This window comes from Panthera uncia, chromosome D4, assembly GCF_023721935.1.
Source record: "Panthera uncia isolate 11264 chromosome D4, Puncia_PCG_1.0, whole genome shotgun sequence".
NCBI classification, from domain to species: domain Eukaryota; kingdom Metazoa; phylum Chordata; class Mammalia; order Carnivora; family Felidae; genus Panthera; species Panthera uncia.
The window spans coordinates 52568776-52640864 of NC_064807.1; the positions used below are offsets into that span (position 1 = coordinate 52568776).

General features: G+C 35.8%; 1 long non-coding RNA gene across 2 annotated transcripts; it reads right to left on the reverse strand.

Moving 5' to 3' along the window:
- Positions 1 to 19788: 19788 nt before the first annotated feature.
- On the reverse strand, positions 19789 to 24498 carry LOC125918643 (uncharacterized). 2 transcript variants are annotated; one of them, XR_007456527.1, is made up of 5 exons: positions 24294 to 24498; positions 24068 to 24157; positions 22672 to 23174; positions 21216 to 21346; positions 19789 to 20001 (listed from the first exon to the last, which is right to left on the reverse strand). It is a non-coding gene; the product is annotated as an uncharacterized LOC125918643 (long non-coding RNA). The 2 variants fall into 2 exon arrangements; XR_007456528.1 differs by lacking the exon at positions 24068 to 24157.
- Between the last annotated feature and the right edge of the window lie 47591 nt (positions 24499 to 72089).

Genomic DNA, 72089 nt, shown 5'->3' on the forward strand with positions numbered 1-72089 from the left:
AGGCATTAGGTCCGGATTTAACAATGATACTGCTTTTATTTATAAAGTGTCTACCATGCATTGAACGCTCTGTGTCAAGACATTTCTAAGTTTACAAGTTAATACTTTAATCTTATAATTATTTAAGATAAAACATTATCATTTTCGTTATTTTAAGTAATATTTGACAGTGTGACTGTTTCATTAAAGTTATCTGACCAGTCATAATGGCATTAACAGTTCCTATTTAGCCCATATATCATATCGGTCACTTTTCTAAGCACTTTCTGTGAATTTGTCACTTAATCCACATAATGAATCTGTGAAGGAGGCATTTGAATTTTTTTTAAGTGTTTATTTATTTTTGAGAGAGAGAGAGAGAGTGTGAGTGGATGAGGGGCAGAGAGAGAGGGAGACACAGAATCCGAAGCAGCCTCCAGGCTGCGAGCTGTCTGCCACAGAGCTCGACCAGGGGCTGCGAACTCACGAACCGCGAGATCGTGACCTGAGCCGAAGTCAGATGCTTAACTGACTGAGCCACCCAAGTGTCCCAAGGAGGCATTTTAAAATACAGTTTATTAGGCCACTGAAGAAACTTTAAATTCTAAAGCTACAGTACTAAAGTTTTATCCTGTGTCCCTGTGACTGTAAAGTCCATGCTTTATACCACTCATCTAGGTGACTGTTCTTTGTTCCTATTTTAATAAAAATACTACAGTGTTTCTCCATTTAGTATGAGTGAAACATGGTGCTGAGTAACTCATAATATACTGTTCTCTTTGTGTTTCCCCTCAGCGATCACTTGAAAGTTTTGCTATTATTTTCTATTACTACTACTCCTACCACCACTATGGCTGCTACATTCACTAGATTGTGGATTGCCTAACAAGGATTAATAAGTAGAACTAATTGGTTACTGACGTGCCATTATCTCAACTGTCAAGGCTGCAAATTTGACTTCTCTTGCAAAGGCAAATGCTTGTGGAATATGGAATGACAGGTATCAAAAGGTTATTGTGAGTATTCAAAGCTTAAACTGCAGCCCTAAAAACATTATCTGGATTTTTACGATTGCTCTTTTGTTATCCTTCCCGTCCCTTTCATAGTCTTTCATTAGATGTGCCCCAGAGGTGATCCATACTGATTAAAAATTATGACACTTCATTTTCATAATAGAGGCTCATTTCAATTCTACGACCAAAAGGGTTTGAATGAATAGAAAAATTCTCAGTGAAGAGCATGTTATCAAAGAAGAATGCTCTACAAATCTGAGCTGACAGTTAAACCACAAACAAAGAAGTTTCTGAGAAGCTCATATTCTGACCACAGATTTGTATGTTTTGAAATTCAATTATCTATTGTATAGAAATACTGTTTTCAGATTTCTTCATGTCCTGAAGACCTTGGCTTGTACACTCTTTCATTTTCAAATGAGACAAAGTTGTCTCTGAAATGACCAGGACCGCTGCCTCATGTGTATGGCAAATAGGAGAATGAATTTTGGGGAGTCCATCCTCCTTAATTCAAATAGGAAAAGTCTTGAACTTTCCTCCTTGACGCAAATAGGGAACGTCTTAATCAGGGTATTGAGTAATCCTCTGTGCCTTCAAGCAGACTTCCTTTCTCTGACAACATACATAATTTCCTAATCACACTGCTCTCCATCTTGCCTCAGTACATTCCTGCCCGTGATATTACTGACCTCCTTCACCTTATATTTACAGTATCCTTTCCAGCCAAGTTATCCTTTTGATTCTCAACTTCATTAATTAGAGCCCCCTAACATGTGTCATCCCTGAACGATACATCTACTTCTTAATAAATAAGAAACTAATTTCTCTTTGATACGGTTCTCACAACTCTTACATCTATATGTGTATTGCAGTCATAGAGCAGAGTAGATGTAACGTGGTTTTTTGCACACTGTAATTTATGTGGCTGTCCACATTCCTGGTGGGTCATCCAGTATTCACACTAGAATATTCCCTCAGCTTTAGCGACCACGAGCCCCCAGTTATGCCCTAAGGTCCCAGTATGTCTAAGGGCACAATGCTGCATGTTAATAACACAAAGGCCTGAAACTCTTCTGACCCATTCACACCCAAGTAATTTTTCTGGCACTCGCTTGCTGGGAACATACTGAAGACAGTCCGACAGCCAATCTGTCACTTCATTCAGTAGTTGAAGATGCTGAACACAGTGATATAACAGGTTGGTCTGTGGCATGCTTCACAGATTATTAACTTTTTTTTAAATGATCTGTGTTTATTAGAAACAGCTTAACTGGTGAATTCTATCAAACTTTAAAAAAGAATTAACATCGATTCTTCAGAAACTATCCAAATAAATAAATAAAGTAGAAATAGTTCCCAATTCATGGTGTGAGGCCATTATTCTTCTGATACCTAAACAAGACATCACAAAAATGAAGCAAAACAAAACTGCGGACCAATATTCTTTATAAATATAGATGGGGGGGGGGGCGCCTGGGTGGCTCAGTCGGTTGAGCGTCCGACTTCAGCTCAGGTCATGATCTCACGATCTCGTGGTCCGTGAGTTCGAGCCCCGCGTCGGGCTCTGGGCTGATGGCTCAGAGCCTGGATCCTGCTTCCGATTCTGTGTCTCCCTCTCTCTCTGCCCCTCCCCCTTTCATGCTCTGTCTCTCTCTGTCTCAAAAATAAATAAACGTTAAAAAAAAACTTAAATATAGATTAGGAATTCTCAAAAAAACAAATAAAACTGCAAACTAGAAACCAAACCAGCACAGTATGAAAAGTCTTATACAACATTACACAGTGTGATTTATCTCCAGAATGAAAACTTGGTATAGACATCCTCAAATCAGTCAATATAATATACTATATAAGGAGAATAAGCACAAAAAACCCCACATGATCATCTCAAGAAATGAAGAAAAATCACTAGATGAAAGTAACACACTTTCAAGTAAACACACTGGAAAAAGCAGGAATAGGAAGGAACTCCCTCAGCCTGATAAAGAGCTTCTACAACAACAGACTAACACGCAAACTAACCCACAGCTAACATGATACTTAATTGTGTACAAGATCAGGAAGAAGACAAAGATGCAGGTCTTCTTGTCTTTTCTATTTGATATCGTATAAGAGGCTGTAGCAAAAGAATGATGCAAAAACAAGTAATAAAAAGCATCCAGATAAAAGCAAAGATTAAAACTATTTCTTTCATTGAGAATATCACCTTGTATATAGAAAAACAAAACAACTAAAAAATTTTACTAATTCTAATAAAGGGCTTCAAGGTTAAAACATGCAAGATCACTAAAGAAAAATCAGGGGCGCATGGGTGGCTTACTTAGTTGAGCGTCTGACTTCAACTCAGATTATGATCTCAGGGTTCATGAGTTTGAGCCCCATGTAGGGCTCTGGGCTGAGAGCTGAGCCTGGAGCCTGCTTCAGATTCTGTGTCTCCCTCTCTCTCTGCTCCTCCCCCGCTCATGCTCTTTCTGTCTCTCTCAAAAATAAACATAAAAAAAAAATGTCTTAAATGTCTTAATGTGACACCAAAAACACAAATGATAAAAGAAAATAAATTGTAATTCATAAAATTTAAAAACTTTTGCATCTCAAAAAACACCATCAAGACAGTTCAAAGTGAATATGTAACTGTGTTTACCAAACCCTATATATATTACGTTTTTTCCGACATGCACCTACCCATGGTAAAGTTTAATTTATAAATTAGGCACAGTATGAGATTAACAACAGTAACTAATAGTAAAATAGAACAATATATATACTATATACATAATATGTGAATATACTATAATAAAACTTAGTAAATGTGGTCTCTCTCAAAATATCCTATTGTGCTGTATTCACCCTTCCTTTTCTTGTGATGATGTAAGATGATAAAATGCCCATGTGATGAGATGAAGTGAGGTGAATAACACAGACATTATGATGTAGGGTTAGGCTTCTACTGACCTGCTAACAATGTGTCACAAGGAGGATCATTATCTGCTTCTGGAGGGTAACTGAGTCTGTGGAAAGCAAAATCATGGGTAAGAGGCGGGGTCGGAGGGAGGACTACTATACATAGACACAGAAATTGGATTATCCATTACCTGGACCCAGAAGTAAGAAGAAATAGATAATGAATGCTAATGGGTATGAGGTTTCTTTTGGGGGGGATGGTAATGTTCTGTAATTAGATTGTGATGATAGTATTTATAAACCTGAAAATATACTAAAAGCCACCGAGATTCACTTTATTTATGTTTGAATTTTGTGGCATGTGAATTATATCTTAACAAAGCTGTCAATTCAAGAAAAAAAAATTAAGGAATCCACTAATAATGCCCTAAAAGCTGGAAATACTGATACACATCTCAAAATTCCTATACTAAATAATCACAATTCCTACACTAAAATTGCTCACTTACTAATTGAAAGACAAACAGGTATTGGAAGTCTTCAGACAGTTTCACAGAGCTGTGACAGAGCTGTGAACAGGATGCATAGACACAACAAGTATTGGCCAGTAAGAGTGGCAGAGACGTAGAAAAGATGGCTTGTGGATTGAGTTTTGGAGGATGAGTTGTTATCAGCTAGTGAAGAAAGAAAGTAGTGGTGTCATAGCAGGGTTAAGAATGAGAAATGAACAATTTTGTAGAGAGGTAGAGAGGATCATAAAGGTGATAGAAATCTATCCTGAAAATTAAGAAAATACAGTGAGAAATATGGATGAAAGGGGGATTAACCAAACATTAAATGTTTGTTAAAAAAAAAAAATCCCTTGAAGGGGCACCTAGGTGGCTCTGTCAGTTAAGCGTCTAACTCTTGATAATTGGCTCAGCTCATGATCTCACAGTTCCTGGGATAGAGTCCCATATTGGGCTTTGCACCGAGCTTGGCGCCTTCTTGGGATTCTCTCTCTCCCTCTATCTCTGCCCATCACCTCCCAAAGTAAATAAATAAACTTAAAAAAAATCCCTTGAAGTATGATAACTGGTAAAAACAAAACCCAGCAAGCCAACAACAACAACAAAGTGATGGGAATCAGCAATAGGGATAGTTGAAGACCTAGAACTGAAATTTACTGCTTTGAAATCCTGTCTTTACATTTATGCTTTCTTTCAATGACTTTTAGTTAATGGTGATTTTTCTTAATGTTGATTCTTGTCCCCATTTTTTCCAACTTCAGACAAAAATTCAGAATGAACAATTCCAATAAATAATTCAAAATACATACAATGAATAATTTTACTATTTAGAGTCTACTAAGAAGTATTTTAGAAATACTACATACGATTTACATAACTCTCCCGCCCCCCCACACACCAAATTATTTCTGTATGGGTGAGTTTAATAATCCAATTTCATTAAACATAAACTGTTCCCTTGATTAAAATGACATTTAGTTAAACCTTCCTATCTTTGCCATAAATTTCTGTAGCAATATCTGACACCTTCCATCACTAAAGGGAAAATTTTTACCAGAGAACATAAATATAGTCAGTAAAGATGAAAATAAATCAATACATGCTAATGTGTCTGAAAAGGAATTTATGTCTGCTCCTTAATTGTTATCCTACTTCAAATTTTGTTCACTCATAATATTCAGATAATGCATTTCAGTTAATTTTTATGGTGACATACTATAATTTATACATTATTAAATTATATGTTTAAAAAAGAAATGAACAGGGGCTGGTTTAAATTTCTTGAGGATAATTATAGAGTAAATTTCCAAAATGATTTCAATTGCCTACTTATTCTATAGCTTGCTTATGATATAATCCTACTTGCCACAAAGAAAATATTTTTCAACAAAGATTGCTAACTGATGTTTTATATGAATTTATTTCAAGAAATGTTTCACATCTTTAACATATATTTTATATATCAACTCTTTCCTTCAGTTTTTTCACCTTTATCTTTCTTCATATCACTGCCAATCAAATGTAATTGAATTTAGAATTTATACTACATATACAAAAGTACATATATTAGAAAATGGGGATACAATTAAAAAAACAATTTCTTAAGTGTCGTAGACTCTGGGTCTGGAGTTCTCTCTTGTCCAGCAAGAGAGCAGATACAGGATTGACATGCAAGAAAGGCTAATGTCTGGGAGAAGACAAGAGCCCCAAGTAAAGGTTCCTGCTCCATTTTTATTAGGATCAGAAGGCTTACAAGCGTGATGGATGTGCACAAAGAGATAATGAAACCATGATCATTAACTCATGGGTGTGGGAGAAAGGGGGTTTTGAAGATCTGCGGTATGCGGTGTTAGGGTTTGGGGTCGATACAAAACAAAAGTCTAGTACTGGGCAGTAGGTTGAGAGGCACTACCTCTGTTTACCTAACATTGCCTAGGGGACAAGAAAGACAGAGCATGCTACCTCAGGGTCAACAAGGCACCTTTCTTTTGTTAATTAGCTCCACTCTGGGCAACTTTGCCCTGCTGTGATCTCAAGTCCTGTTTTCCTGTTTTTGTCCTTTCTTCCTGTGAAAGCAGCTTTCTGCTTTTGTGCTAAGTTGGGGGGGGGGGGCATTTCCACCCCGAATAGTTAATCTTGTTTACCTCATTTTTGATGCTTTCATCCTGAGGCTTTTCTATTCCTATACCTTTGTCCCATACTGGGGGCCTTTGCCCTGTTTACCTAATCTTGTTTACCCAAACTTGGGTGTGTTCATCTTATGGCTTTCTAATTCTTTATGCCTTGTTAACCCATCAATGCAAGGTCAAGGAATTCCTAAGCTTATTCCTCACACTTAAGTACTATATATACCATAATATAACACATTGAAAATACTAAGATTAAGGGAAATAACTTGCCAATGTATTACACATACTTGATGGAAATATTTCCTTTAAGCATGAAAGTGAACAAAAATATTCTCAAGAAAACAAAGTCAATAGGCACCTGGGTGGCTCAGTCAGTTAAGTGTTCAGACTCTTGATTTCGTCTCAGGTCATGATCTCATAGTTCATAAGTTCGAGTCCCATGTCAGTGTGGAGCCTGCTTGGCATTCTCTCTCTCTCCCTCTCTCTCTCTGCCCTCCCCCATTCATGTATACATGCTCTCTCTAAATAAATAAAAATAAGAAAACAAAGTCAAGAAAACTTGCAGTCAGTAAATTGAACTTCAAAACATTGAATGCAGTTCATTAGGTTGAGAAATGCTAATTCTGGATGAGAATTCATAGCTATGCAATAAGATAGTATTAGAATCTACACTTTAAGAAATGGCAGAGAAGTGAATAAAAAAGAATACATGCAGCAACCATAATGACAATATATTTGAAGGTTTCTACCACATTCAGTTGGGATTTTTAAAAGGGATAAATGAATTTCAATTGTTACAAACTTCTTTTATTGTTTGGGATGAGATAAAACTAGTAGTTTCGGATGTCAGCAATAAATTAACAAATTTTGAAATAATATGATAAACCACTAATAAATGATGAAGATGCTACCAAAATGCTAATAGAGATGGTCAAATAGAATACTAAAAGCAACTTGATTAATATAAAAGAATACATATGGTATTTGTCTTTCTCTGACTTATTTTGTGTAGCATAATACCTTCTAGCTCCATCCACACTGTTGCAAATGGCAAGATTTCATTCTTCTTTATGACTGATATGCTTCCACTATACACACACACACACACACACACACACACCACATCTTCTTTATCCATTCATCAGCAGATGGACATTTGGGCTCTTTCCATAACGTGGCTATTGTTTATGTTGTGGCTATAAACATCAAGGTGCATGTATCCCTTCTAATCCTTTGGGTAAATATCTTGGTGTATAATTACTAGATCACAAGGTAAAGACAAACACCGTATGATTTAACTCACATGTGGAATTTCAGAAATGAAAAAGATAAACATAGGGAAAAAATAGAGAGAGGCAAACCATAAAACAGACTCTTAAATAGAGAACTAAGGGTTGCTGGGGGAGGTGGGTGGGGGCTGGGCTAAAGGGGTGATGGACATTAAGAAGAGCACTTGTGATAAGCACTGCATGTTATATGAAATGGTGAATCACTAAATTCTACTCCTGAAACCAGTACTACACTATATGTTAACTAACTGGAATTTAAATAAAAACCTGAGTCTAGGAAATATATAAGAATATAAGAAAGAAGGAATCAAGGAATGAAGGACAGATGTGACAAATAGAAAACAAATAGCAAGATGATAGACTTAAACCCAACTGTATGAATAATAACATTACATATGAATGAGTTAAGTGACTAACTAAAAGACAGAGATAGGGTGGGATAAAGAGAAAGGGAGAGAGAAGGGAAACCTAACATCCTGTTTATAAGAAACAACTTTAAAAAGATAGGTTGAAAATTAAATAAATTTTTTTAAATACCATGCAAAAACTAAAGATAAGGTAATATAACTATGTTAACATTGCGTTAAGTAGGTTTTAATGGCCAAAATATGAATAGTCCTCAAAAACACATTTTAAATACAAAACCAAAATGATAAAGAAAAGTACAATGACAGAAAAATAGATACCAAAAGCAGATCAGGGTGTCTTTGTTAATGTCAGGTGAGGGAGACTTTAAGGTAAGAAATATTATGAATGATAAAGCAGAATATTTTACCACAATAGAATAGTTAATAGAACAATATGACTAAGTTTGGAGGCACACAGCATAGTTTTCAATTATGTAAAGTAAAAATTAACATCAAAAAATAAGACAAAATAAAAATCATGATGAAAGGGATTTAACATGCTTCTTACGGTAGGGGAGAAAAGTGTAAATTTAAAACATTTAACATTGTTAAGTAAGTGGATTTATTTGATATATATAGAATACCACAAACATAACTGTAAAATACACATTCTTTTCATATAGTCACAACACACTGAACAAAATAAAGTATATTGTATGTCACAAAGCAATTTTCAAGAAATTCCAGTTCAGGAATAATAATATATATAGTTTCCAACCTTTGTAGAAATAAATTAACACTCAATAATGATAGGTAATTAGAAAACACCCAAATATTTGTTAATTAAGCAACTGCTAAATAATCCATATGACAAAGTAAAATTCTAATGGATATTAAAAAATGTTTGGGGATGAAAATAATAAAATTATGACAATCCACAAAATTTGTGAAGATATTCTAGATAAATACATCTGAAAATGACTTGTATCCAGAGTATATGAAGAACTTTAGACATCAAGAAAAGAGATAGAAACCACAACTTAAAAAGGGGGCAAAATTTTATAAAACCACTTTACAAATAAATGTATCTAAATGATCAATAAGCATACTAAAAGGTATTCAACATCTTTACCAGCAGGGAAAAGAAAATTAAAATTACAATGAGATTATACAACACACCCATCAGAATGGCTAAGTGTAAAAAACTGACTATATGATGAGCTGATGAGAAACTTGTGCTACTAGAATGAAATCTTGCCATTTGGAACACTGTGGATGGATCTAGAGGGTATAACGGTAAATGCAATAAAATCAATCAGAGAAAGACAAATACCATATAATTTCATTCATAGGCAGAATTTAATAAACAAAACAAAGAAAAAAAGAGACAAGCCCCAGAACAGACTTTTGAATATAGGGAACAAACTGGTGGTCGCCAGAGAGGAGATGAGTACTGGGAATGGAGGAATTAGGTGAAGGAAATTAAGAGCACACTTGTCGCGATGGGCACTGAATAATGTATAGAATTGTTGAATTACTATATTAACATATAACACTGTATGTTAATTACATTGGAATTAAAAAAAAAAGTCTCCTGATGCATATTATAAAATGGATGAATCCCAAAAGGATCCTGTTGAACAAAAGAAGAAAAACAGAATAAACCACAGAGATTATTTATACTTTTATTTTAACTATAGAAAAGCTAATATATGATGATAATATGATGATAAAAATTAGTATTGTAGTTAGAGTAGGTGCCTCTGAGGTTTACTGATAGTCTGAAGAAAACTTCTGGGAAATTATTGTATTTTTTAAATAAAAATTAAAAATAATGTAAAACAAAATGTATTACTTTCAACATTGGAAAGTCTATTAATATCAAAATATAAAAGCAGATCAAATATCTGATTATATTAATTAATGTAAGCATTTTAAGTTATACTAGAAAAAAATTCCCTTTCCCAAAAGCAACAATAACTCTAAGGTACCTAGAAATGAAATTTTTTTAACATGTTTCTGAACTTCTGGAAAAAATTACAAAGCATTATTAAAAAACAAGGCAAAACAAAAACATAAAGAAGCCTTATGCATAAGCAGAAGTTACATGCTGATTGAGAAGATTCAGTATCTAAACAATAACAATTCTTTTAAAAATTAATCTAGGTAAAATCAACACAATTTCAGTTCAAATCTTGTCAGGGTTTTTCATGAAATTCAGAATGGATGGGGAGAATTCCTTATGAGATATCAAGATTTATAATAAAAATTGATGAATAAACACTGATCAACACTGCAGTTAAACTAATAGATAAAAGAATATAACAAAAACATAAACAGATGTGATACCATATAATTATATATATATATATATATATATATATATATATATATATATAACAGAAATTATCTCATCAGATGGTAAATAGACTATTCCACATCAAAATGGGAAAAGAAAATATAACTTTTAAAAGACATTATAAGAACATAATCTAATTACATTAAAATTACTAATTTGCTTTCTTATAACATGGACATAAATATGAACGAAAATAATGCCACAGTGCAAATGATAACAAAATCAAATATCCAAAATACTTATTTAAAAAAACAAAAGGTATTGATGAATCAGCCCAAGAACATGAATAGTAAATTACAAAAGAGAAAGCCTAAATAGTCAATAAGTGTAAGAAAATCTGTTCATTTTTAATAGTCATATGTGAAAGCAAATTAAAAGAGCACTGAAATAATATTATACACATAAGATTAATCAATGTTAAATATCTTTACAATATCCAATGCAGTTAAAGATGTGGAAAATAAGACATTTCATTCACTTGAGTAATGATTTTGATAATTAACAAATTTGGGAATGATCTGTTTCAAATGGAGAAACTATGGAAACTTGTCTGTGGGGTGTGCCATTGGAGATGTGCCAGATTTATACCAGACATCAAAGAATCAGGGGAATAACAGGTGAGAACTTTATGGAGAAAAAAAAAGAAAAAAACCAGAGAAACATTACAGGAGTGACTACTCCTCCACCAGGAATCCTTAATATTGATTCCCTTCTACTTTGTGGAGCCTCTTACGTGGAAAAGTACATATATTAAAATAATTCTTATAACCTTGGCCATGTAACTTCCTTTCATTGCAAAACGATGGTGAAACAGTGGTACCTGAGGTCCTTTCTAGAGAGAACATGTGCCGTAGACCACAGTCAATAGAGAAGAGGTTGTGGACATGGAGAACATAGAATTAAATATTAACTGGAGCTGTCAGACTGGAGGTGAATAAACAATCTGAGAAGCAGTTGGCTCGAAGGGTTTTCCATCTGTGTGTATCTGAGTTTTATGTATCCTGAGAAAGTGACTCAGAGTAATCCAGTGCAGAAGTGATACCCAAAGCTTATGACCTTCCCATGCTGCTTTGACCAGAGATGTTGAGCTTCATCTGTTTTACATATTAGATTGCAGTGTGTTATTTTATATTAACAAAGGACTGCAATGCAAACACCTTGGATAACCACCTGTTCATATTTGTATAATGTCAAAAAGAAGACACTTTGTCTCAAGGTCTCCAGCCAGGGGATTGGCTGGAATTAGAGATAGGGTCTCCTGATTTTCAGCCTTAAATTCATTATAGAAACAAAACAGAAAAATCAGTGAGCACTGTAGAGTGGAATGAGCCAATGGGCCTTATTTGTGCATCCCTGCTCTGTATGTATTTATTTGATTACGAAAATGTGGATGCAGGTGAAAAAGTACTGTAGAGGAAACACATGTGAACACACAGATATGGTTAAGGCTTGGGGACCGATCCTGTGTATTACCTGGACTAAACACTTCAGTTATAGAGGAAATTTTGAAAAACATTTGGCTGAAATGAAGCCAAACAAAATGCTTTCTATATTTTTGCTTCATGGATTTCAACCTGCAACTCTCATAGTGCTATGGAGTTTACAGTAACGCTCTCTTATCATTCACCCCTCTGTGCTTTGGTCAGAGGGCTGTATGTTCCAGTTCTCAAGCATGCCACTCTTGAGTCTTCCTTTCTTCAACAAGCGTTCTGTGCTGTCTCAGACCTTTTTGCTGGTTTTCTCTCTCCATAACATTACCTCCTATCTACTCTTCAAGCTATAGCTTGAAGCTATAGCTTAAGGTTTCCATATAGCTTATAGCTTTCTAGAAAACTTTACCTTGTCTTATTTAGACACTCATCTATTTTGCTTCAGTTGCACTATGTGCATTAATTTTTTATGTCACTTATCATACTGTAAAATAAATATTTATGAACATTTTTATTTCTTCCATTAGGCAGAGAGTTGATTAAGGGAAATTCCCAGCACCAGATGCTATCTTGTGTGCAAGTAGCAAAAAAATTTTTAATAAGTATATGAAAAGGAGGAGGTAAAAATACCACATGGATGATAACATGAGTGATAAATATAATTGCTATTTATATAGTGAGAAAACTATACAGGATATTGACTAATTTAAAAAAAAATGTAGGATCAATTTTAAGATCTTTTTATAAGGGTGATCAAATAATAGACTTAAAAACATAATATTTATATCAGACAACTTTGCTATTATTTCAAATACTCAGTATATACTATATCAAACTATCAATATCATATAAAGAAAGTATATACATATATGAATAATTCATATGAATATATGCATGAATTATGAAGACCTACTGAATCCAAATATGCGGAAATGAGCTCCTCCGGCTCAAATCAATCACTGACCATTTTGTTTCTACCTATGAATGGTATACAATTAACAACAGAACATTTAGTACAAATCAAGGAAGAGATTATACAAAGTTACCTTTATTATAACAATAGTAAGAGATGCTGTGGTCTCTACTGGAGTCTTAGACTGCCTCCCTACCTCCAGTGTTTCTCTACTCTAGACCCTTGTGAACATTTCTCTTGGATTAAACATACATGGCTAAAAGCAGCTATAGGCCCACTTCAACCCACTAAGAGAACTTTGTCTTTTTCCTTTCTCTTGGAATAAGTGTATTTCTTTTTGACCATTGTTTCCAAAGAGTAAGTACTTAAACAACATTACTGTCTAAGTGTATCTTGTCTTGAGCCTTTCTGTAGACTGGGTGAATTATTTCTCATGCAAGATTCAACTATTTATATTTCTCTCTCAAACACTGTGAAAAAGCCTTCCTGCGTATATTTGTGCATCTTGCTGTAGAGTAAACTTCACTATAGTTATGGTTTATTCTCAAGCCATGTTTAATAGGATGATGAGGACTTCACATTCAGACATATATAATTATTTTCTATGGGTGACCAGTCACAAATGCAATAGAATTTACATGAATGCTTCGCACAGATCTCCACAGAGAAGGGTCATGACCTGTCAATTGCTCAGAAGAAGTACATCTAGTTGGTCATGCCCTGCCGCACATATTCTCTCTTTTCATAGAAATCAATAATTCTCTTGGTGGAATCTTGGATTTGAGTTTGCATATATTTAGGCAATAATTGTTTGCGTAGGATTATGTAGAGATAAATAGTTTCTAAATCAATCAACACCTAGATTGCTGGTCTAGTTGTTTATTGATTTTTGAGTCATTTTTTTGCTATTGTCAAAAGAAAAATATAAAAAGATTATAATTATTTTGATAATGCTCCCAGGACAGATTACTCTTGTGTCAGAAATCAAATTATGTTTGAGAGAGATAACTGCCCCTTGTTCATTTTGTAATTTTTCATGTTTCCTGTGTAGCAACTTGAGCATAACATATGCATTTCAAAAATAACCCTCAATTTTCTACCCCTTCAGAAAACACACATTTAGGATCATGGAAGGGGCACCTGCATGGCTCATCTGACTCTTGGCCAATAGCCTGGAGCCTGCTTAAGATTGACTCACTCTCTCTCTCTGCCCCTGCCTCCACTTCTCTTTCTCGAAGTAAACTGAAAAAAATAAATAAATAAAGATAAAATAAATGGGAAAGCAACTTGAAGATCATTTGTGACATCTAAAATACTTGTATTAACTAGGCGAATAGGTTGTGAATGCATAGAAATCTAATGAATGTTAAATGTTTAATTTCCCATGGTTATACAGAAACTTTACAAGTTATGGCAATGCATGGAAAATATATACTCACACACATAAAAAAAGACATATGTCTTTCAGATAACTATTTCTAACCTTCTCCAACCCATGTAGTAATGTGAGCTCAATAAACTCTGAGCGTACCACCAAGGGGTACCAGTAAGGAGAGCAGAGAGAGAAATCTAGGAAACTTTTTTTTTTTTCAAATAAGCAACATTTCTCTATGATCAAAGTTTTCTTTAAGTTGGGTGAAATATTTTACTATATGATGTCTATAACAATCTAGTATGCCAATGTTTACTGGAGATAAACTGACATGAAGAAAGGTATATATAAAGCAGAATTTTTTAAACTTATTTAATTTTCACATCTCATTTTTAAGGAACACTTCATTGGAGTAGTAGTGGTCTATGTAACACATTTTGGGGATACATTTATTTAATGGCATATACGGTTCTATGACTATGTCTAGTTAGAGATGGGCAAAGAATCAGAGCAACAGTTTCATAAGTTACAATGAAAATCATGGCCAGCGCATGATTAAGTGTAGGAGACCTTCTCACGCCTATGTCCAGAAACAGAAAACAGTCAATGATGAAAATGAATAAGAGAATAAGAAAAGGCATGGACTTAAAGACATAAGCTTGATGGAAACAGAGTGGAAATCAAAGGAATTGTGTAATCCAAATTGAAAGTTAAAGGTATGATGAACAGTACAATGAAAGAAGACAAACCTAGCTTCAAATCTAGGCTGTATAACTAGTTTGACAAGTAAAATAAAGTCCCTGACCTCCATTTCCTTATGGAAAAAATGGCAGTATTACATCACAAAGTTAACAAAAATCATAATGCCACAAGTTGACTCATGGCAGTTGGTCAACAAAAAAAGTTTTTATCAGAGGTATTAAAGTATAGTCTTGAAAGGTAATGATGATTGGGTGTGCATGGCTCAGTTGGTTAAGGGTCTGACTTCAGCTCAGGTCATGATCTCATAGCTCGTGAGTTTGAGCCTGGTATCTGGCATTTGGGTCTCTGCTGTTAGCACATAGCCCACTTCTGATCCTCTTTCTCTCTCTGTGCCCCTCCGCCACTCATTCTCTCTCTCTCTCTCTCAAAATATTTTTTTTTAAAAAGATGATTATTTTTTAGAAGTGAAACAATACTTTTATTTTTTAAAGTTTATTCATTTTGAGATAGCGAGAGTGCAGGAATGGCAGAGAGAGAGAGAGAGAGAGAGAGAATCCCAAGCAGGCTTCATGCTGACAGGTCCAAGTGGGGCTCAAACTCACTAAGTGTGAGATCATGATCTAGGTCAAAATCAAGAATCGAACACTTAACCAACTAAGCCACCCAGGCGGCCCGTAATGATTATTTTCTGATTCCTTTATGTTATTAAAACTATAACCACATACCTAATGTAATTTTATAATCTTCCAAGCATGTATTTGAAATTTTAACTGAACTGTTTGAGAAAATGTGGCTAACCTGCGAAAATACATCCTTATACCTGGCAATGGATCTGGTGGTAGGGCAGAATATTGATGGGAAAAAGAAAGTAAGAGTAAAAGGGGAAGGTAGATAAGAAACTCCCCAAGTTCTGCAAACATGGCATTCTTCTCTGGCTACTAAGAGTACATATGTAATAGAAGGGAAATATGGTGACAAAGCACAGGTATAGTTAAATGTGATTTCGTTAAAGGCCTAAGATAGTTCAATTTTGTCTGCTCTCACATTTCCTAATAACAAACTTTCACTGTTTTAGTGATGCCCTTTAATTAGAAATGGATTAAACACATTATGATTGTAATATATGATATGGAAATTCAAAAGAAAGAAAATAATAGGAATGACAATATCATATGGACACAGATTAAGACTTTCAAGAATGTCTATTTTACATTATATTTTTTGGGATTTGCTCTATTGCTCTTTTCCTTAAGTTGAAACTCAGCTCAGTGATTATTATTAAACTTTTTTTTATACATTTAAAGTTAAAAGTTTCCCTATTTATTTGCTTTAGCTATATCCCACAATTGACAGTGTTTTTATTGTGAGTCAATTCAAAACATTTAAATTCCCCATTATATTTTGACTTAGGAATCATTTAGAAGTACTTAATGTTAAAAATGCTTCTATAATACATATTGCATATGATTTTAGTTGTCGCTCCCAAATTTTGTTGTGTTTTGATGATACCAATCCTTTGGTTTTGTTGAGGTTTACTTAATGGTCAAGTATGTGACTATTTTAAAGAAGGTTTTAATGTTTATTTTTGAGAGAGAGAGAGAGAGAGAGAGAGAGAGAGCGCGCAGTGGTAGGGACAGAGAGGGAGACAGAGAATCCAAAGTAGGTCAAGGCTCTGAACTGTCAGCACGGAGCCCCCCTCACGGGGCTCCAACTTACAAACTGCAAGATCATGATCTGAGCTGAAGTCGGACGCTCAACCGAGCCATCCTGGCGCCCCAATGACCAACTATCTTTAAATGTCCCTTGAGTGCTTGAAGCCTGAAAGCTACACTGGACAGCCCACTTGAGAGGGGGTTGTAGGACTGAGAGTCGCCTACTAGTTCTGTTGAGAAACATAGGTTTTCAAAGTCTTTTTTTTCTTCCTAATAATACTGTAATAAAATACCAATAACTGAACAAAATGAATGTCTATTTTATCTGGATAATTAATATTTCAAGACTGTAACTCTTGGAGATCTCCTGCTATGCTCTCCTACTCCCTGCAACGTTTATTTTCTGGGATGATTGTGCATCTCTAGTTTTACCTCTTACTATTCACTATAGAGGTTTAAATTCAATAGGCAGAAATGGACATATTCAGAAGCCAAAGTGTTTTTTTGTTTTTTTTTTAATTAGAGGTAATTTACAGATTATTCATTTTGCTTAGTGTCGTTTTCCTTTGTAAAATTCTTGAGCTTCAAATGAGACTTTTACCCTGTTTGTCTTAGTTTTTTTATGCATAAAGATTTTATTAAAACATGGTCAAAAAGTCAAAGCCCTGATTAAAACTCTGCCTGATTTATTATATAAAAAATAAAATCCTTTTCATGGCCTACAAGTGTGAGCCAAGATGGTCCCTAACAATCTCTTGCCTGTGCTCCAGCTATATTATCCATTTTTGTTGAGGTTCATTTTCTTAAAAAGAATTTTCCTGAAATCAGTAACACATTTATTCCCATTCTGTTGTCCACAGTGTTCTGTGTTTAACCTTCATGACATTGATCACAGTGCATAATTATTTTTGAGATTTGAATGATTACTCCATTCCACGAAAATATTAAGACCCAAAATGGTACACAATGACACATAATAGCCAATGACAAGCTTAGAGTGAATAATCATGCTGTAATAATTTCACATAGTTTAACCAAATCTAGTATACGTTCAAGGACTGTAGAAATTTTCCAATATCGACAATAGGTCGTCAAAGTAAAGACAAAGGTATTTAACGTATTTTAAAATTATCCATAATTTGAACCTAATGCTTAGCAGTTTTCAAACTTCTTGGTCTTTTTGCCTCTTCTATTTGAGATTCTGATTTCATTAAAACTGAGAGAAAATTTCAGAGTCACCCAATTTCATTTTGACACCTAGAAATGAAAAGAAACCATCAAGGAGGGCTTCTTAAAAGTACTAAGGATCTGACCTTTGATTCCAAAAAAAAAAAAAAAAAAGTTTCACTTTTATCTCAAGGTCTCCCCAGCTTGACAGAATTTTTTTCCACCTGTCATTTATCTCTCTCTCTTAAGTAAATTAAGTTATTGCTGTGACTGCTGAGGACTGTCATCCTTTCTTCTTTGTAGGCATATATCAGATCAAGATTTTTTAAAACTGGTTTTGTGTGACCTTATAGGTAGATAACAAATTTGAAGAAGTCCTTGGGCAGCGGACACGGCATTCTGCTCTCTACTGAGTTCTTAAGAGATATTCTCTCTTGCTTTAAAATATATTTTTTTCTAACCATTTTTTTTAGCTGGCTTTATTTTTTTAGCTGGCTTCACAAAATCTTTTAAAAGTGTAGAGATAGGTAAAACTTACATACTATCATATCAGAATATTATTGTATTTTATTTGATCATTTATAATGAATCGCAAAGCTTTCATTCAACAATAAAAAACTATTATTGTGAATAAAACAGTTAAGCTCTTAGAATGGGAAGTTAAATCTAAGGAAAATCTCTTATGTCTTCAACCAACCTAGATATGCACACCCACACAGCAAGTGAGTTGTATATAGTTTCATATATATGTTTAATGTATGTATAACTATATATACATATATACTTGTTTTCTAACTCATATATGCATATATGCAATGTTTAACATATATGCATATATATACACACACACAAGATCAACTTTTTGCTTGGGATATTTAGAAGTTACTAAAAAAGAGAGTAATGTATCAATTGTTTGTCAGAGTAGATTATGAAGGAAATAATAGGACAAAGGGAGGATGGGAAGTCAGCATACACTTGAGTAAGAAAAGGGACCACTGATGACCAAAGAGATTTTTATTTCCTTAATAACAAAGACTACTTCTTAACTAATTGTATAGTCAGTCTTCTACAACAGAATGTAAGCTCTTTGAGAACAGGGACCATGATTGTGTTGTTCTAGGAGGGTGACTGTATATAGAAGGCACTAAACAGTATGTGTATTATACAGGCATTAAAGTCATTCATATGAATAATAGTGAATTCCCTTAATATTATCTATGTTATATTCAGTGAATTAGGAGTATGTGCATAAACTACGAGCATGCTGATTTTATTTATAATTTGTAAAGTGCATATCTAAATTAAAATGTTAATGATTATGCTCATCCACATCACAAATTCTGTTGAATTCCTTTACAGGATACTAAAATTTGACTACTTGTAAGTTCCTCTGTTCCTGTACGTATCCTCCAAAATAGGATTCTGCAATCATAGAGCCTTCAGACTTGAATCTATTTCCTCAAGTCCCAGCATTACCAGATTCTTCAGTCAGGTTTCACCTGAGAGGTTGTTCCCTTATCTCTCACCATTCCCGTTTGCCACCTAAAATCTCATCTTACGTTATCAAAGAATTATGACATATAATAACCATTTCTGGAAATAATACTCTGAAGATCATTTTAGGACTACTAATAAAATAGCTACAGTTTAGAAAATGTACTGTATGGGGGCGCCTGGGTGGCTCAGTCAGTTAAGTGTCTGACTTCGGATCAGGTCATGATCTCACGATTTGTGGGTTCAAACCCTGCGGGGGGCTGTGCTGACAGCTTGGAGCTTGGAGCCTGCTTTGGGTTCTGTGTCTCACTGTGTCTCTGCCCCTCCCACACTTGTGCTCTGTCTCTCAAAAATAAAAAAAAAATTAATAAAAAAAAAGAAAATGTACTGTATGCAGTACACTGAGTGAAGTATTTTAGGTACATATGTGATACATTTTACAGTTACAAGTATTTGTATCTATCATTATCCCTGTTTTGCAAATGAGAACAGTGAGGTATAGGAAAGCAAGAAAATCATATAAGATCTAATAATAAGTGAAAGAATTTCAATTTTTATTCCAGTGTGTCTGATTCCAAGGATCTTGTTCTCTTGACCTGAACACTGGGCTTGTATTCTGGTCTTCTGAACCTTTATGATTTCAGGATATAGACCTCTGTTGGGCTAAGGTAACATAGCCTCTTATGATAGATTAGGGTTTTTTGCCAGAAAATCAGATTTCCATTCTCAGCCCTGTTTCCAAAATCTGCAAAGATAAAACATTTTACTAAGAAAACCAGTTTTAGAGCGGGTTGGTTAATAGCAGAACTCTAACAAATCTGATCCTTTCTTACTGTGACCAGTACTCAGGTATCCATAACATGTAAGAGTTTTGGTTCCTGCAGAAGCCAGTAACAGACAATTTCTATTGTTAGAGATAGGTAAATTTCCCCTTTTTCCAACTGTCTCAGAGTTACCTGTTTCAAAGACGTCCTGTTCACAACCTCAAGTCCTAAGCCTAATTATGCTGGGGGATGCTCCGTGACCTTCCCACCCCGAGGCATCTTGGTCGCCCTCTTCCCATCTAGGGACGTTACGGCCTTGTTCCCAAGGAAGGGACTACACATCTTTCTTCCTGGTTCCAGACAACCGAAGACACGACTTGGAAATATCAAATCTAAGCCCCTTCTGCTTCTTTTGATAGCAAAGGCAATCTCATCTTTGGGGGCAAATGCAGTGGGACACCACAAGGTAGGGGAGCCTTCGGTTCTTTGCCAGTCTCTGCCAGTCTGTAACTCAAGGCTGCCTTTTCCACGCTCTTGAGGCCCAGGCACATTCTGGTCTCTAAGCCTCAATTACTTTAAGGATGTAAACATGGAAAGCACACATAAAGCAGGCAAACATCTAAGTGATCAATCTCAGAAATCCTCAGAGATTCTTGGCAAGAGGCACAAGAAAATTGAGAAGTCCTTTTCTTTCAAGGGGGTTCAAGATCGCTGCAGAGTCAAGTACTCATAGAAAGAGAAGACACTGTCCAGTCCTTTGGCTTCTACAATCAATAACTGTTTCTCACAACACTTGAACTGTGAGAGCTGGGACAAAAATGTTAAGATTAAGCAATCAATTACATGTATTTCCATATACACCTGAGTTCCACATGGGTGGCAGCTTTTAAAGCAAGATAACTCCCCACTCAATGACAGTTGAAATTTCCAGGATACCTGATTTAATTGAGATCTTAAGAAATATTGAGACTAAATATTCTCAGAAATAATTGCCTCGAGTCGTTATAAGTTTCTGTACACCATTAATTTTATTTTCTTCCTGGATATAAACATCTATATGGAAGCCAGTGCCTCATTACTTTTCCAGGAACATCTCTGAGCTGGGATAAGCATTCTAATCAGGGGCAGGAGCCACCACCTGGGCTCAAATCAGATTTCTAGATAGGCTTAGATTTCCCACTTAGGAGGGACTTACAAATTATCCAGCAATGGTGGGCATCTCCTCTGCGGTGGCTCAGCTCTCGGCCTCTCTTTGCTTCTCTACAACTTTTTCTAGCCTTTAGCATTATTCATTCACTACCATTTAATTTCCTATGTATGTATTATCTGAGGAGAAAGAAAACATGTCTTTTACTTTGATTTTCTCATCTATAGGAATGCCATTTGGACACAGTGCTTGCTGTCTTTCTTTTCTCCTATCAAGGTGTTAGCAGAGGCTAACCTGACTAGCTCAGCACACCAGACCCAGTACCCTTCCGTCAGGAGGTCGTGAAGGCCTGACAGTCACCCTCTGTTTCAGCCTGTGGCAGCTCAGCTCTGTCCTTAGAACCCTACCTCTCCCCTGGAGGGGGCTATGCTCCTCTTTCCTAGAACTCCCACCCCTTCCTTTCTCTTTTCTTTGTCCTCTGAACCTTCTTTCTCCTGTTTGATCATTAGTTATCTTAGTGGTTTCTGTCATTTTTGCTGTTCTGTTAGAGACAGAGTGATTCCTGGGCATCTGTACCTGAACATCACTGTTCTAATTCCTTGTTAAATTACTCTGTTCCCTTATTATTTACTTCTGTCCAGGTGCCCCTGGAACAGTGAGAGTAGAAACGGTTCTCTCAAGACAGGACCCAGAGAACAAATGGGGAAAATCCTCAGCTGATACACAGCTAAAAGAAATTCTTAGGTTAAATTTCAGATAATCCTCAGCTTCTAAAGTATAATGACTGCAAAAGTAGTGAGATTGTATACACTATGTAACAAGTTCTTCTATTTTATTTTACTCTTTATGTTTGATCTTCATGCTACTTTTTTGTTTTTGGTGGAATATTTTTCAGAATTTAACCTAACCAGCAACTAGAGTGACTTTCCCCAAGCCCCATAGCCATTGTATGTATAAGAAGTGGCCATGTTGAAAGATGGTTTGGGAAGCAAGGGGATGCTCTACACTTAATTCTTGAGTGACATTTCACCCTGTGTTTATCCCAGCATGCTCTATGATACCCAGATTTTTATCTGAAGAATTTATGTATCCAGAGTCCCACTTGAAATCATAGCCATATTTTCTTATCCCCTGCCCCCCATGTAATCTACAGGCCTTCTGATTCTCTTTGTCAAGCATTCTAGTATCTTTCTCTTTCCACCACTTTTCTTAATATCTTCTGCTTAACAGCATGTCCCTTTTGCACACATGGTCCTAGTAAAGAACAGGAAATAGTAAAACCCAGTTTCAAGATAAACTTGATAAGTTCCTACAAATGTTTCTTCCTTAGGTTGAATTGCATTATCCTCAGTAATTCACGAGAAAACTCCAGTATCCTAGGAAACCAGAGAACAGCAAGCTGAGAGTTTTACTTGGCCACTGAAGACATGGCAGGACCTCTATTGGAAGCAGTGAGCTTGCTGAGCCCAGTTCAAAGCTGTCCTCTTAACCTTCAAGCCCTTACCTTGTTTCCCAATGACAGCCACCTTCTTTTCGCCTCCCTATACACTCCTGTCAGAAATGGAGATGGGGATGGTGACAGGGACACGGACCATCTGAAGTAAATCTTCTTGCTCTCTTTAAACCTTTGAGCTGAGAGTAGCAGATGATGTGTTGTAGGGAAGGAGTTTCCACCTATGCCCTTTGCTCGATGTCATCCTTTTCCATATAGGCCTCATTTGGGGGCTGAAGATTAGCCCACTCAGGTAGCCAGCAGGGAGGGAACTGCCCCTCAGGACACCAGGAACCTCTTTTCTTATGTATTAAATCCTCCCTCTAACTCCTCTGCGTGGGACCTGTGTATAATACATTTTGTACACAACTGCTCCCTTTAATGGTTACATGGAGGAAAGATAGGGGTATTACAGGTGATAAAAAGAAGAATCAATCATCTCCACAATTGTGGTGTTTTTTGATCAGGCTACCTCCAGCAGCTATAGCACAGGAATCATCTTATAGCCAGGTTAACTGAGAAGAAAAAAATGGAGAACAAAATTTTACATTTTCACACACACACACAGGTATTGAATAGTTAGAAATTCTCAGGCACAGTGCTAGAGACTTGCAAATGCAGACCTCAGCTTTGGTGAAAGCCTGGAATTGGCAGGGAAGCAAGATGTTTTCTTTTGTTCTAACCTTCTTTATTCCCAGCCATCACTGGTAGGAACCAAAAGCACAGAGCGCCTTGTTCACCAGGCCACTCTTTAGATTGGGTCAGAAACAGTGTGGCTTCCTCATGAGAGCAGCTTTTGCCCACGGAGCTCTGATGTGTGCTCCATTCTGTCCCCCTCCCCACACTTTCACCTCCCAGGATGGCAGTTATTTTTGCCACTGACAGTTAACTACTCAGTCCTCTCTGCGCCCAGCAAGCAAGTGCCCCTCCCCCTCCAAATCAATGTCTTTCTTTTGCCATTCCCCTTACTCCATCACATTCCCCATCTAATAGAGACTTGTTAGGTAGGACATGTTTTCCCCCCTTGAGAAAATAGCCTCATGATCTTGATATGATCCAAAACTAGAATAAAATGTATACCTTATGTCTACCAACCACCAACCTACCTACAACTTATTCCCCATGATACATAATTTCAGGTTTTATCATATCGGCTCTTACTGAAGAGAATTTTTCTTGATATCTAGGTTTGCTCCAGCCCAGTCTTTTAAAAGTCAAGAAATTCTAATCTCACTTTAGGCAATAATTTTCTGGGTTGCATTTTCCTCTTTCTTAAGATTAGGTGATTTCTCATGCTACTGTCCACTTTCCAGATCATCACAGATGAGCAAAGGTGAGACAGAAAATAAACAAACATAGAAGACAGCAGCCATCACTCAGGTAGATAGTGAATGCACGGCAAAGTTACCTCGCAAAAATGGTGGTGGGCATAAGGCCCCTACCAAGGAGTGCTTTGGTTATTTGTAGGTTCTGTTTCCTCAGGCATAACTGATCTCCTCTGAAAGGAAAACAATAACTTTAGCCTTTCTCCACTTAAGTGATTTAGTCTTCCTTCCATACTCTCTTCCTCCTCATTGAAAGCATATCTCAATCCACCCCCATCTCTGCCCAAGAAAGGATGCCCCAGTACTGACTTCCAGACCAGCGGGAAGCTTCTCTGATATCTTCAACCTCCAGATCCTTCTCCATTCAAAAGTGTTTCATTGCAGCTGGCTTTTTACGGCAGGGTGCACTGATCCTGTAGCTAGTCTGTTCATGGTGCTCAGATATGTGGATGATCACAGTTCTCTTCCAATCCTCTAAGACATCATGGGGGCCCCCATTTCCAATCATCCTTTACTCTAGATGGCAGTTGGGGGTGGAATATTGCTAAGGGTTCTGGAGCTTTCTTTACCTCATCAGTTACTCCTCAGGGTTCTGCCATCCCAGATTAAGTTTACATAAACCAACTGCCTCTGAAAGAGCAATTTCTTAAAGGAAATGCTTTCACTTGCTCACTCTTAATCACATGCTTAACTACATCTGTATTTGGACATGCATGAATTTTTGAGCTTAAGGAAAACCAATCCTGCTGGTCAGAAATATCCTAAACCTGTCACTTCAGGGAACAACCCCTCACTAATATAACTTTCCCAGTCACCAAAATGAAATGAGTGACACAATTTTTTTCATTTACATAATTATAGTAATACAAGAACTTACTTTTGCAAACACTACTATACTATTGTACCAACGCTACTATATAGAAAAAGTTAAAAGATTTTATTAAAATCCTATCATATTCACAAGCCATTCTCTTTTTTATTTCTTCCTGTCTTTATCCTAAAAAGGTGATATTTGTGTAGATTTTAAGTAGCATATATGAAATTTTAGAGGCTTCATTTCTTCATGTCATGACGATATTCTAAATTTCAAGTGATTTGAGTGAAAAATATTTTTTAATATGAGAAACATTATGATGTTTATATTCCCTGTTAGTTTTCTTTACTTCACTATATTCTTCAATTCTTAGAAACTACATCATGAGAGTTTGAATATTTTAATAACCCCAAAATATCTTACCCACTGCTCCAAACATTTACTGTAGCTCTCATAGCTCATGAGATCAAGCCCTGCATCAGGCTCAGCACTGAGCATGGAGCCTGCTTAAGGTTCTCTCTCTCCCTCCCTCTCTTCCCTTCTATTTCTCTTAGAAAGAGGGAGAGAGAGTATAGGTATAACAATTCTCATTGTGTAGTGAGAAGGAAAATTAATGAGGGTCCCAAGGTAAGACTGGTAAAATTATTTTTTCTTACTTTTTTAACTAGTAATAAAATTTTATTTTAATTTTTATTGTTTGTTTCAAATTTTTATTTAAATTCTAGTGAGTTAACATATAGGGTAATAACTGGTTTCGGGAGTAGAACTTAGTGATTCATCACTTACATACAACACCCAGTGCTGATCACAACAAATGCCCTCCTTAATGCCCATCATCCATTTAGCCCATCCCCCACCCACCTCCACTCCATCAACCCTTCAGTTCGTTCTCTATAGTTAAGAGACTCCAATGGTTTGCTTGCCTCTCATTTTTTGTTCTCGTCCCCTAGGTTCATTTGTTTTGTTTCTTAATTTCCACATATGAGTGAAATCATATGGTATATGTCTTTCTCTCACTGACTTATTTCACTAGGCGTAACACTCTCTAGCTCCACCCATATCAATGCAAGTGGCAAGATTTCATTCTTTTTGATGGCCGAGTAATATTCCATTAAATATACATCACATCTTCTTTATCCATTCATCAGTCAATGGACATTCTGGCTCTTTCCATAATTTGGCTATTGTTTACAGTGCTGCTATAAACATCAGGATGCATGTGCCCCTTTGAATCAGTATTTTTGTGTCTTTTGCATAAATACCTAGTAATGCAATCGATGGATCAGAGGGTAGTGCTATTTTTAACTTTTTAAGGAACATCCATACTGTTTTCTAGAGTAGCTACACCAGTTTGCATTCTCACCAACAGTGTAAGATGGTTCCCCTTTCTCCACACCCTTGCCAATATATGTTATTTTCTGAAGTTGTTAATTTTAGCCATTCTGCCAGGTGTGAGGTGGTATCTCATCACAGTTTTGATTTATAGATACTAAGTCTTTATCTGATATGTCATTTGCAAATATATTCTCCAATTCCTTAGGTTCCCTTTTAGTTTAGCTGATTATTGCCTTTGCTGTGAAGAAGATTTTTATCTTGATGAAGTCCCAATAGTTCATTCTTGCTTTTGTTTCTCTTGGTAAAATTATTTTTCAAATCCCCAGGTTAAGGCTCCAACATGTTCTAAAGCAGAGCATGTGACTATTTAACCAAACTTTTTCTTTTTATTTTACAAAATCAGCAATTCCCAAACTAGTATCTAAGTTACAGTTTGAAAATACAATCCTCTTCTCTCCCCATATCTTACATTTGGTCTAAAAAAGAAAGCAAAACTTGAAAAGTAACTTTTCAATAATAAAAACTATCTTCTCTTGTGGAAACCACTGGACAACTTCACAACTTTACTTCATAAAATATTTGAAAATAATAGAACAATATTTTTAGAATATATATCTATATATCCATATATCAATATCTCATCTTTATAATATATGAAGATTCAAACATATATAGACAATGCCTGACATAAGGTTACAACAAACCACTCTTCTTGAACTTGCATAATGAAGAACTATCTGATCTCTACAGTAGAGGGGAATCAGTCAAGTTCAGCCTGGCTGAAGAGCAAAGCCACTGTGTAACAAGACAAAATTAATTTAATATAAAGTCACTGGTTTCTCCCATTTATCTCCTACTCCAACCTCTCTTCAACCTCTTAGTTTTCTAAACCAATCAGACAATCAAGTTTACATTTCAGGAACCACAGCCTTTTTTAAAGTTTTTATTTAAATTACAGTTAACGTAGAGAGTAATATTGGTTTCAGGTGTATGATATATTGATTCAACACCTAGGAACTACAATCTTTAAGCAAACACTAAACAAAGCTTTCGGACATGGGGTTTCACCGAAACTGTGAGTCATATGTCCATAGGCACCAGTACTTTATTCCTTAGAACTAATGGAAACAGATTTAGAAGAGTAGAAAGAGAAGGAAAAAGAGACTGTCTCCTTTTGCAATTAAAAATTAACTGATGTGAAGTACTGGCACCAAGAAAAGTAATGGACCGAGTTATGATGTTCTTTACTTATATAATTACTGTTCGTCTATTTATACAGTTATATCTACGATTCCTCCAAGGGACATAAGGCAGTACAAAATGTGAAAGATGTTGGCTGGGGCTGAATAGAAGATGAGGACTAGAAACATGCATCTAAGAACCCTTGAACTAATACTTGAATTTCAAAGAGGAGAGAATGGGTGAAATCAGATTGGTTATTTTCAGATCTCTGCTTCCGAATATCGGTCTTGGGATTTGAACTGAAATTACATCCATCTTTCTAAGGGTGTTATGGTAAGTGACAATAAAATGCTGTTTTAAGGTTCAGTTCTAAATTTTGAAATTTCTTATCCCTTAGTATAGACACAGTTTTGAGGGAAATTGTAGTAAGACCGCAAACCTTACCATTTTGTTGCATTTTCCAGTAAGTGGACTCAGGCCACTCATAGAATAAAGGCCACACGTGTGAAAATAAAGAAGAAAAAAATAAGAAAAGAAGGAAAAATTAAAAAAAAAAAAAAGCTAAGTATTTCCAGCTTAGCTTCAGGTAATATGCCCAGACTTTTTAATTCCAACTGTAAAATGTTTTTGCTGCCTCTTCTTATTGTGCCCTTCTTTGCCCAAAGGCTCTATGAAATACGCATTATTGTCAATCTCTCTCTTTTTTAAAACCACTAATAATTCTTTGCAATTATCTAAGTTCATCTTATGTATTGATTTCTCTGCATATCTATGAGTGTGTGTATGGGTCACTTAAATCCTCATTTTCTCTCCTCATTAATGTCTATTTGCTATTATTTTTGTTATTACTATTCTCTTCCTTGTACAAAAGAAGAAATATCCAAATGATTTCTCAGACTTTTTCTCCTGAAAAGAACAAATAAGACAAAATAAATAAAATCATTTTAAATTTTAAAAAAGGAAAGTAGTCCAACTGCTTGAAAAAGTGATGATTTACATTTAGTAATCAGCAATATCGACCAATGGGTCATAATTGAACCTATGTTATTATTAATAGAAATCAAATTGAGTGTGTTGTACTCCCTGCACAGAGGCAGGATGGACCCCATAATTGGCTTGGATTTTGAGACTGATAATGTCACACATGCACTAAGAGGAGAAGAAAATGTTTTCAGGGTGTCTGAATGTCTCAGCCTGTTGAGTGTCAGACTCTTGATTTCAGCTCAGGTCATGATCCCAGGATTATGGGATCGACCCCCCACATAAGGCTCCATGCTGACCATGGAGCCTTCTTAAGATTCTCTTTCTCTCTCCCTCTGCCTGTTTCCCCTGCTTGTGTGCTCTCTCTCTAAGAAAGAGAGAAAGAAAGAAAGAAAGAAAGAAAGAAAGAAAGAAAGAAAGAAAAGAAAAAGAAAGAAAGAAAGAGAAAGAAAGAAAGAAAGAAAGAAAGAAAGAAAGAAAGAAAGAAAGAGAAAGAGAAGAAAAAAAAGAAAAGGAAAGAAAAGAAAGAGGAAGGCAGGGAGGGAGGAAAGGAAGGAAGGAAGAGACAATGTTTTTTTTCCCAAGCATGTCCAAACACGGCTTGAGACAAGGGAGAGGCAACTGGCTTGGGGTGTTGTTATGTGTTATGGTGACTAGGGACCCAAGCTTGGTTAGTTTCTGAGATGGGGCTGGGGTGGCTTGGCATTCCTACTTCTACTAGGAGGGGACACTCAGTCTTTCTTTCTTTCATATTTCCCAGACAGAAAAGGGGAGTGGTGTGGCCTGAAATCTGTCAGCAGTCATATGTCACACAAGGAATGGGAATCTTTATTACAAGTGATAAGAAGGATACTAAAGAGACTTTGGGAATGGAAAAAGCTACAGAAATTTATGAACAATGGGCCCCTGGGTGGCTCAGTCGGTTAAGCCTCAGACTCTTGATTTTGGCTCAGGTCATGATCTCACGGTTTTCAAGATGGAGCCCTGTGCTAGGCTGTCAGCGCAGAGCCTGCTTGGGATTCTCTCTCCCTCCCTGTTCCTCCCCCACTTGGTCTCTCTCTCAAAATAAACACTAAAAAAAAATTTATGAACAAATAAAATAAATTCGCATTGAGTTCAATGGTTACATGCAATTGATTACATCTCACCCTTTCAATGTTTTATAATTGTCTTCTTTATATACTAAGATATAGATGTGAAGGTTATTAAAGCTGTTATGGCACCGCCACTCTTAACTGTCAGGGCTCATTAACTCACATGATGGTTGGACAGTGTCCTTTTACTCACTTATTACTAAAGGATCAATGACAATAAAATTCTCAGAGAAAAAAAATTCCGTTAGGAGCATACGCAATATTAAAATATGACTTGTGTCTGCTTCCAAAGGGCTATCTTTACACTAGATAACAATTTTGTCATGAGAAGAGCCATATTAATTGATGAGTTAGAAAGTAGTAAATGAAAAGTACCGGGAGAATTGGTTAGATTGTGAAACGGGGAAAAAAACTTCTTCGAGTCATACCTCATACTAACACTGATGCTGATTCCCGATTTAGTATAAATGTAATAAATTTTTAAAAGCTTCAACGCTGAGAATATTCAGTGAACATAAACAAAAAATACGACATCCCAGCCTAGAAATCAGCACCCCGGGAGATTGGCAGACTTGACTACATGAAAACACCACCTGTGCTAGTGGTAGTTCTGGTGATAACAATGATAATAACAATAAAACTCCCATTTATCTATTTCCATAGTAGGAAAGGGAGATTAAGAAAGAGTTACAAATTTCCAGTTATAAAATAGTCATGGAGATGAAAAGGACAGCATAGGGAATAGAGTCAGTATATTGGCTGTATATACATATATACATATATATGTATATATGTGATAGCCATAATCATAGAACATATGTATACATTATACTGTAGTAACACTGTATGGTGACACATGATGATTACATTCGTCATGCTGTGCACTGAGCAACGTACAGAACTGTCAAATCACCACGTTGTACACCTGAAACTAACATAACATTCTATGTCAACTGTACCTCCATAACAAAAAATAAGAATAAATCTCCCACATCAAGAGGTGTTCGTAATGAAAGAAAAATAGCAACCTGCAAAAATGTGTACAATTAACATTGTATGTCCTTAGAGCTTAAAATTTATAATAAGACAACTTCCGTAGCTAATTAGACAAAGAAAAATTATAAGCCATTTTAAATGAAACAAAAAATAATAGGAGACATGATGATCTCAACAGAGAAAATAGAAATGCAGAAGAGAGAGAATATACTGGCACAGCAGTTTGCAGCTACGGTAACTGGAGAAAAATTATATAATACTCTATCCGGAACAGTGTAAAGATATGGACACCCTCGTGTGCTGCTATTAGAAACACGAACAGGGACACTTGAATAAGCAAGTTACCAAAATATGTCAGAGCTTCAAAATGTATATTCATTTAGTCCCAGTGAATTCGACTTCTGGTAATAACTTAGGGTTAAGTAAAACCCAAATCTAGAATAAAATAACTTCATGAACAAATATGCAAGTTATTTATAATGCAACTTCTTATTATGAAAGACATGCATAATATTCAATATTGGATAGAAAGCAGGTGATTTTTAAAAATCTAACCTATATCCATTATATGGAATGCAATGCATGTATTAAAACAAAATAGTTGTTATAAAATGAGATAATAACATGAAAATTCTTATTGGAGATTTTTTAAACCAAGTGCACATTTGAACATTAAAGATGATCACTAGAATGTAGACTCCCCCAAAGGATGGGGGATGCTGTCGCTGTTGCTACTGTCATTGTAACTGACTGACAAATTCCTACCACACAAAACAGAGCCTGGCGACCACGCTGGTGTGGAACAAGTATTTATTTACTTAATCACCAAGATGTTCTGCATTGCTTCCGCATATGGAAATAGAGCAAAATATTATCTACAATCATCAATGTGTAATGAGATTATGGACATTGTTTTCTTTCTCTCTAACTGCCTATCAAAACCTTTTAAAATTGATCTGTGAAAATAAAATTACTTTTGAAAATGAGGTAGAGGAAGAAGGTGACGGGACCCATGTGCCTTACCCATTCCAACTGTGAGCCAAATTTCTGGAGGTTTACACGGGTAAGGGAGTGCCACACACACAAAGGAAATTTATCTGGGTTGGCAGAGAGGAAACACAATATTCATTATGCTAGTCATGATTTTCATTATTAGACACCACCAGAAATTTCAGGAGGGTGACCAATACAGTCCCAGCTGGACAGATACCAGTCACTGTAAACTTGAATACAGATGTCAGAGTAGGGCAAGGGACCACTTCAATTCCATTGACATAAGGCGATTTAGGACTATTCCCATTTGGGACTGGAGTAGGGAGAAAAAGATATAGGAGAAACCTGAGAAACTGATTCATCCCTAAAAGCCTGCAAAAATTATTATGGTGGAATGGGTTTACTAAATTGGACAAACATATTTCTTTTCATTTCCCAGCTAATATGTAGATTAAGGTTTTATAAGAAACATATGATCATTTATAGAAAAAAAATACATAAAGATGCATTGTATTTATAAACCCTTAACATAATATGAGAAAAATCTGTGACCCTGCTATTCAGGAGGTATTTTTTTGATCATATGATTCCAATACCCCAGCTATATAAAACTATGAATAACATCTCTACAAATTTAAATAAAAAGGTTATTTTAAATAGTCTTATGTAAGGAAAGGGATGAAGTATTGAGTTTGTAGCTGGTTAAAGAAGAGAAAGACTATGGCTGTCAGGCCTCCTTTGTGAAAGGACATAATCAATTTTCCTACAGCAGGCATTTCCACACCCGTGGGTTGAGATTACATGCATAAATACTACATATCAGTCTTCAGTTTTTAATGCTTGGACCAGACAGGCTCATAATTTTTCAGAGATACTGACATTATTGATCCGAGTCTTCTCTTACTCTAAATAAAAGTAGTCCAAATTTACCAAAGGGTATGATCTGGAAGCTCAGTATTTTTTAAGGATGGCATGGACTGTTATCAGGGAGGCTGAATGCCCTCCCTTATGAGGTCCTCAAGAACAGACTGTGCAAATTCTTAGTGGAAATATGTAAGGAATTCCTGCATGAAAGGTCAGGTTACATGTAGATCAACTAGTGATCTTATCATTCTATATTTTTGTCCTATTTGGCTTTACTTGGTTTAGAACTTAACTCTATCAAACTAAGCATTTTTAAAATCTCAATTTTAGCACTAAAATGGGAAACTTGGATCTTGTGAAAATGAGATATATATGCCTTAAATGATAAATAAAAATGTGTGTGTGTGTGTGTTTGTGTTCATACGGGTGTGTGTGTGTGTGTGTGTGTGTGTGTAGTATAACAGAAGGGAAATACTATTAATCATTTTAATTGGAGCTGTTTAGTTTAGATGGCTTTAGTTTAGATGGCTTCCTGAAACCAGGAACCCCAATCACTAGACTATAAGATCCTTCAGAGTATTGACTTAAATACAGGTTTTTTTGTTTATTTTTTATTCTACAGTACTTAGCACAGTGCCTGGTATTATATGTATGTGAGTTTGTGCGTGTGTGTGTGTGTGTGTATATACACACAAACTCACATACATATATATATATATATATATATACATATAAACTGATAAAACACTATACAACACATATTAAAAATTTTTATCTACTCATTCCTTCTACTCATTTCTTCATGTTTAGTAGGCATAATTTCTTGATATAGAAAGTATTACAAAAACTTCTTGTCCTTTTTGCACAGCTCCAATGTTTTGGTTTTCTCTCAAAAAATTAATTAATTAATTATGTCGATACTTATTAAATAACCATACTTTGTCCTTAATTTTTCTTATTATTCTTTGGCTCAATCAGTATTATTCAATATTATTCCAGTCAACATGCTATAGAATGAAGCATGGGAAATCCAAGATTATTAAGACAGTCTTGCTTTTCCTTTTTCAAAGTCTTACAATTTACTGTGTATTTTAACAATTTCATACTTAAAACAGTAGTTCACAGTATTATGTAACACAGATATGATATACAAAGTATTATGTAACACATATGATGCAAAAATATTATATGCCTTGAAACAGAAGAGGGATGATTTTTTCCTTTCAGAGAATGGATATATGTAAATGAGTACTGGAAAATAAAGAGATTCTTGAATAGCCACTTAAACAATCTGTAATTTACTTGATAAGTGATGAGTAGGCTTTGAAAATTTGAGAGCAGGAGATAAATGTGGAACCTAAAGATAGTTGATGTAAATGTAGTTGTTAGACTGAAGTAGAAAAAGCTTGGTGAAGAGGAATCAGACAAGAATTCTCTGTTAAGAGTAGTTCCAGCAGAAGCTGATTAGTGCCTGAATGAGGGTCATGAGACAAGACAATGAAAGAAAATGGCATGATGAAGAAAAAGGCAGCAAGACTTGGGGAACTTTTTGTGTTCTTTAGTAAGAGAGAATTGAATATAACATTTGGTTTTTGAGACACAAGTTTCACTTTAGAACTATCAATTATCATCTGGATGGAAATTATCTTCAGGATTAGGTACCACATCAGTTTCCTATTGTTTTGTAACATATTTCTACAACCTTGGTATCTTAAAACACATTTATTATCTTATAGTTCTTGAGGTCAGAAATCAATCAATCTCATTGGGTTAAATTCAAGGTGTTAGCAGGACTGGCTCCTTCTGCTGACTATGAGAATGTTTTTGTAACTTTCTCAACTTCTAGAGGTCATCTTGAGAACCCTTGGCTCATGGTCCCTTCCTTGTTGAATCCAATCTGTTATTTCTGTTTTCATATCTCCTACTCCTGTTCACTCTGATCCTTCTGCTTCTTTTTCTATAAGAACTCTATAATTACATAAGCCCACTTGAATAATATAGGATACTCTTTTCACCTCAATATCCTTAACTTAATCACATCTGCGAAGTCTTTTCTGCCATATCAGGTAACCTATGCATGGGTTCTGAGGATTAGCATGTGAACATCCTTGGGGCCATTATTCAGCCTATTATAGCCACGGAGTCCTGCATTTGGGGAGGAGGTAGAACTTGAGACAAAGACTTGAGAGCCATTAACGTGGTCTGAGAAATGATACTCTACAGGCAAATAAAATCTCCAGAATAAAATACTACCGAGAGTTGTTAAAGAGGCATTGGAGGGCCTGGGTTAGTAGGAAGAAGACTAGAAGTTGGAGTAATGGAAGCATTGAAGTGGAGCCTGGCCTGATACTATTCAAGTAAGTTTTGTGAAATGATTTGATTAACTTTGGCAGCTAATGAAAGATTAAGGGGAGAGAGCCGATAAAATCTTACTGAATTTAGCCTAAGAAATTCTGTTTCAAAGCACAGTTGTAGGGATTTGAATCAGATCGATGAACATTGTGTTATGAAGCTGAGAGTGTAAATTTTGACATGATCTTGGATTACACTGAATGACAGCTCTTTTGGTTGCCCGTTGTGTAATCAGTGATAATTTATTTGAAATTCACACTCAGGAGATTGAAAATGGAAATAATGATACCTGTGTTGGAGGATTGTTGTGAGAATAAATGGTCATAATGATTATGAAAGTGTTTTGTACATTGTCATCAAATAGAGGTTTGCCACTGGTAAGAATGGCATTATAGAGTTTTTAAAAGATTCACCCTTTTTCTCTGATATAAAAAAAAAAGTTTAGCAAACATAGAGAATATTAACAGAGGAAATGACACAGGATAATACATTATTAAAATAAGTTCAGCAGCAAATTGGGGTGGGTTTGTTGTAGGTGTCATTGAGGCTATCCATTTTGTATAGAAATGTTCAGAGGCCGAGAATGGCCAAGATTAATGTTGGGGGAACTTAGTAATCAGAGGGCCTAGTAAACCATTCTCCTGCTTCTAAAGAAATGGAATGCAGGGACTGTTGACTTTTTAGCTGATTTTTAGCTGAAGAAAAATATCTTAAGTAGGAATAGTTTAACACCCTGGCACTGACTATGACTTTTAAGATTTTTGAAAATAAGGATTAAAGAAACAGTAATTAAGTGGGAGAGTTCCTGTGGATCATCAATAGAGATGGCAAAGTAGACTGGCTGTAAAAGGGAAAGAAGGAAACATGTAAATCACAAAGGGGTCATACTCATTAAAGACCTATTCTTATTAAGCACTTTGCTGGTTTCAGGAATATATTATTTAATCCTCAAAAAAATCTTTGAATTAACATTATTACTCCCATTTATTGTGCATACAGTTAAAGAAGCTAAGAAATATATCCACAGCCCCAAGGCTAAATGACAGAGCCAAAATTTGTGTGGTTTGCTTAAATTTGATGTTTCCACTCACATCCTCAATCAAGTGCTGAAACCATGTAGAAAATTGGAAGTGTAAACAAAGTAGAAATTCCTTTTATCCAGGGCCTGAGGACATCGTAAGCAACCATAGAAAGACCAGGGTAGAAGTACAGGTTTTTATTAAAGTTAGAAGTTATTTAGGTTATCCAAAAAGATATTTTGCCTTTGTATAATGATTTTTTAAAATTGCTTGAAGGATAGTTATCTAAGAACTCCTTCCAGGAACTCTAGCATCAAAAACCTAGATTATATTTTGGTTTGGTTAACATCTCAAAATGGATAACGTTTGATCCTTAAATAATTTATCTGTATTTGTGAAAGGCATTACTGGAAAATGATTAAAATCATCTCACTAAATTATTGACATTTGTCCTTCAAGATCCAACTGAAAATTTTACATAGGGCAAGCTGCCAATAAGGACAGTGTTTCAGCTAATAGAAAGAGAAGTTAATCTCTATATTAAGTTCTATTTAATACGAAATCAGTTTGTATATAACTGTGTTTTATTATTTTATTTTTTAAAATATTTATTTTGAGAGAGAAAGCATGTGCAAGGGGAGGAGGGGCAGAGAGAGAGGGAGAGAAATAATATAATCCCAAGCAGGCTCCCACGCTATCAGCACAGAGCCTAATATGCGGCTCAGTCTCATGAACCATGACATCATGACGTGAGCTGAAACCAAGAGTTGGATGCTTAACTGACTGAGCCACCCAGGTACCCCTGATTGTGTTTCATAACCTTATTCTTTCATTCACTCAGGACTATAGAGTGAATTCTAGGTTCTTGTGGTATAATTTAGCTCTTTCTGAGATAGTCCATCATCTTGAATATTCTCAGCAAGCCTTATCAACTGACATTGTCGTCTCCAGGAAATCCTAAGTGCCTTACATCACTGGCAGCTTTCAGCCCCATCCTCTCTGTAAGGAGTTGTGTTCACAGGAATTGCCACTCTTGGTATTACGTGGACTTAACATCCCATCCACAGTCGATTGTATCACTGACAAACTTTTGACCTAAAAGTTACCATCAATAGATTTGTATGGAAGCAGAGATACGGAGCAGCTAAATCACCAAGTAATTGAGCATTCATGTACTCGTGTACTCATGGCTCCAAAATGTTTCAATAGTTGGGCCAATTTAGTAGTTTTTGAAGAACCTATAAGGTTACCATTCAAAACAGCCTCGAGTGATTTACTGGCCAACTCAAGCACAGGCTAAAAAGCACTCTTCTTTTTGTAAGCAAGTTTGTATGGACTAAAGAAGCAATACATATGGTCATATTTAAATATCAGAGAGAGTCTGATTTTCCTAAGCCTTTAAACATTTGTTGGGATCATAAGAGAGTATGGTGGATAACAGTTTTTAAGATATCTACCTGTTGTTTAGATTAATGGGAAATACTGGTTTACAGAAAAACAAAAACAAAACAAAAAAGCATCCTTGTACTTGTTTCCACTGTTGCTGAATCTCAGTATTGATTCTGGTTGAGAACCAGGCTGAATTCTGTACTAAAGATAGATTGCTTATGAAAATTGTAGGATAGGTAATTGTAAACATTCAAAATTCCAAATACCAGGGGCACCTGGGTGGTTCAATGGGTTGATCATTGGACTTTGACTCAGGTCATGATCTCACACTTCATAAGTTCAAGCCCTGCATTGAACTCACTGCTCCCGGTGCAGAGCCCACTTTGGATCCTCTGCCCCCTCTCTCTTTGCCCCTACCCTGCTTGTCTGCTCTCTCTCAGAAATAAATACAACATTTAAAAAATTCTAAATACCAGGTTTTATGAGTTGAATTGTATCTCATCCCCTACCCCCATCAAAAAAATCCCAGATACATTTGAGTCTTAACCACCAGTACCTCAGAATATTACCTTATTTGAATAGAGTGTCCTTACAGAGCTAATGAAGTTAAAATTACATCATTAGAGTTCTGATCTAGTATGTCCCTTATAAGTATGCCCTTATTAAAAGTAGAAATTTGGACACAGACACACATACAGGGGGAAGACAATGTGAAAAGAGAGGGACAATGGCATCTCAAAGCATGGAATACCTGAAGCTACCAGAAGCTGGGAGAGAACTATGGAATGGATCCTCAGCCACAACCCTCAGAAGGAACCTACCCTGTTGACGCCTTGCTTTGGGGCTCCCAGCTTCTAGAACTGTAGGAAAATATCTTTCTATTATTTTAAGCCATCCAGTTTGTTTTACTTTGTTATAGCAGCCCTAGAAAATTAAGCACCAGGTTATTGTGTTTTAAACATGACCATCTTTCAGGAAAGACACTCATGCACAGCTTCCTGCCTCCAACATGGTCGTGTAAGAGTGACCTTAGGCCTGGAACATTTCCTTCCTGGGAGAAAAGACCCCCTCATAGCCTTGCAGGGCTCGTCACTTTGTGAGGGAATATCTCTCGCTGTTGCAGATGTGGTGTATAGTACTTTCTCTGCTTAAGCGTGTGCATATCTGTGACCCTCGGGCATGCCACAGGCTTTCCGGATTTCAGACCTTATGAGAGAGGAGTCAATGTCATTCTACTGCAGCACTAGCTGAGCTGTGTGCAGCTACATTACCCCAGTTGGCTACAAAGTGGATCTGCTCTCCATGGATGGAACGACCAAAGCACTGAAAAGTGGCTGTGTACTCCTCCTCTCCTCTTGCTATAAGTAAATGTTGTACCACTTGAGCCTGACATGCATAGTGTCTATTCTCAGAAACCTTGAATCGTTTTCCCTGAATTTCATTTATCTATTTTTTTAATGTTTAGAGAGTGCACATGCACAGAGGAGGGCAGAGAGAGAGAGAGAGAGAGAGAGAGAGAATCCCAAGCAGGCTTCATGCTATCAGTGAGGAGCCTGATGTGGGGAGTTGATCTCACAAACTGTGAGATCATGACCTGAGCCATAATCAAGAGTTGGATGCTTAACCAATTGAGCCACCCAGACGCCCCTTACTTACCTATTTTTTAACCATTGCCACACAACCTGGCCACCCAGTAAACTGGAAAACAGCATCCAAAATCTTGGAAACACCTGAAGGTTGCATTAAATAACAGTACAGTAATTACTGGCCAAAAGGATCATGTCTCTTAATGTTTGAGTCATCAGAAATGCTGTCAGGTTAGTAAGACCACTGCCTGGCTGTGTGGCAGTCAAAGAATATTGTCTTGTATATTCTTGTATATTCTTCCGGTAAAACTTTAACCCTTATTTTATATCTAAGCCAATTTTAATGAGTTATTTGATCCTTCCTTCCTCCCTTCCTCTTCCTTCCTTCCTTCTTTCATTCTCTCTCTTTTCCTTCCTTCCTCTCTCTGTTCCTCCCTCCCTATCTCTTTCTTTTCTTTTCTTTCTTTCTTTCTTTCTTTCTTTCCTTTTCTTTTCTTTTCTTTCTTTCTCCCTTCCTCCCTTTCCTTCCTTCCTCCCTCCTTCTCTCTCTTCCTTCCTTCCTTCCTTCCTTCCTTCCTTCCTTCCTTCCTTCTTCCTTCCTCCCTCCCTCCCTCCCTCTCTCTTTCTTTCTCAACATGGCAATTCATTAGCAAATTTGCAAAACCAGTCCCCTGGTGGCTAGACTGGTGAGCGATAGGCTGGAGAAAACAAGATGTAGGAAAGCCTTTCTCTCACAGCTGTGGGGAATGCTGACATCAAGTAACCATGTAGACAGAAGAAAGACCCATGCCAGAGGGAATCCAAAAGGGTCCTCAATACCAATGATCCAAGAGAGAGAAAGAGTTGGATTTGGAGAAACAGATCAGAGAGAGAACAGGAAATAAGTACAGAGCACAAGGTCTACAGCAATGGCTCTCAAACCTAGTCTCACATTAGAACAGCGTGGAGTGCTTTCCAAAGCAGCCGATGCCCAGGTTCCTCCCAGAAATAATTAAATCAGAATATCTGCAGGTGAGGCTTGAGCGGCACATTTTTTTTTTTTTTTTACATTTCCCCAGGTGCTTCTAATGTGCAGCCAGGGTAGAGAATCACTGAGCCAAAGCAAGTACAGAATTTTCACGGGCAATTATCTGGAAAACGTGTTACTGTTATATGCCTAGGACTTCTTGGCTGATGTACCAGCCTTAAAAATCTGAGACAACTGGACACATTTAAAAGTACTAGGCAAGATACTGTCTTCAGCTTTAATCCTCATGTTAATGAAGCTACAGGTTTTTTTGCTCTCAAAGTTAATCGACCTCTATTATTTATGTGTAGAAAATTGCTCTACTTAATGAGTCCAAAAGAACATAATTTTACATGTTACCCTGAATTTAATTGATTTTAATTCTTACCATTAAGTCCCCTGTCCTCCAATATCACTATACTGTTCAATTGTAAAATATTTAAATATAAGAAGAGCCATAAAGAAAATTACAATAAAATCTCAGGTAGCCATAATAATTTTAAGAATTAAAAACATTACTAACACAGGTGAAGATTCTTGGGTGCCATGTCTCAATCTCTTTCACTTAATCCTAAAAGTAAAATCCATAAGCCTGAATTTAGTGTTTGTCACTCCCATCTGTTTCTTACTTACATTCTCTTCTCAACCTCATTTTTGAAATCCATTGTTGTTAGTATACATAAGTCCAGCATATTCATTGTTTAAATATACCATCATATAGTTATATCACAATAATTATTCATTCTCCCACTAATGTTATTTAGGTTATTTCCAGTTTGTTGTTTTTTAAAATAGGTTTATTGAGAAATAAGACACATATCATAAAATTCCTTTTAAAAGTGTACAACTTAAGTGTTTTTTTGTTTTTTTCCAGAGTTTTAAAAACATCACAACTATATGATTTTAGAGCATTTACATCATCCAGAAGATATCCCATATTCATTAGACGTGACCTCCACTGCTTTCATTGCTATGTGCCTGGCAACCACTAATCCAGATTCTGTTTCTGTGAATTTGCCTATCCTGGACATTTCATATAAATGAAATCATACAAATGTGGCCTTTAATGACCGGCTTCTTTAAATTAGCATAAAGTTTTCAAGGTTCATCCACACGTTAGCATGTACCAATACTTTATTCTTTTTTTATTGCTAAATAATACTCATTGCATATCTATGCCACATTTATTTAATGTTTATTTATTTTGAGAGGGGTGGGGAGAAAAAGAGTGGGGAAGGGGAGGGAGAGAGAATCCCAAGCAGGCTCCATGCTGTCAAGGCGGAGCCCACAGAGAGACTCCTTTTCAGGAACCATAAGAACTCCTTTTCACCTGAGGTGAAATCAAGAGTCAGAGGCTTAACCAACTGAGCCACCCAGGCATCTCTGTCTATACCACGTTTGGTTTATCATTCATCACTTGATGGACATTTGGGTTGTTTCCACCTTTTGGCTATTATGAGTAATACTACTGTAAACATTAATGGATAAGTTTTTGTGGGACATATGCTCTCACTTCTCTTGGGTTTATACTGCTGGATCATTTAGTAACTCTGCTTCATACTGTGAGGAAAAGGCAAAATAGTTTCCCAAAGCAGCCTCACTATTTTAATTATCACCAGCAATATATTCCACTTTCTCAACATCCTCAACATTTCTTATTGGCTTTTTTATGTTTTTATAGGATTCCAAGTGGGTATGAGGTGTTTTGGTGTTTTAATTTTTAATTTCCATTTCTCTAATGATTACCAGTGTTGAGCAATCTTTTATGTGCTTATTGGCCATTTGTGTGCCTTTAGAGAAATGCTTATTTAAATATTTTCTCACTTTTTCATGAATCTGTCATGGTAGACAAGTCACACAGTGAGATACAACACATATCCTGCCAAGTGTAAATGATTTTTATTAACCAATAATAAAAGATGCTTAAATAGAGAATAAAGATAACTACTACAACAGATACTTTATATGACTGAATATCCAAATGGTTAATAAACTTAAGGAAAAATAATCAAATCTATTAAATTGTGAGGAAAATGAAAATTAAAGACACAATGAGATACCAAGGTATAGTAAGATCCTAACACATATCCACAAGAATGGCTAATGTAGGGGCGCCTGGGTGGCGCAGTCGGTTAAGCGTCCGACTTCAGCCAGGTCACGATCTCACGGTCCGTGAGTTCGAGCCCCGCGTCAGGCTCTGGGCTGATGGCTCGGAGCCTGGAGCCTGTTTCAGATTCTGTGTCTCCCTCTCTCTCTGCCCCTCCCCCGTTCATGCTCTCTCTCTGTCTCAAAAAAAATAAATAAAAAACGTTGAAAAAAAAATTTAAAAAAAAAAAAAAAGAATGGCTAATGTAAAAAAGAAGAAAATACCCAACGTTATCTATGATACGATGAAAATGATGTACTCCTGATAAAGCCACTTTGGAAAATTGGCATATTCTAAAACTGAATGTGCTTCATGATCTAAGCATTTCACATCAGGCAAATATATATCCAGGAGAATGGGTATATATGTTTTCTCCTCTAAAAAAATACAAGTATTCATAGCAGGACTTTTACTAATATCTGAAAACTATAAATAATCCAAAATGCCCATCAGCAGTATACTGGATAATGTAAGGTACATCTGTCTAATGGAATACTATTCAGAAATTAAAACAAATGGACCACAACTTCACATGGTAATATCAACAAATCGTACAAATATAAGGCTGAGCAGAAAGAGAAGCCTGAGCAAAAAGAGCCAGACCGAACTATACTTTGAAATGGCTTCAGAAATCACACTAGTAATTATCTCTTGGTCCATGTATTACAGATATGGCTTTACTTACTCTATAAAATTCCACTGAGCTGGACACTTATGATTTGTCTACTTTTGATTGACATATATATATATATATATGTACACACACACACACACACACACACATATATGCATGTATACACACACACACATATTTTCTTTTGGAAAATATTTCTCTCATTCTCTTGCTTTTTTATCTTTCCCTTTCAAGTGACTTCTTCCATACCTTCTATATCTTAAAATACAAACTTTCTAAAGACATGATTCTTTCCCTTTTGCTCTTCAGTGTAGAAACTAGAGCCATGAAGAACTACTAGGAAACTAATTTGGTAAAAAAGGTATGATGTGATGTGGTCCTAGGCCAAAGGTGATAGGGGATTTAAAAAAATCATGAGAGAAGAGAAAATTTCAGTAAAATACGATGGAAGCAGTGAGGTATAAAGGAGAAAACTGGATCAAAACTAAGTGTCTTTATCCCAAGATCCCTAATGGACTCACACAAATTGTATTGAACAAACAAAAAATCCACGCACGGGTAAATGCCTGTAAATCCCCCCCTTGTTATTGTGGAGCTTTGTATAAATAGTCAATGTGGAAAAAGTTCTCATCATGAGTTCATTCAAGATTCCTGTGCACATTACGTACATCTGCTGTTAAATGTTTACTAACTGAAAAGAATCTTAATGAAATCAGGAACTAGTTGACGGATCATCAAAAAGTTTTCATTGAGAGTATATGTGACTCCAAGCACCAAAATAGCATCTATGTCCATTAGAGAGTTAGTATGTTGTATATAAAGTTCTTGCCAAGCATATGTGATTGCAGAGATTATTATTTAGCTACCAGCTATCATAAAGCATGGAGAATATACGGCTAAAGTGGTTCTCTCAATAATCATCTGCATTTTATCATGCACTTACATATACATTCTAAAAGACAGGAGGGTAGAATTAAGGCCAGCAGATAGAAGAAGATTGCACTGGAGACACATACCAATCATCTTTTATTACTAAACTCTGCTCTGTCTCTGATTTGATTTTTAGCAAAGTATGCTCGGTGATGCACTTTTAGGTTTGAAGCAGATGACATTAGTTATATTACTTACAGCTGCACTGGAACCTCAGCGCAGTGTTATTTCAAGAGACATCTTTCTCTATATACAAATGCATACAGGTTCATGAGATGACTTCACCTATCTCTTTATTTTGCTTTTTGTGTTGTTTGGGAAGCTATGCATTATCATCACCAGAAGGGTGTGACATATTACAGATAATGAGGCAATTATGAAGTTCATTTAGGGGTTTGGAAAAGGGTAAACAACAATATATTTACAACACACCAGATGGCAAATGGATATCATGTTTATTTTATATTGTCATACTAAAATCTTCTGTGTAATGTGTATTCCACTCATCAAGGTGGTTTTAGAAAAAAACACAGTGTACTTGTTTTTAAAGGTGACTCTGCAATTTCCAAAAAACTGTGTAATTATATCTCTGGAATCAGAGATATTTTAAGCAAATTTAGTAAGTTGCCTTATTTGATAGCAATGTGTTCAGGAGATATTTTAGCAAAACCTTCTTTCATATACACCTATTGTCTGATTTAACCTCAAATTATGGGTATTCTGGGGCATGGGTAAAATAGGTCATGGCGATTAAAGAGTACACTTATCATCAGGGCCTGGATGGCTCAGTCGGTTAAGGGTCCCACTTTGCCTCAGGTCACGATCTCACAGTTCCTGGGTTCGAGCCCTGCGTTGAGCTCTGTGCTGACAGCCCAAAGCCTGGAGGCTGCTTCTGATTCTATGTCTCCCTCTCGCTCTCTGCCCCTCCCATGCTCATGTGTGCACTCACTCTCTCTCTCTCTCTCTCTCTCACACACACACACACACAAATAAACATTAAAAATTTTTAATTAAAAACAGTATATTTATCATGATAACAAAAATTAAAAAATAAATTAATACTACAGGGGCGCCTGGGTGCCTTAGTCAGTAGAGCGTCCGACTTCAGCTCGGGTCATGATCTCAAGGTTTGTGAGTTCAAGCCCTGTGCATCAGGCTCTGTGCTGTCAGCTTGGCGCCTGGAGCCAGCTTCGGATTCTGTGTCTCCTTCTCTCTCTGCCCCTCCCCCACTTGTGGTCTGTCTCTCTCTCTCTCTCTCTCTCTCAAAAATAAATAAATGTAAAAAAATAAATTAATTAATAGTACAGATCAGGAAGAAGTATACTTGTCATGTCCGTCTATGCTCAGTAATGGGTTTAGTTCTAATTCCACCAGAGACATTTCAGGATATTTCTTAGGCTAAGTGAGCTTTTAAAAAATTGTTAAAGAGTAGTCTTGCAACAAATGGTACAAATGGGCATACACATGCAAAATATCAAAGCTGGACCCCTACCTCACACAGTACAATAAAATTAATGCTGACTGGATATCAGAGCTAAATGTAGGAGGTGAAGCTATAAAATTTGATCGAGAAAATGAAAAGGTAACTCCTAGAATGAGAGAAAATATTTTTAAATAAAACATCTAACAAGGGCATTGCATTCAATATAGAGAGAGAAATCTTACCACTCAATAATAAAGAGACACGTAACTTGCTTCATAAAATGACCAAAAGAGTTGAATAGAGATTTCTCCAAATAATACAATGAATGGCCAAAAGGCACATGCAAAGATGTTTAACATGTTAATTATTAGCTAAATGTAATTTAAAACCACACTGGGGCACCATTTCACTAGGATGGGCATAATCAGAAGGTCAAATAAAATAACAAGTGTTAGCAACAAATGCAGGGAAATTGAAATGTTATAGCTTATAAAATTGTGCAGCCATTTTGTAAAAACATTTAGCAGTTTCTCAAAATGTCAAACATCCAGCAAATCTACTCCCCTAGCTATACACCCAGAGAATTGAAAGTGTAGGTCCACCCATAAATTTGCACATTGTGTCACAGCAGTATTATTCAGAATAACTGAAAATTAGAAACCTAAATGCCGATCAAGTGATGAATGGATAAACAAAACGTGGTTTAGGCATACAGTGGAATACTATTTGGAAGTAAAAAAGAATGTGGCACTGACACATGCTACAACACAGATGAACTTCAAAGAGATTATTAAAGAAGCCAGTCACAATAAAACACATCACTCAATTTATATTAAATGCTCAAAATGGGCAAATTAAATTCATAGAGACAAAAAGCACATTAGTGGTTGCCAGGTACTGGGGCTTTGGGGATACGGAGAGCGACTGCTAATGGATATGGATTTCTTTTTGGGATGATGAAAATATTCTGAGATTAAATAGTGATGGTTGCATAACGATGTTAAATATGGAAAAGCCACTGAAGTACACATTATAAAAGAATAGATTTTATAAAATATGAACTATATCTGAGTAAAGCTGTTGTTTAAAACAAACAACAATAAGGAATCTCGTGGGGCACCTGGGTGGCTGTCACTTAAGTGCCTGACTCTTGATACAAGCTCAGGTCGTGATCTCAGGGTAGTGAGATCGAGCCCTGCGTCAGGCTTCACACTAAGATTGGTGCCTGCTTGGGATTCTCTCTCTCTTTCTCTCTCTCTCTCTCTCTCTCTCTTTGACCCTCCCCTGCTTCCTCTCTTTCTCTCTCAAAATAAAGTTTTTTTAAAAAAAGTAAGGAATCTCTCTATAAACTTTCATTAAATTATTGCACTAGGATATATTAAATAAAAAAGTCAGAGAAAAGTGTATATAATTCACAACTGTGTATCTAAAAGAAAGGGATATGAATATATGCATCTATTGGCTTATTTTTTAATAGAAAAAAAATCAAAAATTTAATTTGAAAACAATGGTTACTTATTGGAGGAAGAATAAAGAACCAGGACTGGGGAGATAAAGACAGAAACTGACACTCTAAACATATACTCTAGTTTGTAGATTTGAGTTCAGAACCTTGTAAATACTTTCTACAGTTATGCAGCAAAATTAAATAAAAAATCAGTCCCTATTGAAAATTAAATTAAACAAATGAGCCTGTGTATGAAATTAGTGGCATAACCACACAGAGTGAGACTATTTCACGTTAGTTTAAGAGTTTACAGTATAGTAGTAATTCCATCATCTAATGGGATGTGCCCCAAGGATAAAATAACTAAAGGAAAAATCTTCAGCTCTTCTCAGGAATTCTCCTGTTGGTGGTAATGTTGATATTTTCACACTGGCACTGCCATATGTGTATTGTGGGATAAATAAGTAATTTATGCTAGTAATTACTGAGGTCACTGAGAATTGGAGTTTTTGGTGTAGAGAAAAGGGAATAGAGTCACAAGATTGAGGTTAAATAAAATCTCTGTAGTCCTGAGTGGAAGTACCAGTGTGACTATATTTTGTCTTAAAATAAAATGCCTCCATTAACCAATCAGAAAATTTAAAGAAGCATCCATTGTCAAACTATTCTGTGTGTCTTAAACTTCACCCACACTGAATGATCTGGGTGGACTTAGCAGTTACTGCAAAACCGCATTAGAGCTGGAGCAACAAGAAGTCATTTTTGACGCCTGCTACCCCCCTGTGTCTTCAGTCATAGGCATCTTTGAGAATTTCTGCCCCTTCACATCCACCACAGAGCTTCTCACTGAGGAGTGAGAATGTTTATTCCTGTTCACACAGATACAGAGGCACACTCACACACACGCTCAGTCTATCTCACTCTTCACGCTCTGACCACAGAACACTGTTGACACACAAAACACTGTTGACACTTCTGGTCACCAAACGTGTGGAGGTTTTTCCCCACACCAACTGATTTTTTTTTTTATGACACCAGCTGGGTGTCCTACAATTTACCTGAATTCTAACCACTATCTACCTGGATACAGAGTCAGATTCCACAGTTTAAGGGTTCAGTCCTACAAGATTGTCCCCCAACTCCAGATCAAATGCCAATCTCAAGTTGCCTGTGCTTCTGACTGACCAGTTAGAGTGGAGGTTCCTATGACCCCTTCTTTGTCCTCGGATGCCAGTCTCAAGCTCAGGTTGTTATCTGTCCTCCAGACAAGCTGGCTGTAAACAAGATGTTCCCACAAACCCTTCCTTGGGTTTGATTAATTTGCTGGGGCAGCTCACAGAACTCAGGGGAACACTTCAATTTACTGCTTTATTACAAACCATAAAAGAATACAGATGAACAGCCAGATGGAAGAGATGCATAGGGCAAGGTATGGGGAAAGGGATACAGAGCATCCACGCTCTCTCTTGGTGTGCCACTCTCCCAGCACCTCCATGGATGCTCTCCGAATACCATCATTTTGGGATTTTATGGAGGTTTCATTACATAGGCATGATTGACTAAATCAGTGTCCTTTGGAAAGTGATGATTCAACCTCCAGCCCCTCTCCTCCCCCTGGAGGTAGGAGGTTGGGACTGAAAGTTCTAACCCTCTAATCACTTGGTTGGTTCCCCCAGCAACCAACCCCCCGCCCCCATCTTTAGGTGAGGTCCCAAAGTCATCTCATTAACATTAACATAATGAAAACACCTTTATAGCTCTCATCATAGGCTATTCCAAGGGTTTTAGCAGTTCTCTGTTGGAAACAGGGGCCAAGACCAAATACTTATTTCTTGTTATGAATCACAATATCATAGATGCATATACCATGAGTCTCTATTTCAATATAATTAAGAAAAATGTGTTGAAAAAAGAAATAGACCCAGGCATCGGAAGAAATGAGCTCTGACTAGAATCTCTCATTTTGTAGACATTTTACTCTGGAAAGACCTATCATCTCTGCAGGTCTCAGTTTCATCACCAATAAAATATAAAATTTGAAATAATAGTACCCAAGACATTTTTGCCTCTGAATTTTATGATTTTATATAGTTATCATGATACCTAAAATGATACCAGATATTTCTCACCAGAATTCCTTCTTAGCAACATATGAGTAGTGTCAAGTCAATGAGATGGACGTAAAGGTTCAAACCCAGTGGCTAATGTCATGGACACTCAAGACGTGGTATGTACCATGATGGTAGTACTAATTTCATAATATTTATTATTATTTCTCTATTCTTGGACAAGAAAAAATAAGAAATGCATTTGTAGGTGCAGGTTTCTGCTTATCATTTTTATTGCTGAAGCAATTTTTTACATGCAAGAGATACAAAGGTGTTTTCTCTTATTCCTGGATTTGTTTACATTTGATAAGCCATTGGTTAAATGTTGCTTCCTATTTGCTAGAAATAATAACAATGTATTCAAACTCATTCATCCATCACTGGCTTCCCTAATTTATCATTAGAAGAATACGATAAAATCTTATTTTCTATCTTACTTTTGGTTCTTTGAAAATATTTAAGACTTGATCTGTGAGTAATTGATTCATAATTATTCACAATAATCCTGAGTTGGTTACTCTTGCAGGTATAAAAGCAACAAAACTTAACTCTTTGTATAAAACATTCTCAAAGTACATAGCCCTTCAGAGGGTAGGCTATAAGATATGTTGAAGAATTTCACTTTATTGTTATTTTTAATTTGGTCTAAAATGAAGGGATTTGTTTTAAGTTTAGATACAATATAAACTTTGCTTTTCAAGAGGATAATCTCAAGGAAGAAAACTATGTATTTAGCAACATTATGGCAAAAATGGAACTTGCCAATGTATATACAATTACTTTTATGTAGAAAAAGCAAGCATTCAGATACTGATCAAACATGCAGCTTATTTATTGAAGGCTTCTCTTAGAGATTAGAATGTATTTACATGCAAGTGTTTTCTAGATCCCAAAGCAATACTGAGTCTGGTTAATTTCAAGCACATGGTACTGAGTTTATAGTCAATTATTTAGCCAAATTTAACGATGACAAATCACATTTAAGTGACAGACTCTTTAACCATGAAACAGTGGGAAGTTATGAAAAATCCATAGGCTTTTTAAAAAGATATACTATATTGAGAAACAATTAGTTTGAAAATACTGAAATGTGTACCTTTTAAGATTAATAAGTGTGCTATTGATGGTTTAGAGCAAGTTTTAAATTTTGTGTGTCTGTGTGTGTCAGTCCATTAAAAACAAAATTCAACTGAGTAAATTTGAAGTTGAAGATCTAATTCACGAATCAGCAGCACCCCATCTAGCAAGTAGAGGGAAGAGGAGTTGCACAAAATGGAAAGTTTTTATAGGAAGGAGGATGGGGCAAGAAAATTATTAGCAAAAGGAAGGACAGTAATTTAGGCAGGATCATCCTCAGAGGAAGTGCAGGGGCAAGTATTGGGTGGATTATCTCATCTTTCTCGGTGTGATGGAGAAAGCCCACAGGACAGATTACCTTACTGATGCAAATTAGAAAGTTCCTTAGCTGATGTGGTTAAGATTACCTTTCTGGGGAAGGCTGAAACTGCAATTAGGTTAGGTATTAAATCCTGGTTTGGTGATTTGGACTGGCTCAAAGTGACCCCACTTGGGGCCTCTGTTTGTTTCAGTCTCTAAAATGAAGACTGTGAAAATATCTCATTATCATAAAAAATTGTTGTACTTCTTGTAGAGACTGCTTTTAGGCAAATAGGCTTGAGCAATGGAATGTACAAAGGGCCCACAGGACCTCCTGGCCAAAAACAGACGGGCACATCAAGTGAGCCACCTCAAAATACCCATAGGTCCTAACGGACCAATGAGCTACTTAAAACCAGGTACTGTTACCAAAATAGAGGGAATTCCATATGTCGCCACACCTCCTCATCTTCCCCCTTTAAAAGCATCTTCCCCCTTCACCCACTGCCTAGCTGCAGACAGCCTCTCCTCCTACGTCCTACCCACTGCCCCCCCGCCCCGAGACATATTCAATAAACTTCTATCTCCTTCTTTCTGCCTCAGGTGAATCATTTCACCTCCCCTGCACCAGCTTCCACTCATCATCACCCCAGATTTGGGGGCCCCCATCTGAACAAGAGACACTCCATTTTGACACCATACTTTTAATATCCTTAAAGTATAGGTTTATGGGAAAATGAGCTATAATTTCTGTCTTAGTTAACTATACATATAGGAAGTCTGGATCATGAGACCATTTCATCTTATTGTAAGTGAGGTATTATTTGCAATTCTCTATTTTGTCTATGTAATTTCTTTCTCTTACAGCTTTATATCTGCAGATGTAATTTTTACTCACTTTACAACAAATGTGCCAGCACTTTTTTTCTGGTGTTTGTTTTGCTTTGTTTTGTTTTTGCTTTCGATATTTTCTTTGTTTCAGTTTTTGTTTTTGTTTTTGTTTTTGTTTTTTTACCATAGACATGCCCTGTTTCAGGGACTGAGTAAACATTTTTCTGGGAGCAACATCACTTTTTCCCTCTGCATCCTTGTACATTCACAGCCAAGAACATTCCTGATAAGAAGAGAAGTCACAGGAGAAGGAGAAGGGAAAAAATAAAAAGGAAAAAGAGAAGGAGAAGGAGGAGAAAAAGGCAATTCTAACTCAATAACGATAATGGCAACTGCTGTTTGTATGTGAAAGACTATTTGTGATAGGTATTATGCTTGTTGCCTCAAATATGGTACATTATTTCACTAATTAATGGTATCCTGTAATATAGGTGTTAATATCCCTATGTTTTAGAGAGGAAAATAGGACTAGAGAATTTAAAGCATTTTCTTGAGTTGGAAAAGATGTTCATCTGTATGGTATTTCACAAATATTTTGGACTTCTCCATTTCCAATGTCACCTTCTTGTAGAACTAGTTTTGATTATTTGGGCTGGGTGCTGGACAGAATCTAGATTTAAAAATTAACATGTATAAAAATCGCAAGCACAAAAGGACAACAATTACTATAATAATCATAACACCTTAAGCCAAATAATCCTGATAGAAACAACCATCCTTCAGCCATAGCAACAGTATTAAACTGGGATGTAGCCTTTTATGGAATCTGCTGATCATTAGTAAAGACATGTGATACCAGTAATAAACTGGTATGTCAACTTATTTTACAATGTTTTCATGAGTCCATCAAATTAAAAGGAAATGTAAAATTTTCTTAAAGAATCCGAAGAGAGTAGAATGATATTTTATTGGTGATTTTATATGGCAGACATAATGCTACCTTGGATTTATTTCTTTACTCTTCATTTGAAGACAGAAGGTTTGAAATGTATACCTCTTGGAAATACAGTGTCTGAATAAATCTATAAAATGAATTTGAATATCAAGCTTATCATTAGTCACATTTTTGGATGCCTCCTATAAGTGTGTGTGTGTATACACACACACACACACACACACACACACACATATATGGCATAAAAATATGCCAAACTATATAGTTAATTCTTCCCCCTTAAGAATTCAGGTGCTACTAACCTAGTATTCACTCCTTTCCCGTCCGAAACAAAAGTAGAGAACATTGTCAGGAAAAAAACATTTTCCATATCATTTATCTTTAAACAAGGCTGCATAAGAATATTTTAACAAACAGACCTGTGGCTCCTTTTAATTTTTCAGCTAAAGCAGAGAAACCAGGTCATCACGGATGTGGCAATTAAATAAGTAAACCACCCTCTGTGCATAGTTTCCTTTCAGGAGAGCTTTCCTTCTTAAAAGAATGTTTTTCCCCTATATTTAAAAAGTGTGAGGGTGACATTTTGTAGCCAATTAATCACAGGTGACTATTGCTGGGGTCTCCCCCAGGATGTACTTTAGGCTCTGTTTACCGATGAAAAGCCTTAGTCACAAACTATATAAGCGATCAGCATCAGGGCTAGATGCTGTCAGTGGGTCTCCGGGGATTTTTTTGCTTTAAAACTTAAATACCTTGGCATTCAAGTAGCAGTAACATTACCAACACCTGACCCTTGATTAAAAATGTATATTCCTTGGGGCTCATGGTCAAGATTTTAGATCTTTCTCTAACTTTCCCTCAGGCATTGCAATCAACTTGAGAGAATAGTTTCTCTTTCTGGTGATTTCAAAGAAATAAGGCCAGAGGTGCTGTTTAAAGGGAAACAGTTAAAAGCATTTTGACACATTCATATCTGGTCCTTTCGTGTTTCACCAGCCAAAAGGCTTTTCTCCACAGCTTTTCTCATCCCACAATCTTCTCCCATTTCAAAGTACCCTGTACCTATCCAGTGTGAACATTATTGTATGAGCGCATTACAAGGTTTTTTGTTTGTTTCTTCCACATTTCTGCATTATTTCTTTTGTATTATCTATGTTGGATTTGAGGTTTGATTTTATGGAATGTTATAATCGGGAAAAATAGTTTAGAGCTTTAAGGAAACACACACACTTTCACATGAAAAACTGAGGCTAAGATGTGTTACATAATATCCCCAAGACTTAATAGAAAACATCAGGTACTTCTTCCTAGGCAGGTACTAACTTCCTAGAACGGAGTTAAGACTCAAGTTCTTCTTACGGTTTCTAATTTTGGCAGATCAGCTAGTCTGCTAAACTGGCCTTTATACTCAGGTTGTAGTTTACTCCTGTCGAAGTTTCCCATGAGCACCTGGCTTCTGTGCCTACCAATGATGAGAAAGGCCTAGCCTTAATATCTTAGACTATAGACATAAAAGTTCTAAAATGTTTTTGTATCAATGAAGGTTGGAAATGGAGTTCAGCCAGACGTCCAGAAGCCGTGGTCTTTAGCTCAGGACATGATCAGGGAATTCAGACAAAGCAGAAGTCGCAGCAATGCTTTGAAGCCAAAGCCATTTTGGTTCAATGCTGGTCTGTGCCTGTTCACGTGCTATGACCTGAAAGGTTTCTCATGGTCTTATTGGTCTCAACAATCCCATGTCTCTCTCAAATCATTTGCATTATAAATGATTTAGAAAACGAAAAAGTTGCCTAAGAGCTGGTTTGAATATATACATGAAGTGGATAACACTACTATTTATTAAATTTACTATTTAAATTTATTATTTTTTTATTTTATTATTTTAAATTTTTATTATTAAATTTTTATTATTAAATAAATAGTAATAACTTACTATTTATTATTAAATAGTAAACATTTATGAAACCTACTATGTACCAGTGTTCTAAATGCATCTCATATATTATGTGCTTTAATAATAAGACAACCTATGGATTTTGCACATTATCTTTTTTTTTTTTTTTTTTTTTTGGAACAGCAGGGAAAAGTTTATTAGAATATACAATTAGAAAGGAAGAATGGTAGGAAATCTCTCTTTACAGTGAGGGGACATTCGAAGGTGAATGCACCACCCATTATCTTTTATAATGCTCAAATGACCCAATAAATTGTGTCCATTTTAAGATGAGAGCAATTTTAAGGGCACACAGCTAAAATGTAACAAGTTGATTTTCAGCTGCTGATCTATCTCACCCCAGGCTCTTTACCATCATCATTTGCCCTCAATCATAAAATGTATTGAACACATATGTGTCAAGCATCTGTTCTGCTACTTAAAAAAAATGAGATTTTTGGTCAAGAGCCTTAGGAATTGGGTATGTGAAACGTTCTTCTAAAAGTCCACTCAACTATCTTTGAGTAAGATAGTTCAGTTATCCTGATAGACTTAAAAGGGATGGACAGGTATTGGGCATGGTCATGGGATGCCCCCAAAGAAAGATAGCACACATAGAATGAAAGGGTTGAATCACAAGAGAAATGCACACTTAAATAAATGTGATATATTGTGACAAAATTCACAATCAAAAAGAATATTTTATTACTGGATTTTTCTGGACCTCTTCTCTAGGCCAAAATGAGTGGCAAAATCTTTGAATTTAATAAATAAACGGTGCCTTTTCCCATCACGCACAAAGGAACTTACACAAAGTGGATTTCATATGATTGCAAATAATGTAAGGCAAGGGGATTCAGAATACTTTGTGGCTTTGAAATGATATATATTTGTAGGATACAATTTTATATCAAATATTTAGCATGCCTTTCATAAATCAATGCCCATGCAATGTAATATTTTCATATTCAGCATATTAAATGGACTCGCCTCATTGTCATTTTTAACCACATATTTGACAAGAATAGAATACTTTGAAATTGAGAAAAATAACTAGTAGGCTGGATGTTACTTGGAAGTTTTCTGTATTTTTAATGTTTACATTTTGCCACTTAGAAATGTATAAAATCAACCCAACTGAGAGAAGGAAAATTAATAGTAAGGTGGACTTTTCACAACACATTGAGGAGTATGCTGACATAACTAAATGTAAGTCATAGACTCATCTACTGAGCTACAATTTTTGGCATTAATTTTTTATATTCACTCATTCAACAAGTTTTCATTGAGGGCCTTCTGTGATCAGGCATTTTACTAAGATGAGTGAATAGAGATAGGCCTCTGTCCACACAGTGGCCAGTCTGTGTGAATACAACATACATACCCACTTTCCTTTCTTTAATAATATATATGCTTCTCTGTGTGTGTGTAGGAAGGTATTTGTGCATTTCATTTGTTTTAGGTTTGCAGTGGATATTCTGGCCAAGCCCAAAGTGCAGTTTAACTTAGGTTGAACGCAGAAGCATTCTCTCAATACCCCCCACTTACAGTGTCTATTTGCATTAGCTGATGTAGATAGAGGTTTCCATTTTATAACAAAGGCAAATGGAAGAAGGACAGGTGAAGATGCGTTGAGCATCTATAAGGCGAGAGATGACCCTGGACAGACTAAACTGGGAGATGTCCTGAATAACCACGTAGCCAGTAAACCGTGGTGAGATGTTGGGGCTTGATCTGAACGCATAACGAGCCATCCTAGATCTTTAAGAGAGGACTGTCTCCCTCTGACTTGAATTTTTGGGAAGACTCTACTACAGATTAAGCATACACTAGAAGAAAGGAGTTGCTGAGACATGGAAGGGTGAGTTTAAGAAAGTTTATGGAGGCAATGTGGAAAAAGAATAGGCCTAAATACTTCTAAAACCTAATGACAGACATTTTTGAAGACATAAGCTGATATTTATAATACACTAAATTAATTAATGTATTTCTACTTTGCAATGGTTTGTAACAGCATAATGAGTTTATTGTTGTTGGTTGTTATGTAAAGAGGCATATATTCAAAACTACATGTCATATTTTCATGGTTTTGCAGATTCTATCATGGCTGGATTCTTTTTCATGCTGGAAAGAGGCACTGATCCAGAAATCTTCTTGTTTACCATAGCATCCTTGCAAGGTTACTTTCAAATGGTTTTTTCAAACTAAGATTTTCTTTTGCCGTAACTGCAACTTCTTAGAATAGATTTATATTTGAGGTGTATCTGATTAGCACCAGAGTTGGAGGGATACTGAAACCACATTCTTTTGCAACCAGAGACAGGAGAAGAAATAGTTCCATTTAGGGATAATGCTTTTAGAACTTGATATGAAAGGGGGGAAAGTAATTGCATATAACTGCATTAAATTACAGCAAAGCCTGGGCCAAAGATAGCAAACTGTCTAAAGAATTTATGTCTGCCCCAATCCAGGAACTCTCTCGCTATTTACAGCGACCTCTACACAAGTGTTAAAATTAATTCTAGGAAAGCAATGTCTATAGACTTCCATGATATTCATCATCAGGGCTGCCAAGAGCCCAAATTCTCAGCTAGCCATCTTTGTCTTGGAATGTCTGCATCGTGTCTGCAATTGCCTACTGCAGACCCTGTCCCTCAGCCCTGTGAAGCATTCAGGGCTATGAAAGTGCTTGGAAATTCCTGCCCTCACCTCCTGGGCATCACCTCTTTAAGGCAGAACCTCAAGATATGGAACTTATCTGGACTTCCACAGCAATAAAACACACTTGCTTTCTTTTTCTTAGACTCTCCCAGTTGGCAGATAATGAATACATGAACGAATCCAAGTTAATGTGATAATGGGGACCGCAGGGAAGCCTTTATTATACAAAGCCCTGGAAAACAGGGCCAAATTATTCTATTCAGTGTAGATTGCATCTCATAGTAGATACAGCATAAAGCTTCCCAGAGAATTAAATAAATGACTTCTAGTAGGGGAACTTTAGCCTGAAAAACTGTTTGGGCATGAGTCTTTTTCAATGTCTCTTTTATCTATCATACCACATCAAATTCTTTGTTTTTCTCATCCTGCTTGTAGAACTGTCTAGAATACATACAAATACACAAGTGTGCCTCCTAGGCTAATGCAATCTTTGGGTTTTCTCTTTAGGCTCCCATTCACGTTTTCTGACACTTTTCTCTCCTTCCCCATCTACTCTTTTTTCCACCTCACTTAACTTTCTTTCTATTTCTTCTTTCAGATAGGTGAAATTATAAAAGTGTCAGTAATTTTCCTATTTTTTTGTATTTTTTTCAAGGTATAAAAGGACTTTTATCATTTTAGTGAAGGGTCAGGAGACTAGGTAGTCTAGTTGGCATTAATACAACCCCATTTGTGGATAAAAGAAACAGTGGTTTCAAGTGCATTTGACTTACAAGTCAGTACATGTGAAAAAAGGCTATAGATACTGATAGAAAAAATAAAGAGCAATAAAACCCTGGCAGTGACCATTCTCTCCCTCTGTGTGTGTGTGTATGTGTGTGTGTGTGTGTGTGTGTGTGTGTGTATACATACAGACACACATACACAACCCATTAGAAAGAAGGAAATCCTGCAACAACATTGGATGGACCTTGAGGGCATTAAGCTAAATAAAACAAGAAAAATAAATCAGACAGAAAGACAAATACTACATGATCTCCCTTATATGTGGAATCAAAACAAAACAAAACAAAACAATTTTTTTTTAAATGGAAAGCTTCATATGTTCCGTGAAAACTCTTCCTCTGGTGGGTCCTGAACTGTAATTTTTGGGTCTTTGGCAGTGAAAAAAAACAAAAACAAAAACAAAAGCAAAAAGCAGAAACTACTATCGCTCTTTTCATATACTTTCTGCTTAGACTTTTTAGGTTCCTTCCAGCGCAACTTTGTAACTTAACAGATAAATGGAGAAGAAAATCAGGAGTGCATCTGAGGCCCTGTAAATCACTACTATATATACTCCAGCTCTGCCAGGCCTGTTGGAACTTGTGTCGAGCAGCAACGTCTTCTGCCCAGCCAGAGCTCACAGTTCTTAGTTGCCGGTATTGAAGACACTGGTAACTTGCTTTCGAAAAAGAAGCTGACATTGCCAACAAATCTCTGTGTGCTTCTGGTCTCTTCGGACTCATACCCTACCTTCACCAGACATTCTTAAAGGCAACGTTAAATACCTTTAATTGGCACATATGAAATGCACAGTAAATGGTGGTTTTTATTTTTACCACTGCCATCACCACTGCCCCTGTCACCACAATACTATCAACAGCATTCACACCTCGTTTGTTCAGACCACACTACTTTCTAGAATGGATAAAATAGAAATCCAAGCATTAGTCTGAATAGCTCACTTTTTCACATCAGATATGTTATTATAAACAACTGAACCTTTAGACCTCTGAAGGTTTACTCTTCATTAGCTAGCATTTAGATAACAGGGTCATTTATGCTATAACGGTTATGGGATGTATCTTAAAATGAATTAATAATATGGCCTTCATCTTCCTTGTTTGAGCGTCATAAAAAGCTCTTTGGCGACTTCCATTTGATTATACAAAAGAACACAATGACCTACATTTAAAGAACTTTCTCTGCTCTAAGGATTGCAGCCTTCAATGATACAATTCAGCAAGTTCTACATGACACTTTGTAAGATATGTCACAGCCAATATATCATAGTGCAGATTTTTCATGGTTATTATTAAATCCCCTAAAACCATTGACTCATGGTGTCCTTGACATAATAAACTTCTTGTTCCTTAAAAATTCGTTACACATGTGCAGTAAACCAGAATTATGCTTGCAACTTACATTTCAATCTTGACACAGAAAAACACCTGTCCCTCAAGTTCAGTATATCTAACTTATTATTCACCCTTCTCTCTTCCAGAGCTCAAAAATGACCACTTAGTAAAAACAGGATGTTTTCTTCTTCTGTTGCTTTTCTATACACATTTTTAGTCAAAGTATAAAATGTATATCATTTTTGTAGAAAGCGGATTGCAAGAAAATAAACCTTGGGGTAACTGTACCCCAAAACAAACTGAAAAACCTTACCTATCCTACATATTAATTACCACCCATGAGGAATTTTGCTGGGAAAATAAAATATGGATACAGCATGAAGTAGTGTTGTTTGCTACTGGTATGAAGAAGAGATTGTTCCTATAGGTTTTAGTGTCAAGAAAGAGAGAGTTGATTTCTCGTGCCGAAGCTATCACATCATCTGAACCTCTGCATTAATTTTGAATACAAATGTCTTAGATAGTTAAAATATTGATCATCTATCAGTCTATTCAAATGCACTGTCTCATCCTTAGTGCCTCTCCATGCATTTCAGATTTTTTAAATATCCCTTACATCCTGGCACTTACAGCAATGGCAAAGTTGACATCTAGGCTCTAGATCGAACTCCTTGTCCTACATAGCTCTGCCATTAACCAGGTAACTTAGGCTTACTTAAACATTGTGCCTTGGAATCCCCAGAGATATGCCAATGGTCTTACTGAATTATATCAGATAGCATCAGGAAAAGTATATATCAACATAAAGTATATGGACCTAATACCAATTACACTATAAACAATAATTCATTCTCTTGCTGATTTCCACTGCATTACAGTATTCAAAATGAATCACTCTTATTTTACAACTCTGGAGCTCCACTGATTCCTCTCAGTGACTTTGAAAAGATATTTAATAAGCTGTTCAACAATATGAGTAGATAAGGGTGCCTGGGTGGTTCAGTCAGTTAAGCATCAGACTCCTGATTTTGACTCTTTAATGTATTCTTTGTTTTTTATTTGAGAGAGACAGAGAGACAGAGAGACAGAGAGAGAGAGAGAGAGAGAGAGAGAGAATGAGCATGCACATACACGAGCACGGGAGAGGGGCAGAGAGGGAGGACAGAGAGACAATTTCAAGCAGGCTCCCTGCTCCGTGCAGAGCCCGACTTGGGGCTTGCTCCCACGACCCTGGGATCATGACCCGAGCTGAAATCAAGAGCTGGATGCTCAACTGACTGAGCCACCCAGGCACCCCTAAATCTACAAAGTTTTAAAACAAATTATTATCAGCTTGTACTGAAAGGGACAAAGGCAGTAAAAATGAAAAGAGGCAGTTTGACCCTTGAAGTACCATGGGCAGAAGCAGGCTGAGAAAACCACTCAGTTGTAAACATAAATATTTTCTTACAGGAAAGGGAGGATGACTTCATGAGGTAAAAACCCAAGCTCAGAAGACAGAGCAAAAAGCAATGGAGAATCATCCACCAGGATTAAGACTGACTTATGATTGGGGAACAAGCAGCTGGCAAAGGGCACTGTTTGGTTTCAGAACTGATGGGATGAATGACTACTGTGCGTCTCCCATTTCCCCCTTTCTGAGTGGAAGGGTCTACTGCCCTTATCTTACGCTTGCCTCTGTACTGAATGCTGAATATAGGGAACAGATAATTTGCCTTATTAGTTCACAGAATTTCAGAACGAGAGAAAACCAACGGAGCTGAAATTGATGCACCACAAACCAACAAATTCATCCACACCAGCAGCTGAATCAGATAAGGTAGTGACTCTCAATCTGAGCCTGATTATCTGACAGGATGGGATGGCGGGGGCAGGTGGGGGAAGCGGGGCTACAAGGGGATTGTATTTAGTATGTGGGAGGGATCAGAGCCGTTTGGTTGAAAAGGCAAACTGTGGAAGATTATATTTTTTATAATGGTCATAGTAATATTTCAGTTCAACCTTCTCTTCCAGAATCTTAGCTTTTCCCTATCAGGTAGAAGGCTTTGGAAACCTGAATTACCAAAAGATATAGCAGAAGTGACAGTGACACTGAGTTGTATGTGAGGACAGGTTAGAAAGACAATTCAGCTTCGACTGGGCTTTCTCTCTTTTAGGATGCTTGTTGTTTTGGAACATAGACATCATGTCTTAAGGAAGCTTAAGCCACATGGGGAGGTCATATTAAGGTATCCAGGTAGATAGCCCCTACCAAGGTCTCTGATGACGGACAGCATCAATTGCCATACGTGTTAACAAACTTTGAGGTGACTTAGCTTCCAACCTTTGAGCAAACTAGTAAAAAAAAAAAATTAAAAAGAAGCCAACTAGAGCAAAGAGAAACTGTTCCTGCTAAGCCCTGCTCAAATTGCAAACTGATGAAGACAAAAATATTGTTTTAAACCACTAATTTTGTGAATGGTTTATTTCACACGGTAATAGGTTACCAAAACATGCAAAATAGGCATCCTTAAAATGATATCACATCTATATAAATAAATAGTATGATATAAAATAGCATACATACTTTTGGAAGTTAAAAATATAATTTGTAAAAATATAAAATGTTACAAATAAAATATATGTTTATCAATATGGACAGGTTTTGAATAGATAATCTTAAAAATGGTAATTTGCCAAAAAATATATACAGGTATATATATTACAACATTAATATATAATATAATGAATTGGTTGTGAAACATAGAATTAGTAAAAAAATAAACAATGACTGGAAGAATTTATATAAATTTAGGAAAATAGTTCCCTTTGAGGGGTGAGGGAAATGGAAAAAGAATTTTAAACTTATTGAATATGCTATTTATTTTACATAAAAATTAAGGAAAGAAAAATGAAGATACATGAACTTTACTAAAAGGAGTGGGAGTTATATTTTCAGGATTTTGTTTTGTTTAGCTTTGTTTTGTTCTGTTTTTACAGATAAATATTCATGAAAAAAGATTTCAAGGTGGGAAAGAAGAGAATTGACATGGCCCACTGGCCCCAGGACCATCCCAGAAGGCAGAGCAAAGACACAAAGAGATTGGAAACTAAATGTTCTCCAAAGTGAAAATGGGGTAGTAATGGTGAAGAAATAAAGATACAGTATCACAAAATCCAAAACTAAAGAAAAAAAAAGGCATAATCTAGTGAAATGTGAGAACTTCTAATAGAAAAAGAAATTTCAAGAAAATTACAGGAGTTGAGGACCAAAACAAACAGACACCAAATTATTTATCTACACACAAATAGAATTAGATTTCCAACAACTTTTCATCAATAAGCACAATTCTAGACTATAATGAAGTAAGGTCATAAAAATTTGGGAGAAAAATGAAATTCGCTATCTGGACAAAATATAAATCAAGTCAAAGGGAGCAAAATATTGCATTTTCTTACAGGCCGAGACTCAGAAATGTTACTACCCAACAACCATTTCTGAAATAATTTCTTGAAAATGTAGTATGTAGTTAGGTAGGTAGATCAATAGATAATTAGATAGGTTTGAGATGTAAAACAAGGGTAGAAACAAAAACAAAGCTTGATTTAAAAGCTACATAATTTTTTTAAGTTTATTTTTATGTGCACACATGTGCTTAAGATGGGAGGGGCAGAGAGAGAGGGAGAAAGAGAATCCCAAGCAGGCTCCGCATTGTCAGCACAGAGCCCTGTGTAGGGTTCAAACTCATGAATCATAAGATCAAAACCTGAGCTGAAATCAAGAGTCGGATTCTCAACTGATAAAGCCACGCAGGTGCCTCAGGAAAGGATAAATAATTGTTGATTAATAATTTTAAAATATCAATTTGGCATTAAAACTTTAATTATTTTTTATTAAATAGTTTGAGGTAGAAAGAAAGTTTAAAACAGAAGCCAAGTTCTGGTAACAAGATTATTTCCTTCATTGGGAAAGTGCACTTATTAATTACTTTTAAATATTAATGAAAAACATATGTAAGTGTTGGTTAAATATTTAAGATAACTAAATAGGTATAGGATGCTTAATAAAAATATCTTTGAAGATAAGTTGTTGGAGGAAACATACAATAAGTAAAACGCGTAAGTAATTTACTCATATGCAGAAAATATACAACAGTCAATAAATTATTATAAAGAACACAAATGATTTAAAAATGAGGTTTACCCATAAATATGCACAAATATACATTTAGCGAACACAGTAAAGGTAAGCGTAACACAATTCTTTGAAAACAAAGACTCACAAATATTTTTTAATTGATTACAGATGTTAGAAAATCTTTCCTTTCCAAAAAAAAGGCAGAAAAAAGACTTAAATCTTTTGTTATGTGAACAGAGGCAGAAAAATCAGACAATTAAGAAAAAGAACAAAGCAGTATCAGCTGAAAAACAATTAAATATAAAAGATTTCAATGGGATACGAAGAGAGGAAAAATGAATAATTCAAGGACAAATATCTACCTTTATATACCTATAAATATATAACATAATATACCTCTGAAATTTATAACCACATACTGATAGAACTATGAAAATAAAGTATATAAATGTATATGCTGGGCACTGTAATTCAAAATGGAATTTTTCTGGAGTATGTAACATAGTAACTCAGATAGAGATGTCTTGAGCTATTTTTTATTCAATAACCTTCTTTTTGTAGGTTTCTTGTCAACTTTCTTCTACTCTTATGTTTTCATAAATGAACTACTAGATTTCAAGTTCCAACTTCCACAATTCTATCGCTAGAACAAATAATGATAATAACGAATGGCTGACTTTACAAGCATTTGTGTCACAGCAGTGGATAATCTGTCTTAAATATAGAAAGATTTGAGGCATCAATTATAGAAAAAATATGTAAATATCAATCTTATTTTTAAATATAATATTTATAAAGTAACAGAATGTATTAGAAAAAATTTACAAAAAATATGAAAATGAAAAGAAGGGGATATTAAGTGTTTGACCTACATTCCCAAATTTATTGACTGAAACCTAATAAGAATCCACAGTCTATTAAGACAATCTTCAATACATGTATTTAGTCTCTGTTTTCTTATTGTTGTTGCTTTTGTTTTGTTTGCTTTCTATATAATGATAGTGAAACATCCTATATAAAAGCAAATATCAATTCCAGAAAAACAAATAGATTCAGTGAATTAAGTCAATTAATATGCATAATGATTTACTGTACTTTAACTTAAAAATAAAAACTATCCAAATCACAGATGAAATTGATTTCAATTCTATTCTTGGAGTATAATTTTTCTATTTAAAGCTGACTTCCATCCTTACTGGTAGAGGAAATCCATGGAGAAAGCAGGGATTTTATACAGCACAGAAATTAGAACATACATTAAACTACAGACAGCTGCATAAATTGTCAACTCTTCCATATAACACCACTAAAAAAATACGCTGAAAATAAAATTTAAATTAAGCAAAAAGAAAAAGTCTGCTACCTATGGAATTTTACTGCTTTCCATTCAAACTGGATAATTCCTGAAGAAGAGCTCTGAGAGAGCATCATTATACATGTACACCTGCATTGCTAAAACTGCTTAAACACTATTACTTCTGGTGGCAATTCAACTGCAACAGCAGGTAGTTTATTTTTAATTGCATCTGGTGTTCTTAATGCTCTTTGTGACACAGAATCTGGTGCATAAGCCATTCCATACAACTATGCAATGTGAATATTTAAAACCATTAAGTACTTTTTTGCAGTCACTGGGTCTTATAACTAAACTATTTGCTCTGTTAAGGTGAACGCAGGTGTTTATAAACTCGTTTTCTAAAAAATGATTTTCAGTTTTTTCCATTTAACAAACATTTACTAAGCACAGCTTGTGTAAGAGAATTGAGAACATCAAGGGAATGTTGAGTATGGTTATCATGGCAAAGTTTCTAAACTCATGGTCCAATTAATACAGTAGATATATATCTTTCATGCTCATACTAGCAATGATCAAAAGTGCATAAAGAAAAGAACCATAAGAAACTAACCTCCAATATGAATCCACATCTGCTCTGCATTTAGGCATAAGTTACTAATATCAAACATGAATTACAATGACTGTAGCATTCACTTGAAAAAATACAATTGAATTATCACAAAATGATTCTGTGGATTTCTTTAGATACAGAATGGAAAGTGAGAGGCACCTGGGTGGCTCAGTTGGTTAAGCATCCGGCTTCAGCTCAGGTCATGCGTGATCTCATGGTCTGTGAGTTCAAGCCTCGCGTTGGGCTCTATGCTGACAACTCGGAGCCTGGAGCCTGCTTTGGATTCTGCAGCTCCCTCTCTCTCTCTGCCCTTTGCCCACTCACGCTCTGTCTCTTTCTCTCTCAAAAATAAACATAAAAAATAATTAAAAATTTTAAAAAAGTGATAGATTTATGAAAGCTGGGAGTTAGGACTACATTTTAGTATTATTACAAGTCTTGATTTCTCATTATTGAAGCATTCAGAACTTACTGAGGTTGATTAATTAGTAGCCTCAGAGAAAAACAGTTTATGAACTATAATGCCAACTCACTACATTGTTTTGTCTGTGAGTCCATTTTTAATAAATTTTTATAATATATTTAGCACAGGTCCTGGATATTATGTAATAACATATATTCCTTTCTTTTACATGTCTTAATTTACATGTCCTTCTTCCCGTCATTTTTGTCTAATCATTAAAAATTGTATAGACTTCACTCAGGACATGCATTTTTTTTTCTTTAGAACTTCTGTGTTCCTTTTCTTGAGACTATCTAAAATACTGAAGTAGAATTCACTGCATAAAATTTATATCATTTTTCTTTACAGGATCTCATGCCCCCGACTCTTATATTTTACCTCTAAATTGTCTGCAATTTTGAGGCTATACTTTTTTTTAATGTTTATTTATTTATCTTGAGAGAGAGAGAATGAGAGACAGATAGTCTGAGTCAGTGAGCATAAGTCAGGTAGGAACAGAGAGAGAGGAAGAAAGAGAATTCCAAGCAGGCTCCACTGTTAACTCAGAGCCCTAGTGGGGCTCAAACCTACAGAACTGTGAGATTGTGACCTGAGCCAAAATCGAGTCAAACGCTCAACCAATTTAGCCACTCAGGGGCCCTGAGGCTATACTTTCGATAGCAATCTTCCTTTATGTGTGTAGGAATCTCAAACAATTAAATGCACAGATCAATTACTTCCCTGCAAAAATGATTATCTTACATTTATTTTCTTGGCTTTAATGGAGTCTGAATTAACTTCACAATATTCCTTTTGTCACATTTCTCTGAGTTTAAATTTATCTTTTTCAAATAAACTTATTTTTCTTATTTTATATAATACATATTTATAATAGAAAATGTAGGAAACCCAGAGAAATTGAATGGAAGAAATAAATTATGTAGTGCCCAACTATCTGGAACTGTTCCTTGTTACAGTTGGGCACACAAATTACCAATTTTTGCATGTGTGTACATGTACATTTAATTTTCTACTTTGTTGTGTTTTAAGTGAACTATACAAAATATCCAAGCTAATAATCCTGATTTTAAATATAGATTTGGTTATGACAGTTAAGATATGGCCTTTGTAGAAAATGCGAAAAAAGACAGAAATGTGTAAAATTGTTCATAACCTTCCATCCAAAGTATATTAAAAATTCTATATAGTTAGAGTTGCATGAAACAGTGTGACAAATATTTTGATTTCTAAAGAACATGAGTATATATAATATGATATATAAAATTTTCTACTGAGTCACCTAAGTACTTTTTGTTTTGTTTTCATTTATTTTCTTTTTATTATTTTTCAGCGGAGAAGATGGATAGACTACCTAATGGCAACTGATGCGGGTCACCAAATCATTCTTTATACACTCTTCCAACTATTACTTGTCAAAATTCCTTTCCAAAATATATTTAAAAATCAGCATCCCTATAGTTAAGATTTTAAATATTGAGACAAGAATAAAAGTCTACGGAACAGTTTTACATGTGTCATGAAATCAATTGTTTTTCTTTTCAGTTTTCCCTCAAACATCCTCTCTCCATAAATGCAGGTAAGACCTCCAACTGTGTTCATATTTGTAATGTAAGTGTCATTTGATGGCCATGTGGCTACACAGCATGAGGTAGCTATGATGAACCATGATGAAAAACGACAGGTGCAAAATGAGAAAAGTTTGCACACAACAACCTCTGCTTTATGAAGGCTTCAGGGTTACCCATCATCGGAGAACCTTGATCTGCTGTGGCTCAAAACAAGGAAGGGAGTCCACCTGTTTTGCCTGAAGCAATAATTAAGATCAAACAAAACATGCTTTGCAACAGTAAGACATGACAAGTAGGAGAGGAAAAGGCTTTTCCAGGAATGCCAATACAAGTCACTTTCTCCAAAAAAAGTCTGGGTTATTATCAAGTAAAGCGCTGTGTAATAACCCAGCGGCAACTCAGATTAAAGAAAAGCAGATATAAGCAGGTGGTAGAACAATATTTGCATTTCCACAGAATAAATAATTTTAAATATTCAGGCAAAATGAAAGGACAGAGAACTCATTAGTTTGAGCTATTTCCTATGGCCATGATATTTCCACATTTTCTATGGCAACTCGCTGAGCTTCAGGAAAGCCTGAACTGGAGTCTATTTGTTAAATCGTAACTTTCAACATCTGACAGTTTGGCTAGTTGTAATGGGTTAATATTTTTTCTTACACATGACATGTATGTATATATACGTATAAGCATATGTGTGTGTATACACACATTCGTAAAATACCTATAATCACATGGTGCAATTTAGATGAGAGAGTTGCTTATATAAAGGATGCTTTAGCTGCATCTGTTTGATACATTAGAAAGCTGACCTAGTAACTGGCAGGCACAGTGAATGATTTCACTCCACCCCTCCCACCAACTGAAAATGTATTTAAAATGATCAATCCATATCCTCTACTTAATGAATCTTGTTTTTGTTGGGGCCAGAGAAATATGGATGGCAGTATTCTCTAAGACATAGCAAACTGCCTCAAAAGGAAGCAATCTCAAAACCCTACGCTTTTTATAGATTCTGAACAACTATGATAATTGGACCTAAGATAATCGGTGCCTGTGGACACACATAACCACCACGACAAATAACAGCATAATCTACTCAAGACCAATTAGAACCTAAAATCGGATGGCTTCAAATTCCAAAGTTTAAAAATAAATAATAAATCCCTAATGCAAAGCAACCATCACACTCTTCCTCTCACTTAGAAGATGGAAATCATAAAATATCTGCATAAATGAAATATGCCTATTGACTATTCATATTAATTATAATAGTAAACCAATACTTCCTAAAATTTTACTTAATTTAAATGTTAATAATGAAAATAATTTAATACAGTTTGAAAATATAGAAATAAAAATATTCTTCCATATTCCAATGCAGGCAAGAAGACATTCTGAGTATTGAGAGGAAGTTTCTTTTCAATATTTATCCATGAATAAGAATTATAATGTGTAAAGCACCCGTAAGAGTTGCTGGCATATTATAAAAACTTTGTAAGACTTTATATAAAAATTAATGAAAAAAGGGGCACCTGGGTGGCTCATTTGGTTCTGTGTCTGGCTCTTGATTTCAGTTCAGTTTGTGATCTCATGGTTTGTGAGATGGAGGCCTGTGTCCTCTGCGATAACAGCACAGAGCCTCCTTGGGATTCTCTCTCCCTCTCTCTCTTTGCCTCTCTCCTGCGTGTGCACATGCATGCTCTCTGTTGCTCTCAAAATAAATAAATGAACTTTTTAAAATATTTGAAAACAAAAATTAATGAAAAAAGTTTGCACACACCAACATCAGTTTTATGAACATTTCAGGTTTACCCATCAGCAAAGAACCTTGACCTACAATGGCTCAAAACAAGAGAGTCCATCTGTTTTCATTTATAGTTATAATCTTGAGACATATAGTGTTTGGCCATGTACTTTTTAACAAAAAGGCTTAACATCTGATTATAATCATTTTTATGAAAAAATAAAAGAACAGCACATAACATGCATACATATAAAAGGGTATAAAATGAAAAATTAACTTCACGCTAAGATTTTCAATCCCACTTAAGAGGCATAACCACTAACATATTTTCTTGTATCTCCTTCCACACAGATCCCTTATATACCTTACAAATGTATTCAGATGTATGTATACATGTTCATGCATGAATGTGCACATCATATTTAGACTAATTTTTCATTAAAACTCTGTATATTATAACCAGTGTATATTTACAAACCAGTTTGTCTTGGAGATATATGTACATGTATGTATGTATGTGTGAATTCATATTTAAATGAGTAAAATTCTCATCTTAGTAGGAACAAGAGAAGTAAATTATTATTCAGATACGTATCATTAACAGAAAAAAAACAAAACCTTACATCTAACTTTATACTTACTGGCCAAATACTGAACTATCCTCCCATAAATTCAAAAACAGGACCTGAGTATTCACTATCACTCCTCCAAAATTCAATTAGAGGAACTACAGAGTTAAACAAGAAAAAGAAATAAAAGTATGCAAATTTCAACCCAAAGAGTAAAGTTGTCAATATCATAAGATGACACCAGTGTTACAGAGAGAAGCCAAAATTCTCTACAGAAAAACTATGACTACTGATGAATAAATTTAGCAAAATGCTTGGATACAAGGTCACTGTATAAAAATGAGCCTGTATGTAGTTGGCAAACTGTGTTTAAAGAAGAGAGTAATTGGGGCCCCTGGGTGGCTCAGTTGGTTGAGGTCCGGCTTCGGCTCAGGTCATGATCTCACGGTTTGTGAGTTTGAGCCCCGCATCAGGCTCTGTGCTGACAGCTTGGAGCCTGGAGCCTGCTTCACATTGTGTCTCCCTCTCTCTCTGCTCCTCCCCTGCTTGTGCTCTGTCTCTGTCTCTCTAAATAAATAAATAAACATTAAAAAAAAAAAGAAGAGAGTAAATATTTGAGCCTTTGTGGGCTGCTCAATTCTGTCACTGTAGCACTCCTTCAGTTTGTTCCACACTAGAAGATGCCATGAGCCTCTGCTGCTCTGAGCATGTGGTACTAATGTAGCATTGTGTCCTATTCACATATTTCTCAATAGTCCCTTGTCCCTACCTATTCTGATATTCAATCAGATTTGTTTATCTTGCAATATAATTCCACCTATAACATACTTCTAGATGTCCATTAATATTTCTGGTTAAATAGTAGTAGCTTTACCCATCTGCTGGTAATAATTCAGTGTTGTTGTTTTTTTTTTCCCCTTTGGTATCATGCACAGTTACTTCATGTCAGGGATTTTAAGCAAGTGGGATATGTCATTTTAAAACCAGTAGTCCTGTCCATTGATTACTCATCCAGAAAAGCACTTCTGTTTGTCTAAAGGGAACTATGGTAAGAAATCCTCATTATCCAAGCTTCTGCCTGATTTTACAAGCACAGTTTGAGAAACTGAGGATTTTTACACTAAACAGGAATATCAACCCCGTATGAAGTACCAACATCCCCTTGTTGTTAATTTTGCTTAACACTTATAGGAAACTGATTGCAGGAGGCACTATCACGAAAACACTTTATTTGCAAAACTCTATTACCCCGAGACACTAGCTCTTTTACATGCGTATATTTTAGTGCCACAGTCATCACAGGGAAGAAATTAGGTCATACAGAACAGGTTCGCCCTAACTTCTAACTTTATGTACCATTTGACTTCATAAGAAAACATCAGCAGAAACTGTTCTAAGCATGCTAATAAACTCAGTTCCATCTTCTTTAAAGAGATGACATTAAAATAGTAATAGAAATCCATTCTGTCAATGGGAAACAGACAATGTTGGTTACCAGCAAAGGCATAGAAGACATGGTCCAATAAATCATTGACAACTATATTAACAGTAACAACTTCATCCAGTAGGCTACATACAGAGATTTTTATATATTCTATTATACATAAAATGCAAGGTTAAATGCTTTAATTTCCAGTCACAGCTCAACTGGCATGCATTCACTGAGCTTTGCCTGACCCTCTAGTTCTTTTATCATTCCATTCCACGAAGCTGAATCTACTCAAACTCAATGGTAAATTCAATATCTCTAAATTTCTAGGGTTAATGCTCACTTGAGACAGGAAGAAAGAAAGGGGCTGTGACCTATTATTCTGCAACTTTTCTTTCCCATCTTTTGAAACTCTCCTGAAAGACTATTTTTACTTAGTTCTTAAGATGTAGTGTCTATTAGGTTTCTCCACCATGTTGAATGATTTTTGTTCCTACTATTAAAGTTTCTATTCTGCTTCCTTTCATGGTCCCTGATGAGCCTGTATCAGGATCTTGTCTTCCTCCTGACAATCTGATCTCCAAGAAGCCTTACTATGGAACTGAAGCCATTCTTGTTAGACCTATCCAAGACCCATGTTATATTCTGGGTCAGATTACACCTAGACTTTGAAATGTGGCCTCACTTTCCTAATAAGAAATGTCTAATTTCAGTCTCAGGCTTCAAAGTAGGCATTATATAATAGTATCTTAACTTATAATAATCAATGCCTTTGTCTATATAAGTAAACTACAACTTGTAAACATCATGTAAATGTTAATAAAAATCATTTTTAAAAACAGACTCTTACTAAACATACTCTAATTATACAATCCAAATCACACTTTTTGGTATTTACCCAAAAGAGTTGAAAACATATGTTGGCACAAATAGCTATACACAGATGTTCACAGCAACTTTATTCATAATTACTCAAACTGGAAAGCAACCAAGATGTTGTTCAGTAGGTGAATGGGTAAATAAACTGTGGTACATCTAGACAATGGAATATTGTTCAGTGTTACAAAGAAATGATCTATCAAGCCATGAAAAGGTATGGAGGAATCTTAACAACATATTACTAATTGCAAGTAGCCAGTATGGAATTATATATGCTATGAGTCCAGATATATAACATCCTAGAAAAGGCAGAATAATGGAGACATGAAAAACATTAGTATTGTCCACGAGTTAAGGAGGAGAGAGAAAGAATAGAGCATAGAGGATTTTTAGGAAAGTGAACATGCTCTAAACGGTGGATACATGCCATTATAAATTTGTTCAAACCCATCCAATGTACACCACCAAGAGTGAAATTTAATGTAAACTGTGGACTTTGGATGATAAGGATGTGTCATTGTAAGTTCAACAATTGTAAGACATGTACTACTCTTGTAGAAGATGTTGATAATGCAAGAGGCTATGCTTGTGTAGGGACGGAAGGTATGTGGGAATCTCTGTATCTTCTTCTCAATTTTTTTGTGATCCTAAAACTGCTTTAAAAAAAGGTGTGTTTTAAAAAAACCTGACTCTTAATTATATCATAATCCATACATTCACCTGAGATAAAAATCCTGGCATCATTCATAAATATCTTTTTTGTCCCACCAGAGTGTAATATCACTTGACTGTTAAATATGAGCTTTCATTCATAACTATCTGAAAGAAAGCCATTTTACGTGATCAGAAACTTAATTATTAAATATATAGAAGTTTAATTTCAATATTTGTAGGTACATCTAGTGACTCAAATAACAGTCACACCATATTTCTAATTGCAGATTCCATACAAATATCATTTATTGAATAAAAGAGATATTTTCCTTTTACCTGTCTCTGTCAGATGTTTTAATTTCTTTTTTTTTCTTCAATTTTTTTAATGTTTATTTATTTTTGAGGGAGAGAGAGAGGCAGAGCATGAGCTGAGGAGGGGCAGAGAGGGAGACACAGAATCAAAGCAGGTTCCAGGCTATGAGCTGTCAGCACAGGGCCCAAAGGGTGGGCTCAAACCCACGAACCATGGGATCATGACCTGAGCTCAAGTTGGATGCCTAACCAAATGAGCCACCCAGGTGTCCCAGATATTTGAA